The 72,089-nt window shown below is 33.2% G+C and overlaps 1 protein-coding gene across 1 annotated transcript; it reads right to left on the reverse strand.

The window, feature by feature from the left end:
- Positions 1 to 24,607: 24,607 nt before the first annotated feature.
- LOC105328755 (uncharacterized) lies at positions 24,608 to 42,459 on the reverse strand. The gene is made up of 4 exons (XM_011429763.4): positions 42,305 to 42,459; positions 29,607 to 29,686; positions 27,752 to 28,313; positions 24,608 to 25,383 (listed from the first exon to the last, which is right to left on the reverse strand). The coding sequence occupies exons 2-4, from the start codon at positions 29,674 to 29,676 to the stop codon at positions 25,380 to 25,382; spliced, it is 636 nt and encodes a 211-aa protein (XP_011428065.1). The 5' UTR covers positions 29,677 to 29,686; positions 42,305 to 42,459; the 3' UTR covers positions 24,608 to 25,379.
- Between the last annotated feature and the right edge of the window lie 29,630 nt (positions 42,460 to 72,089).

The raw sequence follows: 72,089 nt of genomic DNA on the forward strand, positions 1-72,089 counted from the left end.
TAAATTGAAGATTTTGCTAGAATTTTCAACTTAAGGTTTCGATATGCATTTGACTTCATTTTGCCCCCCCCCCCCCAGTCTGTAAAATACAATGTCATACAATTTGTAGAGTAGTGCTTGGGTTTTTTTTGTAGAAAGAGACATAGAATTCTTCCTAAAAGAAGTGCTTTTTTTAAAATAATGAAACAAAATATAAACACGTTAATTTTTTTTATTGAGCAACTATAGATATATTAGCAAGTATGCATATTCAATCGTCGATATAATCTTTGAACATCATAGAAGATTGGATAGAACGAAATGGTTGATATGTTTCAAATTTTCAATACAATATTGTTCCTATTAAAGTTCATTTTCCAACCCACTCCCTGTCTTTTCTTTGAACAGGTATTTCGTTTTCCCTTAAAGAAATCACTGTAACGTTTTCCCATTAGGAAATCACGATAGCGAGTTTTCTGGGATAAAATCTTTTCCCAAGAAATTCCGAATAATGTTTTTGGACATGATTTCTTTTTCCATGAAATTCTTCCGAAAAACTCTGAATTACTTTTAATTTGCCAAGACGCTTGCCAAGAAATTTCGAAAAAAAATCCGCGCTTCCCGAGGGAGTCCGAATACCTTTTCCGAGATAGAATGTTCTATCTTTAAAATGACAGATGTCCTTCGGACCCAGTTTAAAAATAGAATTCGTCCCATATACTCGCTTCATAGCAAATAAAATAATTATATCGCGCTGTATCTCGCCTAAATTTTCATATAATTGGTTTCAAATACCTACAATGTTGCTCTTTTATAATCCCATATTACCACATTAAATGTTTTTGTAATGAAATCGCTGCCACTTTTAACATCACATTTGATAATTTGCTGATAAAATCCGAGACATTCCGAGTGCGATTTCCGAAAAAATGGCAGGCAAATTCAAACGCGTATTTTAATAAAATGCCTTGGTTCGACTCATTAAATGAATATTTTGTGGATTAAACTACATATGCATGTTCAGAAAGGTTTGTAATGTATAAAAATGTGTTTTTCCTGCGCAGATTATTTTTAACCGACTTAAAATCGACGCGAAGCTGATCCGCTTCGCGGCTGCTACATTGCAAGAATATGGGACGAATTCTTACCGTGACCTGAGCGTAGCCTGGTCAAGGTAAGATTATTTTTCTACCTTTTCCCGTGAAATCTGAGTACTTTTTAGATCTCGGATGTTCCGTAGTATTTTTGGCATTTCTTTGGTATCATTATTAATTTATTGTTTGCTATAATCTTTAACAAGAGGCCCATGGGCCACATCGCTCACCTGAGGAACAATAGGTATGATAAAGTCAGCTTAATGGAGTAATAATACAAACAATCTGGACAATGTACAATAATATATGTAGATCCTGTATAAATAAAATCCATTTTTCCCCCTTGGAACTCGAATAGCCCTGATTGCTGCCATTATTTACAAGAGCAGACTTTAATCACCGCTCCTGCACATATATAGGGACTCAACGTTACGCAGGCAGGAATGACCGCACACCTACGCAACTGAACAGGTACCAACGTTAACGCAAGCAGGGATAAAGCAAGCAGGGATGACCACACACTTGCGCCAACAGCTCAACCTAACGCACACAGGGAGTACCGCACACTTGCGCTAGAAAGGCCAGAACACCAGCAGGGATGACCACACACTAGTGCTCCGCCGCAAACACCACCAATACAAGCAGGTATGACCGCACACTTGTATTAATGCGATACAGGGCAGGAATGACTGCACACTCTGTATCGTCGGTTAGAAAACACGAAGATTAGATAGAGCAGGGATGTCCACACACTCAATCTATCCATACCTGTTCAAGGTTAACCCCAGACAGTCGCTCCTCTTATGCAATAGACACTGTCTCTATATATGTGCCGGCCTAAAATAATTCATAGTATCTAAAAATTGGAAATCAAAATTAAACAAACTAATCCAGCCTAACGCAAAACTACTTATGCAGAACAACTTATATACATTGAATATTTATTATTGTATAAAAATAATCATCACAATAATTGGTTAACAGTGGATGCATTAATTAAAAAAATCAAGAATCAATAAATCAAGGGCAATAACTCAATACAGTAATACAAAAAGATTCTAATGAAAAAATAGATGCCTGCTTCAATTTTATAGTCATATCACATGTTGAGTATTGCAGTTCTCAAAAAGATCCTTTACAATTGTTAATATATATATGGGATATTTAGCTACATCAAACTCTGAACCTTCTTGTGAGGCCGAAGAATTGTCCTGGAGCCAAAGTCTTAACAATTATAAAGAATCATTTCGCTGATTAGTTTCTGAGAAGAAGATTTTTAAAGATTTACTCTATATATTCCTATGTAAAACTTTAACCCCCCCCCCAATGTGGCCTCACCCTACCCCCAGGGATCATGATTTTCACAACTTTGAATCTACACTGCCTGAGGATGCTTCCACAAAAGTTTCAGTTTTCCTGGCTGATTAGTTTCTGAGAAGAAGATATTTAAAGATTTACTCTATATATTTCTATGTAAAATTTTAACACCCCCCCCTAATGTGGCATCACCCTACCCCCAGGGATCATGATTTTCACAACTTTGAATTTACACTACCTGAGGATGCTTCCACACAAGTTTCAGCTTTCCTGGCTGATTAGTTTCTGAGAAGAAGATTTTTAAAGATGTACTCTATATTTTCCTATGTAAAACCTCGACCCCCTATTGTGGCCCCACCCTACCCCCAGGGGTCATGATTTTCACAACTTTGAATTTACACTACCTGAGGATGCTTCCACACAAGTTTCAGCTTTGCCAGCTGATTAGTTTCTGAGAAGAAGATTTTTAAAGATGTACTCTATATTCCTATGTAAAACCTCGACCCCCCATTGTGGCCCCACCCTACCCCCGGGGTACATGATTTTCACAACTTTGAATCTACACTACCTGAGGATGCTTCCACACAAGATTCAGCTTTGCCAGCTGATTAGTTTCTGAGAAGAAGATTTTTAAAGATTTACTCTATATATTCCTATGTAAAACTTCGACCCCTTATTGTGGCCCCACCCTACCCCTGGGGGTCATGAATTTCACAACCTTAAATCTACACTACCTGAGGATGCTTCCACACAAGTTTCAGCTTTCCTGGCTGATTAGTTTCTGAGAAGAAGATTTTTAAAGATTTACTCTATATATTCCTATGTTAACTTCGACCCCCCATTGTGGCCCCACCCTACCCCCGGGGGTCATGATTTTCACAACTTTGAATCTACACTACCTGAGGATGCTTCCACACAAGTTTCAGCTTTCCTGGCTTTCTGGTTCTTGAGTAGAAGATTTTTGAAAATTTCTCTTAATTTTTCATTAATTTCTAATTATCTCCCCTTGAAAACGGGTGTGGCCCTTAATTTTCACAACTTTGAATCCCCTTTGCCTAAGGATGATTTGTGCCAAGTTTGGTTGAAATTGGCCCAGTAGTTCTTGAAAAGATGTTAAAAATGTGAAAAGTTTACGGACAGACAGACGGACAGACGGACGACAGACAAAAGGTGATCAGAATAGCTCACTTGAGCTTTCAGCTCAGGAGAGCTAAAAACTGGTGAGTGAATGGAATCCGAACAATTTTTGCCCAAAGCATTTTGTAATTTAAGATGATAAGAATAACAATTTCCGGCGTTTTCCAAGACCTCTCCTCTGATGTTAAGTGGAAAGTGAGCTTCTAATGGATTGTCTTGTATACAAATTCTTGTTTCTGTCAATCTTCTAAATGCAGAGCTAAGAAGATTCTCCTGATCTGACTCTTCTGAAAAAAATAAAAGAAGAAAAGGATTTATTTATTTTTTCTCTGAAATTCAATTTCAAAAGACGATTTTAGTGGTAATCTTGCTTAGTTGGGTCATTTAACAGAAATGTTTCATTAAATACAGTTTATCTCCCCTTTTAATATCGATTGAAAGTACAGCTTGAAGATAAAAAAGTTAATTGTGAGAATAATATAATGTTTTATCATTGAAAAGTATGTAAAAGTTGTATTCCAAAAGGTTAAAATTATCAATCGAAAATACATCATGATAGATTCGGACTCACTCCCCTTGGAATATTCAAATTTCTTTAATTTACATAGTAAAATTACCAAAAATATGTCTGGGACTCACTTGACAAACTACAATGTCTCTCAGAAAATAAATATGATTCAAAGCATGACATGTTATGTGCATACATGTACATAAGTACTGCATACTCTGCATATAAAGTACGTGTGTAATTATTGGAAACAAAAATTAAAGAATTAAAAAAAATAGACACAAGTCTTCTATGATTAGGAGTTTGATGGAAGAAAAACTAAACAAATGAAATATCATGTTCTTTTTTAAGAAGGACATGTAGTATCATTTCATCACCTCTAAAAAAAAAGATTGTTTTTTTAAATCAAAACCAAGGTCAATTCACAAAATTGCATACAGCCTTTTTGTGTGTGACAAATTTGACTATACAGTCTATATTTACATTATGTGCTATATATTTTATACATGCTCACATGCGCAATACACTTTCTATGAACATGAATGAAGCGCCGTTTGCTCGCTTCTCAACTAACCTCTTAACAAAAAATTAAAGTCAGCTATTTAAATTGTGGTCACGTGACACTGAGCTGGCAGGACGCGTCTTACTTAGCTCCGTAGTCTTTTGATGATTTTACCGATTTTTCGGTTTTCTTGGACATTTCTTTTCTTTCTACATGGAATGGATGTGTTCATGACTGTGTATATATGTGTTTTCTTTATTCTGGTGTTTGGATTTATTATCTTTGGAATTACCTTTGTGTATTATAGTTTGAACTGTAAATACCTGGTGAGTAATTATCACTAACAGCAAGCGTCGATTTAAATCTCCGTCATGGCTGGTCAAACCGATTACACGGACGACCGAACAATCAAACCGTTATACTTGAAAGACTCAGACATTCAGTGTAAAGATAACGGTAGAGTTACAGATTTTGACTTAATGGAGAGTGTGACAAAAATCATAGGAAACTCGCTGCATTGTTTACAGCAAGATCGCAACCTTTGGCGCTTCTATCTCAAGGATAGAAGCAGCAGAGAAAAATTACTTTCCAATGCTCTGGAATTAAATAATGTTTCGATATCATTTTTTGATACAAATCCATACTCGTCTGGGAACCACAATCCAAACGAAACAACGCTCAAGATCCGCATATGTGGATTGCCGCTTTCGGTGGATGATTCCGCTGTATCTGAGCTGCTAGACAAGCTTGGGTGTGTTGCTAAGAGCAAAATACTTTATGAAAAAATACGGCATCCAGTCAGCAACAAGATGACAAGTGTTCTGAACGGGAACCGTTTTATTTACATAGAACCGCTACCTATCGGTAAATCTTTGCCTAGGGTCAACTATTGTGGAGGTCTCAGGTGCTTAATCTTTCACTACGGGCAACCTAAGGTTGTAAAGCACCTGCTTTGCACAAATTGCTGGGCTACCGACCATACAAGAAAAAACTGTAAAAGTGAATCAAAATGTAAAGTTTGCAAAAAATCAGGTCATACCCCGGGAGATCGCAAGTGCGATTCTTACGAGGTTCAACAAAATATCATCGCCTTTAACGGTGAAGATAACATCCTTTCAAATTTTTTTCAATGTGAGATGACCCTATATGGCGTTACTCATAAGTCAGCGGAACATGCGTTCCAATACGCTAAAGCGATGAGATGTGGTGACCAAAATGCGGCTGCTCAAATACAGAGCGCCACAGATGCGCTGTCAGCTAAGCGGATCGGCGACAAAGTGAAAACCAATGAGCAGTGGAACAACACGTGCGAAAAAGTGATGACGGAGGTTGTTGAAAATAAATGTGTGCAGGTCGAAAGATTTCGTGAGAAATTGCGCTCTTCTAACAAACATGCTATTTTCGTTGAATCAACATACAATGATACATGGGGTTCCGGGCTTGACAGGGTTGGTACTGAAAACACCAAACAAGCTGCGTGGCCGGGGAAAAATTTGCTAGGCAAAATCATTGCTAAAGTTGCAAAAAAATCCAGAAAGAGAAAAAAAAGTGAGCAGTGGAGCCGACCGAAACAAACTCAGCAACCGAAGGAGAGCTCTAAACAACGTGACATAGTGAAAATGCTGAAAGACATGCGTGCACAGTCAGACTCCGATTCCTTCTCCGGATGGGACTCTTCTGATTCCGAATCCGAATCTGACGCGCAAAGCCTACATGGATAAACCCGACCGAACATGGACATGATTGTGATAGGACATCGAACGACAAATGGACGGTATATTATTTCAATAATATTGTTTACCTTTTAAATGAAAAATCTGCAATTATTATCAGTAAATGTAAGGGGGTTGAATACTGATGAAAAAAGAAAAAAATGTTATGCATGGCTAAATGAGTTAAAAACAGATATCATTTTTTTGCAAGAAACACATTTTATTGAAAAAAATGAAAAAAAGTATAATTTTGGATGGAGGGGTAAATTATACCACGCTTTTAGTAATTCTACTTATAGTAGAGGAGTGTCTATTCTTTTTAAAGAAAATATTGATGTGCAAGTTTACAATGTAAATAGGTCCAATGACGGTAGAAAATTACTGCTGAATTTGGAGATAAATGATTATAAATTCACTGTGGTTAATATTTATGCGCCAAACGATAATCAAAACAGAATTGATTTTTTTAAAAAGCTTCTAAGTTTTATAAATAAACATAAGGATAGTGATAATGTATTATTATGTGGGGATTTTAATTGTCGTTTAGATAATGAACAAGACAAAAGCTCACGTTTTTTAAATAACTTAATTAAACAATTAAATATTTTTGATGTTTGGAAAAAAATGTATCCAGATATTAAAGGTTTTACTTGGTGTAATGCCAGGGATGTTCCTACAAGCAGAATAGATTATGTATTCATTAGTAATAATTTTGTTCCAAGAATTGAAAACATTATATTAAGAAAAATCCCAGGAACGCATTCGGGTAAAAGAATGAGTGACCATAGATTTTTGAAATTTACGCTCAAGATTTTAAACAATAACAGAGGTCCAGGGTATTGGAAATTAAATGTATCATATTGCGAAAATGAAGAATACAAAAGTAACATTAGAAATATTGTTCGAACCTTAGATAACTCGCTAGGTGCAATCGACAGATGGGAGCTCTTAAAACGAAAAGTTAAAGATTTTTCCATATATTTTGCAAAAAACAAATGTAAGTCTATTCGTGATAATATAAAATTGATTGAAAGAAAAATTGACGCACTAGAAACGGGTCCAACTGAAAAATTTAACTACGCGGAACTGAAATCACTCGAAGCTAGATTAAATTTACTTTATGATGAAAAAATAAAAGGAACACAGATAAGATCAAAAGCGAGATGGATTGAAAATGGTGAAAAAAATTCCAAGTATTTTCTAAATTTAGAAAAACATCATCAAACTTTGAATGTTATTAGAGAACTAAAGTCACACACCGGTGAAACGGTAAACAAAACAAACTCTATAATAGGAGAAATGGTAAATTTCTATACAAGTCTATATTCTTCTAAAAACATTCCTAATGAAAATATTATTGAATATTTATCAAATATAGATGTTCTAGAAATAAACGCTGATGATAGAAAGATGTTAAATAAATTCCCTTCATACGAAGAATGTAAAGACGCAGTATTTCAAATGAAAAAAGATAAATCTCCTGGCTTTGATGGTATATCTAGCGAATTTTATCAAATGTTTTGGTCGGATATTGGGCCATTATTCTATGCAGCTTTACAGGAAATATATGATCAGGAGGAATTAACAAGTACCCAAAAATTATCCATAGTATCTCTTTTGTTTAAGAAGGGTGAAAGAAACCTATTAAAAAATTACAGGCCGATCAGTCTCACCAACACTGACTATAAAATTATTGCATTTGTATTTGCTAAAAGATTGCAAAATGTTTTATCAAAAATAATTAATGAAAACCAAACGGCTTATGTGAAAGGGAGATATATTGGGGAAAACGCTAGGCTTATTCTAGATATTTTTGAGTATTGTAATGCAGAAAATGAAGATGGTATACTACTGTTCTTAGATTTTGAAAAAGCTTTTGATTCTGTCGAATGGAATTTTCTATTTAAAGTATTAGAAAAATACAACGTTGGTAATAATTTTATGAAATGGGTGGAAATCTTATATAGGAATCCAACATTTAAAATGAAAAATAATGGTTGGCTATCTAAAACATGTAATATGTCACGTGGCATTAGACAGGGTTGTCCTATATCGGCACTCTTATATCTCTTTGTAGCTGAAATTTTAGCAATGAAAATTAAAATTGATCCAAACATAAAAGGTATTAACATAAACTCAAATGAAATTAAAAGTGTTCAGCACGCAGACGATTTGACAATAACTGTAAGAGATGATATTTCTTTTATAAACACTATGAAAATAGTACACGAATTCTGTGATCACGCAGGATCCAAAATAAATGTTAATAAAACGGAATTTTTATTGCTAGGTGGACTAAAAAACACACTTACAGAAATTAATGGAATAAAAGTAGCTGATAATACTGTAAAGTGTCTTGGTATATATATAGGGCATGACAAAGAGGAATGTTACAACAAAAACTGGATGAAAATATATAATGATATGGAAAAACTGTTTGAATCATGGAAACGCAGAAAATTAACATTATTTGGAAAGTCTTGTATAATTAACACACTAGCTATATCAAAACTTATATACGTAGCGTCTATTTTATGCCTCCCAGGGAAGGAATTCTTAAAGAAAATTCAACGTCTCATATTTAATTTCGTATGGAATAAATCAGAAAGAATAAAACGCAATACTCTTATCGGCGATGTAAGAAATGGTGGTCTGGGTATCATTGATGTAGAAAGTAAACTCAAAGCTTTAAAAGCGGCCTGGTTACCAAGAATATTGAAATCAAAAGGAGTTCTGTACAATATACTGAACGGTTTTTGTAACAAATATAATATAGATGTGATGTATGTTTTGCAATTTTCGAGTAACGTAGACAATCTAAAATTTCCACTGTTCTATAAAGAAATACTTTGTTCTCTAAATGAATGTAAAATTTCCCGATTAGATGTAATGTCAAATGTCGATATAGTACGACAGCCGATATGGAATAATTGTAATATGCGATACAAAGGAAATGTATTATTTTTTGAAAATTGGGTTAAAAGTGGCATCCTATTTGTGAAAGATATACTGGATAATAATGGAAAAATTCGAACTTTAGAAAGTTTAACCAATGTTTTGAAAGATAGATCTAATTGGTTATGTGAATATAAGACTATTATTTCTGTGTTAAAATCAGTGGTGAGAAAATATGATTTTGCAAATACAAAATTTGTGGATAAGAAAATTGGCTATGATAACTTGTATGGAAAAAAATGTAATTTTTTTTACAAAAATTTTATAAAGAAGAAGTTTACAAAACCTTGCTACCAGACAAAACTATCGAAGGAGTTTGAAATTCACGATACTCAACAATGGGAAAAAATATATGTCTGTAAAATTGTAGAAGTTGAAGATAAACAATTATCTGACTTCAATTACCGACTGCTTAATAATATATTGTGTAATAATGCATATTTATGTAAATGGAAGGTAGATGTGAAACCAGAGTGCAGGATGTGTAACAAGATGGAAACAAGTTATCATTTGATTTATGAATGTAAAAATGTGCTATTGATATGGAGGTTATTAAGTGATTTTCTTTCTTTTGATGTTAAATGGAAACATATTATTATAGGTTTTTACTTAGAAAACAATAGAAAAACTGCAACATTAAATTTTTTAATATCCTTAATAGCATTGAGAATATATAAGTATAAAATGTATTGTAGATTAGAAAAAATAAATGAAAACGAAGAAGGTCTTAAGACGCATATCAAATTATCTCTGTTAAATTACGCATCTGTTTTACGTTTGAAGTACAAATCTAGAGCAAGTTATATCACTGATTTTGCTCGTATGTTGTAAAATACTACTATATGTAAACTTATGTTATATAAAATTATACATTTATAGATAAAATATCTACTGAGAGGAAACCAGTCCTCCAGTAGCGCTGTCTATAGGGTATGTGAATGAACTGTAACGAAGAAGTGGTGATCCCTATAGACAGCATATATCTACATTTACTGTTAGAATTCTTCAAATTTATTTAGTAGTACTCGGTGATAAACCCTATTATTATTTTTATTATTATTATTACCACTATTTTCTTTTTTTTTTAAAGCAATATACATGTACCGTAAAATGTAACTTAAAAAAGAAAATGTCTATCATTTCATAAAGATGTAAGCATACGACCTAATTTAGATATTTTATATTATTACCAGCACATGTTCTGTGGCTACTTTTGTCAATGCTAATACTATCATTATTATCGCATCTATTATATTTTGATTGATAAAATGTTGTTTATATGTTGTATTTAATGACAAGAAAAAATAAAATCTACAAAAAAAAAAAAAAAAAAAAAAAAAAAAAAAAAAAGTCAGCTATTATTTGTTACTTATTAACTATCACAGTACTGCACAGCAGAAAAGATTAAATCAATCAGTTTTAGGAACTTCAATTTATTCACGAGCAATACTGTGATGTTTCAATAAAGATCGTTGGAAATTTATGATCGAATTCGCTTCTGTTAGCTAACGAGAGAAAAACGAGAGCATCTTCGGCGTTCCGACTGTTATCGGAAACAATTATTATTATTATATCGTTTGGATTTCAGTCAGTTTATATACCTGACACGAGTAAATACATTTGATGACATATCTATATACAGGTTTAACAATTTAAAGAGATAATTTAGACTTTTAGCGTTTGTCTGTTTTAATATGTTCTAATCATAGGATGGTGTGCAAAATGCATTGTTTAATGGAATAGGAGAAGGGCTTAAATGTTGTATTAAAGTTTAACATGCTTTTTATTTCATATTGTGTTTCATAATCATCATTTTCTCACAATTCGTTGAAATTAAGCTAGTTTAGATGATAGTTTGTTAACCAACTTTATATAGTATAACGTGAGAGTCAACGTCTCCAATTAACATATTCATCATATAACTGATATATACATCAACAATGCTAAATATCAGCATCAAATGTAACCTTATATTGTACATAATCTTCTGCTCGTTAAACTCATAACCATATTTTTTTCCGTCGCAATTATGAGATAAATACAAGATTCATAATCTTATATATTACATTTATGAACGATGAGATAGGTCAGATCAATATATATTTCAACAGTTGGCTAATTTTAGTCGATTATTTGTGCGAATAATCCCTTTAAAAACCAAGCTACCCAAGGCATATCTTGATATGGATAAATAGCGATAAGATTATCCCAAAATACAGTCCCACCTTTTCAAGCAACGGTTTGTATATACCGTATACAAGTATTGGATTTCCATTTATATTAGAAACTGAAAACGTATAATCAACTTTTTTACAAATAAAATTGAAAAATACAATATAAAGCTGTTACTATCAGTTCAAACTCTTCATATATTTTTTATTTGGACATGGATAAAGATAGCACAGTACATCATAAATAATGCGAGGGTTTTTAATCTAACGATTTACATTTGAATGCCACAAAATTTTCTCCTCGCCATAAAAATAGATTTAAAATGGTAAATAGAGCTTTCTTAAGAGCAAGAAACTGGTTGTTAATGTGTGCTTTTCAGTACTTTAAGTACTTGTTTTATTTTAATTCATCAGCATATAAAAATATTTTGTTACAATATCTAATAATAGAAATGCATGATTATATTCAATCAATGTTCCTTGATTGACGAAGGAGTTCCAAAAGAAGATATTTATTAATATTAATGCTTTTTTCACCGAAAAAAAAACAGAGTACATGTATATGTTCACACGGAGAACAATTGACTTTAAGGTATTGAACGACATTTTAAAACCAATTAAACACAATTATTGCATCAAACTAATGAGCTAGAAAAGTCATTTTGGCTGAGGTTAAAGAGATTTGCTTTTATTTGAAAGGCAATTACCTCCATACCGCAAAATGTCAGCACTAAGAATTCTTTCCTTTATAAGTGAAAAAAAAATCGATTATAATCTTTATCACTTTTTTATATTTTCAGGTTTTACTACAAAGAAAATGCTATTCTAAAAAAAAATACCAACGCAATCTTTGGCGAAGTCAACAAGGTCTTTCAGCAAATTAACAACCAAAGAGCCTCTCAACATAGAGTAGGATAAATTTGTTTGTTAAAGTGTTAATTTTAACGGCAAAACAAACATGTTTAATTTTTTGTTACTGTATATTCCCTATTTTACGCGAGTTCTTAATTTTGCAATTCTATCGTTTTTCATCGATTCGCGAGAATATAAAAACGCAAAGACTTATTTCTCATGATCGTATTTCCGAACAGTTTATATCTGTCCGAAAAATTAAAGCGAGATTTAAAAATCCGCGAGATGTGCCTCTCTCGATTTTACGCAGATATTAATTCCTCGCGTTTAAATAGGAATTTACAGTATTTTTGCAATTAACGATAAATTGTTGATATTAATGAAAATTATAAGCATTGAATGGAATTTTAGACAGAGAAGAGTAGTAGTAGTGACATGCTAATCAGGTGCATGCTGAGTGCACTGCAAATTAACTATTATATATTGTAATTGATATATGACATGTTTATTTACCGGTATTTGTTAAATACATGTACATATTTATACATGTATATCTGTTGCGTTGTTGATTTTAAAATGAAATGAAATGATTTGTGAAAGAGTTGAAATTTTTAATACATTTATAAAAATAACTGATCTACTTTCTTGCAAAGAAATGATGCAATGATACATTTTGTTAAAGTATAAGATATTTATAGTGAATTGATTTATATTGGATGTTATTAGTTTGTTGTTGTATAGACAACAGTAATAAAAAAAATGCCTTATATTTAACATTTATTCGAAATAATGAATAATGTTTGTGCCATAAACAAACAACTTGGTTCAATGAATTAGTTCTTAGCTGATTGACCTACTAAACATGTAGTAAACGACACACATAATACCCGCCCCCGCATCTGCCCCCCCCCCTCCCAAATTCACAGTCCCCAGATATAACATATTGAGAGATGCATACACATTATTACATGTACTAGATTGAACATGTATTCTATTATAAATGGTATATGTCTTGATTCCTGCAATTTTTATGTCTAATATTGATTAAGTTTATGCAATAGAAGATAGAAATATGCAATAGAAGGAACAACTGCTATAACATGTAGTGTTAAGTTGTTAAAATAAATTTCACTGTCCTTGAATTCTTTTATTTTCCTAAACTTTGAACTGTACGCGTACAGGATTAAACGTGTGTACTAGGTTCAAAGTCAGTCAATGCCATTTTGTTCATAGATCAAAGGTGGATTTAACTTAATCATTAAATGTAACATTTCATATTTTGTGACCTTTGAATTTATATGTCAAGGTAGTTTTAAATTGTTCAATTAAAGGTTGATGTTATGCATGGCAATATGTATTGTGATTAAAAAATGATGTTTTTTTGTCTTGTTCATATTGAAAATTGCTTTAAATTTATGGTTTGCACACTGTGGGTTCCTTTTTTGTATTAGTTAATTTGATGCGGTATGATTATGACAATATTTATTACACAGCTTTTTTTATTTAAGCTTGTAGTCTAAGAATACTAGCATGTAAATGAAGAATCATTTTGAAGTTTGTATTTAATGTACACACAACTTTTAAGACTTTAGTCCCCATTAATCAAAAATACGTTTGATTAGCAGTCTTTATTGAGAAATGCATTTTTATAGAGTTTATTCTTTTAAGAGTTTTCCTTTTTCAAAATACAACCAAATAGTTTTTTTGTGACATGATTTTAATTAACCTACGTTTATATACGTGTATATATATCAGCTAAGATGACAATACTATATTCTTGTGAAGATGATATCCATTCAAAGAAATCTATCTGATTTGTTAAAGATGTACTTTAATTTCTGTAATATAACCAAAGGAGTTTAACATTTGGATGGTCATGTGTTAATTCATTGTCTCATGTACACTTAAATGTTACAGAAAGAGAGAGGGAGAGAGAAAGAGAGAGAGATTCCATGTATGACAATTAAAAGTGATTAGAAAGTTCATTCCTTATATAGTGATACATGTATTAAAAAAATTTTTGTAAAAGAATTTGTTTAAAGAATTGGAAATGATAGATAAATCTACGAAATTTCACGTTCCCGTAATCTGCAATATTTCCTCTGTTAACAGTTTCTAATTTTCTTGTTTTATATACATGTACTTATAAATGACATTTCTTCTATAAAATGAAATGTTTTTAAAACGTTATGATCCACTTGCTATTTTACTAGCTGCTCTTGAACATTAACTTCTTAGAAATTAAGCTTTGTAAACAGCAAATGTAGCCAAACTGCATTTATATATTTTATATCAGAACTATGTTATATTTGATATAGTACATACTATGTATGTAATTGTTACACAATCATTCCATGAACAAACTTTCTCTTAATTTCGCCATCCTTTTCAGTTTTGAGATGTTATGCAGTACATGCACATGCACAACTATATACAACATATTTATGAACAGTTAAGTGTACCATTGGCACTATCATAAACTCGTTAATGTCTTGTTAGTGTAATTATTTTTATGTGTAAAACTTATTTCCAATGTTGATAAATATAAAATTAAACAGATAAAAAGGGTGTTTTTCTTTTGTGCATGTAAACTGTTAATAATCAGATATATATATTTTTTTATCAAATTTTCATCAAATCACATTTTACATTCTTTCTGAGAAAATTTTTTCCGTATCGTGTATTCTAACAATCCTAGTGTAATGTTTCCCCTCCTCAACTCCTCCCAGTGGGGCCTTAAAATAGTATCTAAAAAAATCACTGAAGTGATAATATAAGAGAACTTAACTATTTCTCCTTTACTTTTTATTACGTTTTTTGTAACGACAAGAAGCGAGTAAGTTAAAATTAACAAAATGACGTCACCCTTGTGAACAAAAGTACCTCCGCCCCTGGATCATTACTCTATTCGAACTCCCAGACCTCAAAGAGTAATTGTTCATATTCATGATAATGATTTATTTATGTTTGCTTTTGCAGTTATTCTACAATTACCAGCTGAATGTCCCTAATATTTTTTCAACATATTTTGAGGGTTTCAAGGGGCATGGTCACGATTTTGGTCAAATTCTATTTTTCTGTTTTGATTATTTACAATGCTTTAAAAATGCATTTCTAATGATCAAATAAAATTTGAGAGTCGTTCGTAGAGTTACAAGCAAGATACAGGGCTAACAATTCTTTGCTCGTGCCCTGTATTTGTTTACATAGGTTCAATTTACCAGTAGAAAATCTTTTTTCAGCTTATTTGACTATCTTTTTTTTTTATCAATTTTAGGCATAGATAAACAATTCCTATCGTTTAACACATTCGTTTTAAATTTAAACCTGAAGTTCTTACTTCAACGTTCAAAATGTAGACAAACGCTTTGTTTACATAGCGAAGAATTTCAAGCTCTGAATTTCGTATGGGCAAATTTCAAATGGTAGTAGGAAAACAAAAGATGAATAGACCGTTTAAAAAAAAACGAGGTTAAAGGGAGGAGAAAAACTCTAGGGTAGGTTGCATTCTCCTTTCACTTTAATATTGAATTAATGAAACGGTATATCATTATAAAATAAAAATGGACAAGAGAGAAATGCATGTTATTCATACATATATGCATGTAGATGTATCTTAGTGAACAAGGAATATACAATCAGTTTACATTCTTGCACTTTCTGAAGGCCTTGTAACCACTAACTACTCAAATAAGTCACGAAATTCCCACACGAATTCATGTGCGATGTAGACGGTGGTCTTGGAACACTTCATAATTATCTCATCAGAAAAAAATGGATCCGCGCCGCGCATAGCATCCTTTAACCAAATCTACTGGTTCAAAATTATTCTACACTCTAACATTTAATTCTAGTTAAAAGTATCATGAGGTTTTTTTATTTGTACTTAAATATGTGCACGAATAAAAAATATATTCTTCTTAGATATAATTACATGTATCAATATTTACAATTTACCGGACCTTATTTAATGGATACTTACTTATCCCCCTCCCCCTTCGAAATTTCTGTTAAATTTCTGTATTTGGAACAAAACTTTAATTTATTTTGTAAGCATTACATTTATTATCATTTGTTACTTGCATGATCTACACACTGTTTACAGATAACATTTTGCTTTAGTTTTACGGATTTCTTTTATCTTACAATGTATACTAGATTAAGTATATAATGCCCATATATATATATATATATATATATATATATATATATATATATATATATATATATATATATATATATATATATATATATATATATATATATATATATATATATAAAACTCCTTATCTTCTATGCGACTAGATTGTTTTGTTTATTCAAGGTACGTGTGTGTAGCCAGGAGATTAAAACCCTTATCTCTACAACAAGGAAGTTAGATATACACAAGTCTCGTATTCTCTCAGGTGTCATTGACGCCATACCGAATGAAATACTTTTAAGGTCACATGGTGGTAAGTAAGAATAATTGTATCTATAACTGATGATGAAAATATTTCCTGAGCGTGATATTGATTTAGTTCAATATCATTGATTTGGATTAAGTCCAGATTATTTGGTCGCTCAATGTTGGGTAATTCTATATGGAAGTTTTTATTACTATTTATAAACCGAAAGTAATGGCCATTTTGACAAAATTACTTGCGTTTTAAAATTATCTATCATCGGCCCATAGATTCACTAATGTTTTTGTTTTTAATTTGTTCGTGTTCTTGTATAATTGTATATTGTAAACCAGTGGTGGATTCAGAGGGCGGTGGGGGGGGGGCGCACCTGGCGTGCGCCCTCTCTAAAATTGTTAAAAAACAAAGTTGAATTATATTCCTTCGATGAAAGAAATCAACAACTTGCAAGTCTTAATTATGAACTTTTTGAAGACTTGTGGAAATATTTTTCTACATTAGATTAATTTCAACGGTTTAGTTTAAAATAAAAACACCCGTCTGTACCTTAAAAAAAAGTCCATTTTAATTAGCATCCCCTTGGGTTCAAATGTGATCAGTCATTCGACTTTGAGTAATTTGTTATACCAGGTACATGTAGTGTCTAAAACGACTCTTCCATGTTTATTATACAATACAAGCTGGCATGGTTTTTTTTTCAGATTCATAAATATCGGTCTATTAAACTTAATTTTTTTAAACTGATTAATTTATAGCCATTCGTAGGAAAATAGAAATGTTTCTTATATTTCTGCATGACAAAGGGTTTAAATGGGATTTGTTATGTCTTATATTTACAAATGTTTAAAAATTTACAGTCTTCTGTGCCCCCACCAGGGCTGCCCAAAACCCTTGCCTAAAACTGGCGCCCCCTCTCACTTCAAATCCTGGATCTGCCCCATTTGTAAACCAAATGATCTGGTTAACAAACAAATGAGAATCGGTCTGTTTCATTTTGATCATAAGTCTAAAACAGATTAGTAAGGGAAGCTACCATGCTCGGATCTGGACGGAGGGGGAGGGGGAGGGGGAGGGGGGTCGGTCCCTAGATACTTAAAGCTTATTACATTCACATTGTAAAATTATTAACCCCCCTCCCCTTGGCAAAAAAATGTCTGGATCCGCGCATGATTATGTACCTTAATGTAATACTTATCACTAGAGATGCCTAGCTAGAAATTGGAAAGTTGGTATAATAGAATTCCAAAAAGTTGATAATGATAAGGAATGGACGAAATCAAAAACCTCTATCTCATAATCTATTTTAGATGTCAAAATGCTTAAACATTTGCTTGCATATACATGTATGTATGTATGTGTGTGTGTGTGGAGGAGAAACGATTGATTTCTTGCTGATTTTTATGGCAAAATAAATGTTACAGATTTCATTAAATTACTTGCACATTTCTCATATTAGATGGCATTATCTGAATCCCAAATACCACCCGACGCCCAGCATTATTTGGTGTGTGGCACTGAAGACTGTGAGAGGAACTGCCAGATTTACTGCAATGACTGTCACCAACCCATGTGTGAACAATGCAGAGATGAACATCAGAAGAATACGAAAACCAAGAGCCATGAAGCAGTTCCTTATAAACAACGCAAACGACAACTACCTGTCGAGAAATGCAAGATCCATCCCACAAAAGAAATAGTTCTTCTCTGCGAGGAATGCCAGATTCCCATTTGTTACAAATGCACGGCCACACAAGAACATCGCGGTCATGTGTTTACCGACCTGGAAATGGTCTTTGATGAAAAGATTTCCTTATGTCAAGAAGAAATTGCCAAAATTAGAGATTATTTTGAGCCAACTTCTCAAGATTTGAAAAAAGAAATTTCCAATGATGTCACAGAGATAAAGAAGATCATGACCGCCATAAAAACATCCATGAAGGCTGAAGCTGAGACTGTGAAAAAACTGGTAGACACAGTAACATCAGATAAAATAGAACAAGTCGACAAAATAGAACAGTCATTATTAGAAATATTAAGCGGTCAAAACCAAGAAATAGATGACTATATGAACTATCTAAATGATTTAATCAAGACGTTTTATGGTTACCTATCTCCTTCAAACATAGAACAATTAACTTCTGCCCTCAAATTAAAATGCTTTATTATTCGACCCATACCAGAGACATCCAAACCAGTCCCACCCGTATTTACTGCTGGTCAATACCGCAAGGATGATGTTGCCAAACTACTGGGTAGATTTACTGTTCCTAACATTAAACTAGAAAACAGAGATATAAAACCAATGGAGACAGCCTCCACACAGTTGAAACCTACAGGGAAACAAAGAAAACAAGACATAGATAAATCGGACGTGACACAGACCCTGTTTCTGTCATCCTATGTCACCAAGGTCAGAGAATACACAGTACCAGGTGTTGGCAATACATTTCATATATCACTGGGTAAATCAGGCAGACTCTGGTTCAGTGATAGTAGTGATAACCTTGTCCAAAGAGATCTACAAGGGAATCAGCTACAGAAGATACAAACCAGTGGTGGATCTGACGGCTACCACACAGTCACACAGGACGGGGGTCTGATCTATACAGACAGAAAGAACAAAGTCATCAATAGGATAACACCGGATAATACAATCACTGAATTCATTAAAACAGGAGACTGGGTGCCACAAAGTATACACTCCTCCCACATCAACGGGGACATACTGGTGGGGATGAGGAAGAATAGAGAGGCTAAAGTCACCAGGTACAACAAGACAGGGACAGAAATACAGAACATACAGAGAGACAACAAAGGACAGGCACTGTATAGTAGACCACACTACATCACAGAAAACATCAATGGTGATGTCTGTGTATCAGACTATAACAATGATGCTGTAGTGGTGGTGGATAAATCAGGACGACACAGGTTCTCCTACACAGGTCAGGGGTCAGGGTTTAATCCCCGTGGAATATGCACTGATGTACTCGGTCACATCCTGGTGTGTGATAATAACAGTAACACAGTTCATCTCCTGGGCAAGGACGGTCAGTTCTTGGCTCTACTACTCACATCACAACAAGGGATAACGTGTCCCCGTAGTGTGTTTGTGGATGATGAGAACAATCTCTGGGTGGGACAACTTTACACCAACACAGTGACATTGTACAAGTATCTACAGTGAACATTTTATGTCCATACAGCAATTTATAGGTATTGTGTGTGTATATAGTTAGACAAAGTGACACCAACACAGTGACAGTATCTACAGTGAACATTATATCCATACATCTTTTAGGTACTGTGTATATGTTGTGAGACAATGTAACCACAACGCTGTGAAAGTGTACAATACCTGGTATCTACATTATACATTGATGTACATATACATCATTCCTGTAAACCTGTGTATGTTTATTTGCTATACATTGTATCGGTTTTATCAATAAGTATTTTCCATTGCTGACAAATTGACAATAAATATGTATTATCAATATCAAATTGTTCTGAGTTATGTTATGTTAGGATCGAAACTAGTTTGAATCTTGTCAATTAAAGCTAACAAAAAGACTTTATTTATAAACGGCGCTTTCTATCTAGGTATGGTAGACGTGTACGGAATATGAGATATTAAAGAACATGCATGTATTAAAAAGTTGTTTCATAAATAAGAAAAGAGAGAGAGAGAGAGAGAGAGAGAGAGAGAGAGAGAGAGGCGTACATGTTCTGTAGGCAATAAAACTGCATGTAGCTACGTATACCTTGTATGATTACAAGATTAAGAAATTCTTTGTTTTCTGATTGGCTGATATAAAAGATAAATAAATAAATAAAACGTTACACTCATATTCGCGTGACCTAGGAGGTCACTTCGAAAAAATACTAATATCGTTATCGCAAAAGCAACACAACAGTTATTATGGACAAATAACAGTATATCCCAATGCGTTGCGCCAACTGCTATCAAAACATGACTTGCGAGTTGAAAACCCAGACGTACATCATTTTCGTAAAATACACAAAATAATGTAACATGTATATATCACTTTATACGATACACGATAACAAAAGCTCGTCAAAATACCTGCTCCTTAAGACATACAAAATTAAAGATATTTTCCGAGATGCGTTAATGATAGGACAGTGTAGACTAGAAAACAATTACATGTACTTTGTATTCAATGGAAAATACTACATATAATAACACATTATAGAGTGTAGCATGGTGGGATAGCATCACCTGAAATGTCAAATACATGTACAAGAATGTACCAAATCACAAATCATTTTATGTCATAAATACCAATTTGCAAAGTTCTCTATCATGGAAGATTTAGAGATGACGGCTTTATAGCCTTTAACGGCACAAAAAAAGGTTCTAGAACTTTTAAATACCTGCAATACCTGTAACGAACATTTAGAATCCTCGATCCAAGAGACGTTACTCTGATCAGGAAGTAGAACCAATTATTACTGTCATAGGCAAAACAAAAAGAAGCACGAAATGGTCTTAAAAAGCAAACGACGTCAGTCAAATACTACGATTACTAAAACATCCTGAATGTAAAGTGTTTAAAAGAACCACATTCTTAAACACTGGAACAGTTTGGAAACAAACACAATTTGCAGAGAGATATTCATCAACGAACCAATAATTGGCCACAGAAAATACAAAAACATGAGTAAATGAAAATTCAATCACACTTACATTTAATCTTAAAACTTATAAATAAGGTGAACCCCTGATGATGACGGCCCTTTAAAACCAAAAAAAAAAAATCATTTCTTTACACAAAAACAACAAAAAAACCACCGAAACACTCTGCTTTCATTGTAACATTTTCGTTTGCAATAAATAAGTTGTCTAGACTGTCGCATCCAAGTAAATTTACATAAGGTTGGTTGATAGATGTCCCCTTTTGACATTCTATTTTGTTAAGCGGATATATACACCTTTAGCATTTTCTAAAATTACAAAATAAACAGAAGCCCCTCCTCACCACACGCTTAAAAATACAACAAAAACAAAACAACAAAACAAATTATTGATAAACATTAATGATGAAAAAAAAATCCAATACAAACATGCAAAAGAATTGAATCTTAAAAAAGGGACGCTATTTTTGCTACAGTGTAATCCACTTCTGCAGGTTAGCACTGACCTCTCTCGGTCATATACGTAAACACGGTAACGAAGAAGACGTGGTGATCCGAATGACTGCATACTCACTGCACAGATTAAAGAATTATGGTGCTTTTCACACAGATCAACGTGAATGGAATTGTGAAAAAATTCTTAGAGGAAGTGGCATGTGCTTTGATGATGTATGATGACTGAAATTTCTCGTGTCTTGGTGATGGTTTCATTTCCATCACACTGACTCTCAGTAAGAACATTTCCTATAATTTTTATCTCTCGTGAATCGAGAATTGTCTCCATTTTTTTTTACGGATACTGAGGACATCCTTTTAAAAAAATTCCCAAATGAATCAAAGCCAATAAAAAATATTGGGAAAATATTTCTTTCTGTTAATTTGATTTTTTCTTATTCTTCTGCTTAGTTCATAATCGTTGTTTAAAGATGAATGTTTCGAATCAACATTAATGAAAATATTTGCAATTTGGTTTCGTGTTTTCCACAGGAAAACAAAAACAGTTGTTTAGCGGAATTGACAACAAGCTAAGTATAAACTTTCTTTATTCAAAATGCTATTATCTTTCAAAATTATGTTAATTTCATAACCGTTATTTGCTAGCAACAACAAATTTTTGTTTGTGTCAATTACCAATTCATATGAGTTACAGACAGAAGTCTATTTTAAAATGGTCAATGTTATGCGCAAGTTTTAAAACCAGTTTTGTTTAACGAAAACAAAAAATGTTTGATAATATCCAGACAGGGTTGAAAGATCATTACCCTAAAGATTTCAAAATTATAGATTTAATTCCCAATGTATATATTAGACCAAACATATCTGTCCTTTTTAGCGCAGGTGTGCGGCACTTCCTGCTTGCGTTAGGTTGCATTGTTGGCGCAAGTGTGCAGTCATCCCTGCTTGCGTTCACTTTGGTAACTGTTGAGTGTGCGTTCATCCCTGCTTGCCTAACGTGGAGTCCCTATATATGTGCAGGCGCGGTGATTGGAGTCTGCACTTGCAAATATTTGCAGCAATCAGGGCTATCCGATTCTATCTCGGGTACGGGCTTGCAGGGATCACAGGCAGTGACCTTCATCAAAGATAATAGATTTAGAATGAACCTTACCAAAAGGATGGAGGGGAGATAATAAGACGGACACATACAATCAATTACAAAGTACAATGTACTGTATTCTTTTTTGTTATACGCTGTCATCTCCTTAAAATTTAAAGTAATTCATAACTTTTCCCCTATATCAGGCAGGACAAACATTGTGTTACAAAGTTGGGCACTTCCGTCTCCTTCCCAGCCCCAGTTTCAACGCGCTAATTAATAACAATGCTGAAATTACATGTATACTTGTAAAATTACAGATCATACATGTACATCTGTAAACACCGAAGGTGTATGTAATACCAATATGCTCAAGTTTAAATAGTTACCCTTCTTTCGAGAATGCAACAAAAAAAAGAAAGAAATAAAATAAACATTATGTTAGGAAAACTTTTTTGGGTTAGACTAATTTTTGGAAGCCCTAAATCATGTTTTATTGTAACAGTACAAACTCAATGTCTGGCCATGGTCCCATGGAAAGTTTCGGTCATCGAATATCACACATAGTCTGTCTATAATCTGAGGACAGCCATTATCGAATTTCAGGTCAAAAGTTCAAAGATCACGTGCATCTATTCTACAGTCAAAGAACCAAAGGCATCTAGGGAAGTAGAAGGGAGAATGAATTTCACAGACATGTCGTGTTTGATTAAGGATCTTCTCAATACTTTGCTTTATAAATCGGTTCTGCTGGTATCAAATTAATGTTCACTATGTTTACATTAACTTTGGTTGTTTTGCATCGAGTTTGTTTTCCTCCCGTGAATTACTGGGTTAAAAAAAGTCACAAAACCCAGCATTAATAATTAACGGCATTAAATGTCAGGTAAAATAAAGTGAACATATATTACGATCAGATTAAACAAAATACAAATGGCCCATTCTTGGTGATGTTTTAGACGCACCAGGGACGTAACCTATCATCGATAAACTATGTGGCATGGGGGGGGGGTCCTGCCCCTGATTTTTTGTCAACCTTTCACTTAAATCAACATTTTGACCCCCCCCCCCCCCGCGCTTATCTGGAAAAGGGAAACAAAATGTTAAGATATTACCCCATCCACTCTATCCACAAATAAAGGATAAGGATTTAGAAGATATTTTGTAATCTGTTTGCCAAGGTTTTCAGGTAGTTTTGTCACAAACCCCAATTTGTTACTTAACGATGCTACGTGTCTGGTTATGGCATGTTCTCATGTTCCTACATTCCATTCATGTTCCATCCAAGTCTGTGGCATTCTAAGTGGATAGTGGAGAAAAGAAAACGCTTCTATGTCACGCAATAAAAGCTAAAAATATTGGTTTTTTCCCTCGATAAAAACTTAGCCTACAATAAAAGAGATATCTCTTATGGGGATAATTTAATTCCATCTTTTTAAAAACAATTCAAGAGTATTTCATTTTTACTACCTTGTTAAGGAATCTTTTACATTCCTGTGGGAGTGATCTTTCTTCTCCAGGGGATATTGAACCTAGTTTTAACCACAGGAGCTCAGCACAATCATTTACATTTACTTTTGCTTTAATAGATTTTGCTAGTATTTTCAACTTAAAGTTTCGATATTCATTTGACTTGATTTAGCCCCCCCCCCCCCCAACAGTCTGTAAAATACATACAATTTGTAGTGTAGTGTTTGGGGGGTGTTTTTTGGTAGAAAGAGACATAGAATTCTTCCTGTAAGAAGTGCTTTTTATTCTTATATAATGAAGCAAAATATAAACACATTAAACATTTTTTTATTGAGCAACTATAGATATATAAACAAGTATGCAGGTTTATCCGTCGATATAATCTTTGAACATCATAGAAGATTGGATAGAAAGAAATGGTTGATATGTTTCAAATTTTCAATACAATATTATTCCGATATAAAAGTTCATTTTCCAACCCACTCCCCCTGTCTTTTCTTTGACCAGATATTTCGTTTCCCCATTAGGAAATCGCTGTAACGTTTTCCCATAAGGAAATCGCTATAGCGTTTTCTGGGATAAAATCTTTTTCCAAGAAATTCCGAATAACGTTTTTGGACGTGATTTCTTTTTCCTAGAAATTCTGAATATCTTTTATCATTTAGTCGCTTTCCGAGAAACTCCGAAAAACGTTTAATTTGACCTAGACGCTTGCCGAGAAATTCCGAAAATCGTTTTGGTATTCCGCGCTTCCCGAGGAACTCCGAATACCTTTTCCCGAGAAATTCGGAGTACTTTTTAGATCTCTGATTTTCCGTAGGATTCTCAGCCATTTTTTGGTTATCACTATTATCTAATTCTTCGCTTAAATCTTTAATAACGGGGGAGTGAATAGAATCCGAACAATTTTCGTCCAAAGTATTCTGTAATTTAAGATGATCAGTATCAAAAGTTTCGGCGTTTTCCAAGTCTCCCCCTTTGATGTTGAGTGGAGAGTCAGCTAATAATGGATCGTCTGGTGTACCAATTCTGGTTTCTGTCAATCCTCTTATTGCAGAGCTAAGAAGATTCTCCTGATCGGAATCATCTAAAAAAAGGAGAACAAGAAGATGATTTATTTAATTTTCTCTCGAATCCAATATCAAAAGACAATATTAGTAGTCATGTTTCCTGGTTGTGTCCTTTAACAGAAATGTTTCATATAATACACTTATACCCCCCCCCCCCCTTCCTCCCCCTTTGTATTTGTCGATTAAAAGTACAGCTTGCAGATCAAAAAGTAGATTGTGAGAATAAAATGTCTTATTATTGATACGTGGTATCCCAAAATATTTAATTTATCGATCGAAAATAAATTGTAAGAGATGGCAGAATCCTTACAAAAATTCAGATTGTGTTATTTGAGTAGTCAGACATGAAACAAATGCATTGCTCACCCCCCCCCCCCCCCCCCCACCCCTCCGCACCCTAACCCCCAATTTCAAGCATGGACATCTACAACTATCGGTTAAAGTTTAGAAATATTGTGATATTGATCATGTAATGTGACGAATTCCGCAGAGGCAGAATCAATGTATGATGAAACATTGTTCAAAGAAACTTAAAGATACCATTCCAATAAATACATGTACATGTAATAATATACAAGTTTATATCATATATTTAAATTATAAGTTTGATATCGCTCAATATCACGTTACCACAACATAACCACAAGATAGCCGATCGCCACTGCATTCAGTTAGCATGCAACATTTAATGTCTAAAAAATACATATTCCATACTTAAGTTTTAAATATCGCCATGCACAAGATTTCATGTCCACTAAAAACCTGTGCATACATGCGTATTGCATACACTGTATATACAATATGTGTAATTATTTGAAAAAAAATGAAATAAAAAAAAAATTAGAAACAATTCTTATGTTTTATGATGAAATAAAGGAATTTGATGGAAGGAAAAATAAACTTATGAAACATCGTGTTCATTCAATTACGAACTACAAGAAGTATCATCCCATCTCTACTCAACGAAATGAACGCTGGTGTTTTATTGACCAAAACCAGGGTCACTTCATGAAGTTACTGCATACAACCTTTGTGTGTTACACATAATACACTACGTACTATACACATGTATTTCATGCATGCTTACATGCGCAATACTCTTCCTATGAACATGCAATAAGCGCCGCTCGCTCGCTTCTTAACAAACAGTTACTTCTTATTAACATGTAATTGAGCTATTTTTTTTATTTATAAACTATCCCAGTATTGCATAAGACAGCTGATTATATCTATCAACTTTGGAAATTAAATTAAATTCAATATAAAAAGTCACTATCATAGTATTGTACTTTGCCGAGGAATTTAATTAGTAAAATGTTGTAACATGATCTTTTTATAAACCTTATATATACTAAAGTCTGAAAGTTTTTACAGCTTGACATACTAGAAATAGATTTTGATTTCAAGCTTTGGGGAAACCCCCACAGTTTAATTCACGTGCAATACTGTGACGTAACGATAAAAACGTCTGTTTTCTCAAATATTATTACATGCATTTCAGTCTATGTTTATATTTTATATACCTAATACAAATAGATCGACCTCGGGCTTAGCCCCGGGTTGATTGATTCTCACTAGGTCTATAAAACGTGTTTATTTCATCAAATTTGATACATTTTATGAAATATTTTATGGCGGTTTTAACAAACTGTGCTTATTTTCCTTTTGTGTATTAAAAAAAACAGGACGTGGGAACTAGGTGTTAACGCATGCGCAGGGAACAATTAGTAGCTATTGGAATTTTTTCTAGTGGTGTCCTCACAAACGCTAAATCCATCTTGAAATATTTTTTTTCTTTATGAAAGGTAAAAAATGTTGATAACTTAAAAATAAAGCATCTCAGACAATTCATTCTCTTTAAAGAATTAATCTAGAGTTTTTGCGTTTGTCTGTTTTTAAGATGTCCTTTAAAGTCATGCGATGGAACTAGGTTTGCAAAGTACAAAGTCTTATGGAATAGGAGAAGGGTTACCAAAAGGTTTGCTTTGACGAAGGAATTCATTGCAATGAAAAACGAGGTTGACTCACAGACAGGTTTGGACTTACGATATGGACCCTTGCTGGTATTGTACTTGTGCTCTATGCGCCTGAGTGGGTTGCTCGCTCCGCCTACCTACATACATGGGTGGCTCGAAACGCTTTTGGAGTAATTGACTATGCGCTTGCTTGGCGCTCGCCAAGTCTGCTATTAAACTATTTCTTTTTCCTATAAACACTGGAGTTTCAAAACGCTTAAACTTTTGACTGGACGAATTTGATAAGCTGTCCTCATCATCTGGGATGTCTAAAACCCCACTCCCCGTGTCAGCTGCAGAATAAAAGTTATCGCCATTGAGCAAAGAATCTGCAATACTATCGCGCATGCGCAACTCGTCTGGCACTGACCTGCGTAGTGCTATATAGCTATAATAAATAGGTTTGTCGTCTGTATCCGCCCGCCGCCGCCCAACAAAGAGAGGCGTTCCTCGTTTCCCCACAAGTTTTGGGTTGTTCATATTGCCTCCTCTCCCCACCACAAGGTGCATGCGACGTTTTCCTACAAAAAAGGGAGCCCTGCGCTTGCCGACGAACATTGGTAGATTTCCTCTCTTGTTCATGTCGAACTCTGAAATGTCTTCGGGAACCAAAATGGTGGACCTCTTTAATTCTTCACGGGGTGAAAACCGTTTAAAGCCAAGGATCGGAGCTGTTCTTTTTCCAAGCGGGTTGCTATCGCGCTTGCCGACAAATAACTGTCTATTCATGCGAGCCTCACGCTCAAATGCGTCGTCTGCGTCACTAGGATAAATGTCAAAAGGCTCTTGGCTCAGGAGTTCGTCCCGAATGGCTGCCTCCAAGCTTAGCAATGCGTCGTCGTTTTCGTCATCGCGTTTGCCGATGAATTTCGGAACAAATGGCGACCGCTTGACCCTGTCGTCTGCTTTCCCCGCTGCTTTTGTCTGCTCCTCTAAGTTGCAAAAATAGAATAAGAATATTTAAATTCCAGCAAGAATTGAGATCGTTTACATACAGTAACCAAAATGACGCAAGATTCATTTGCATATTTCATCATAAAAGTTTATGAAGATCATAAAAATTAAACACTTTTTTTTTTTTTAAAAATGCGTTTAAAAAGGTTTTGTAGAATGCAAAAGGCTGACGGTAAAAATTGTTAATTAAAAATCGATCTCATGTTTTTGGTTTTTTTTTAAAATAATATACATGCAATTGTAAATTTATCAGAACGCTATAGCAACAACTTCGCCCCACAATTGCAAACGTAAAACTAGTGACCAATTGCAAACATAAAACTAGTGACCATACTACTGCTAAGTTCGGCTCCCTTGCCAGACAATTGCGAGCAAACCATCTCGATCGGATTTTCCCGATAGAACATTATCTCAAAATTAGCGCCCATTGTTAAAATTCTTAAATAACGCAATTATGTAAAATATTCCATGCTGTTTTTGTCACCCCAATATCTTACCTTGGTATGGAAGGTCATGCAGGTACGGCTAATGTAAATCAATCATCTATAGTATTATTGATATAAACACAGTCGTTCCTTTTTTATCGCATTTGATTTTTTTTAGCATTATTATTTTCAGACAATATCTTATTTTTCTTTTTAATCTCACATTTCTTTAAGAGCTTGGAGCTAACGTTATCCTCAGTCTTGGTTTTTTATTTATTCTTTGTGTGTAGTAAAATCCTATCAAAACCTTGGTTTTCACAACTTTACAAATTAAAGCCGCCTTTTCACCTTCTCTTATATCCTACGAACTGAACATATCTTCGCACATTTAGTCATTTCTCTCGTTACGAAACCCGGTGATTTAGTGCGACCATCCCTAATCGAGAATTCTGCTCTAAGACTTGCTAATGCAATCTCATCCTTTGTAATCAGACACAATTTCAACGATATCGTCTATATCTGAATCCACTTTATATGTATGCTTTAGTTTCTCTTTATATCATCTTAATTTCAATTGCCAACCGTTCATAATCTAGCCTCAAGAACGCACAAATTTCTTTTTGGCCTCAAAGACTCATTGACGAATAGATTTCCACTTACAAAGAGAACTAAATATAAACCCGCGTAAAAATACGAAGGGGTACCAACAGTATGTAATCTTTCTTTCGCATATATACAGAGATTGAACTAAATTTAGATAACATTATTATTAGTAAGACTTTTTTTTTGGTAGAAAATGTATCTTTATAAGATCTAATTTGAATTGCATATTATATTAATACCCACCTGCAGGTTTGGCTTTAATTGAAGAAAACGCCCATAGTAAAGTCAGTATTGTTCCAAAGGTCAGCTTCATTTCTTTTTATCTAAAATGAAAATAATTTTCAGTATAAACAATTCATTCTGAAAACTTAGATTTTAAGAGAATGTTTAAAATATTCTGTGTTTCATTCCTGATGCTCTGTAAGGATTTTTTTTTATAAAGAGTGCGAAAAGACCTCAGTGGTGACATAGCGAGTAAACGTATTCATATATATTTACATTCACTTTCTTTCCCTCTATTAAATTGCATTGGTTGATTTGAGTGATATTTACGCATAACGCAAATCTGGTGCGTACGAGTACATTCAGTATTCTTTCAGTATTTCTCAAAGAACATGAACTGACTCTTCTCGCGACTTCAAACCGGATAACGACCTGATATTATACTTACGCTGATAAATATTTCACTGATGTAAATATATTTTGACAGTTAAATGAATTCAATTGATTAATTTCTTAGTATACCAAGAATAAATTCATTAAATTACAAAAAGAAAAAGAAAATTGTGTTATTAGAATTTAAAACGCTGTGCACTATTTTTGTCAGCATATTTCGGCTCTATAATGGCCATTCCGTTAATTTCGCATTACTCGTTGAATAAGACAGAGCTTTTTAAAAATAAATCATATTTGCGGGAATGAAATCAATGTTTAAAAACGTAAATATAAGCATTGAGTTATTCAATTTGTATGCACACACCGTTGCAGTTATGAGACCACATCTTTAAAAAAAAAATAATTCAATGGCTTAAATGGCATCTGTAACTGTGACCCGTAAGTTAGTATTATTCCAGTTAGAACCATTTTAACAAGAGCTTGGATTTTGGGTAGTTGTGTCAAACAGCAATGTGACGTACACCAGTCTATTTCATTGCTGACCACTCAGCCATGGCTCTTTGAAATCAACAAGATTTGTCTGGCTTTTGAGTCAGGACTTCACAATCGGTGTATATTTCGCCTGAAACTAGCGTCATTTTTAACTTGTTTTGACGCAAGAAATAGATAGCTACCTCCTACTGAAAGTCCAAGGCCTTGTTAAAATGGTTCTATTTACAATATATGTACAATACATGCATTTTGTTGTTCTCCGTTTTGGAATAAAAATCTGAGAGATATTAGGTTTTCTTCAGAGAGATATGAATATCGTTGCTTTCTGATTTGGCCAACATTGCGGTTGTTTTTCAATAACGACAATGAAATGAAAAATGATACCTGCAAATTTGTCAATATGTTTTTAATATATATTACATCATAATTGATAAAAAAAAAACACCCGAAAACAACTTATTATAGGAGAGTTCATATGCACCAGTCGAAAAAGCTGCGCGTACGCCTGCATGGGTACACGTATGTATTTCAAAGGATACTGATGTCCCTTTATATTCATGTACGTAGATGAAGAGATTGAAAGATTAGGGGTTTTTTTATAGATGCATGTAGGATGAAAAGAGGTAATACTCGCAATGTCTTCTGTGTTTTTATTTTTATATGTATAAGAAGAGAAAGAGAAATCATTTTTTTTAATTTGAAAAATAAAGAAAGGAAAGGACATCATGTGCCAACGATGATGTTCACATATCGCATCATGATTATGAATTATTGATTTTATTATAGATGCTAGAATTGAATATTTTCCGGATAATTCAATTTGTCGACTCCGGTACGATTATTACAATTCCCTCAATTCACAAAGCCATGAGTCCATGGATTTTGAACAATGAACAAATCGTTTTTCTTTTCTCGAATGACACTTGTATGTGTTAAATCACATAATGTCAAGGGATGTCGCTAATTCATGAATCATATTTTGTTGACTTTAGTCATTTTCTTGATATCAATAGTGCGCAATCATAGGATACACGGGGAATTATAAACGTGCTGTCATTGCGATATATTTTAGATCCAAAAAAGTAATTTGGATGAGGAAATTAGGCAAGGGCCATGGAGACTATTTATTTAGAATAACAATCGTAGTGCAAGTTCGAAAATTTAATGCAATTTGTTTTAAAATATAGAAAGAAGCGAGTCGGAATAATTTTGATAAACTGTGACAGAGTCGTAGACAAATCGTGAAGGACCAATCGCAGACAGATCTTTAAAGACCAATTGAAGACATTTGATGATGTTAATGCCATAACGCAACAGAGAGAGAATAAATACATTATTAGCTGAACAAAACCTAAACAAGATACTCAGATTTCTGCTGTTTGTTTTCTGAGTTCCAAGTATGTTTAAAGAATACTAAATTATCCAAGAGAATGACAGCTACATTAGATTTCTACAATTTGAATGTTATCATAGCATAGTGCGAGTCATCGGTGGGTCACGCTTGCTTTCGTAAGACTTAAGTGTCTTTTTAACAATACGACAACAGCAGATCTAAGATCTGAAGGAAGATAGAGATTACCGATAAAAATTAACATTAATGAGAATTTTCTGTGTTCAATAAAATCATCGCATGAGTTTTAAAGGAGCTTTATTAAGTTTTTTCGAACATTTCAAACAACAGAAAAAATGTCTGGATTTTCGTTATACAGTCTGTCGCTCAATATATCGCATTTAAGTATACCTATACATTTTTTGTACAATATTCCGTGCCTGTTTCAGTAAACTTGTCATAAATTAATTTTCATGCTTGTTCTAGAGTCATTCATATATTAAATAGAATGTCTTGGACATTTTCATGAGGAACCAATGCGTACAAGTTCTCCATCGCTCAAATCCAAGTCATAAATAATCAAAGCTTATATCTCACGTATCTAGATACTACAGGTAATGATCGCAATAAACTCTAAGCAATTAACATTTCCACTTGCTGATTACAGGTTTTTATTAATTATCTATGTGTGTATTGGTAGCCGGAAGGGAAGCCTTATCATCATCGTTTCTGTAATTCCGGAATTGAAGTCTTCATAAAAATATTATTTGTTAACCACGGCAAAAACTATATAGAACGGCCAAAAAAACCGTACATAATTTTAATTATTGGTGGCAATGAGAAAATTTTTAGTCTTGACAGACGCATTTGAAAAATGGCGTAGGTTTTTTTCAACAAACAATTTTAATTAATGCGAAGACTAATGACGAAATAAAGCGACCTGGGTCCGCGCTGGGACCGTTCAGTGATATAAATGGTTGCGGGAGGCAAATTGCGGATCTCTGATTGGCGAGCATCGGCTCCCTGGGGACACGTGATCAATGCGCAGAGCCAGGACTATTAAAACGGCCATGTCCACAGGTTACCTTAAAAGATCATCGACCAATTCTCGCGAGATTTCAAGGATGAGACTTTGACGATTTGTTTCGGAAAGGTCTGCTTCGGCTTTTAAAAGGTAGTCTTAAAGGCGATTGCTCTATTGGGTATAATTTTATTTTAATGTCGATGTAAGCGTTTAGATCCATTGGGCCCTCATCTCGGCAGTTACTTAGAATAATGGTGCATTAGTTAATAAGTCTTTCTTCAATAAAGTTTGCAATGGGAATAGGCGAGGCATTTTTATTTAAAAACATTCGTCACATAATGGCTAATAACAAAACGTTCATTGTATTTGTAAGAAACCGGGAGATTTTTTTCCGTTTATCCGTTGGAATCATTCTCTTTTTAATGACCGTTTTGTAAATTCCTACGCTTGACAGTTATTCCATAGCGTTGTTTACCCGTCTACCGGAATAGGGATTTCATTCGTCTCCAGGCATTCCCTATGGACATTTCATATGTCAGACTGATTTCATAATCTAGATCCTCAAGTCGCATACATGTACCAGACGGCAGTATTCATTTAATCCTCATTTGCAACATTTTTTTTCTATCCGAAAGTACATTTCTGAACAGAGAAGGTGTGTGGGGAAAGTCACGACTGTCAGTCAGTGTGAAATTAATTTCATATATCGTTTTTTCTTCTTCCTTTTTTCTATTTTCAATATCAATATACGAAAACCCGTTTGACCATCCCAGCTTGGAAAATTATATACAAAGGAAATCGGTCTAATAAAATCTGAAAAGTTGTATAACTGAAGATTTCTTATTAAACGCGAGAAGTTAATATCCTTGTAAAATTGCGAGAAAAACATCTCGCGGATTTTAACACCTCGCTTTTATTTTTCGAAAACATGTAAACAAAACGGAACTATCTTTAAGGAAAAAAATTGGGGTTTGCGATATTATGTTTTTCGCGATTTCAATTGATGCAAAACGGTTGAATCGCGAAATTGAGTACTCGCGTAAAATAAGGAATTTTCAAAGATAAAAAATATGAAAGTTTAGGTGTGGTAGCAGTTGTAATAATTGTACCAGTCTACATATTTACATGTATACATTTAATATATAGTATATTTACCTACATGTATGTATTTGTACATACTTTTTGTCATTTGTGCCAGTTGAAATGAATTTCTCTGCTCAAACTTTTTTTTTTATCACAGAGACAAAACAAAGCCGGTTATATAAACAATGAGAAACCTGGACGAGAGCTTTAGTTTAACTGTTGTTTCTTAAAAGTCAGATTCGGTAGCAGATACCTTAAAACTTTAATTTTTTTTTAAATTTTGATTTTGGTTATAATCATTTTTTTTCTTTTGTTGCTTTTTATTGAGGCAAAAAAGAAAGAAGAAGAACGAATGGATAGATAAAGAACGAGAACCATTAATTCAAACGGTCATTAAACCTGCCAGAGTCCGTAGAGTAGCTTAAATCAGTTCTGGCGACGACGAAAATCTCCATGGTTTATTTTAAACAGAACCCTTCAAGTTCAGGTTTACAATAACGCAATACCAAATCCCTGACAATCTTTTTTGTACAAGCGTTCGCCATTATCGTTAAGTCAAAAGCAAAGAACCGGACACAGTGGCAGTCCGACAACGAAACTAATTATCCTAAAATTCTATGTCAAAACGGAAATACCGTTTCTTCTTAACCCCCTTAGACTCCCGCCGCAGAATACGAAAAACATGACAAGAACAAAAAAAACGCAGGTTTGTCTGTGAATAGACAAAGTCTGTTCTTAACGGACTTCAGCTCAAAGGTCTATAATGTTTTCTTTTATTTTTTTTCCCTTGTATTCTCTCCATTCTTGTTGTCATTAAGTGAAAATCTGCATTGAGTATGCCAGACTTCCGCTGTATCGTGACCGTCTTTGACTGTGGGTATTATCCTCTATCCAATGCCACGGAATAGAGTTAAATCCGTGGCGAGTTGTTTGTAATCCTCCATTTACAGAAGTGATATTTAGGCTAAGCAAACTATTTAATTCCCAGTGTGATATTGATTTCTTTTTCCACTATATTTGTTTGTGGCGCGAGATACCACTTTTGTGTTATTAAGAGACCACTATCCACAATTCCCCTCTTCTCATTGCCTCAAATAAGGGAATACTATGTTCATCCAAAAAATAAAATGATTTTGGTTAGTAGTAACAATTACGAAGCTAAGCCCCCCAAAATAGCAAATAGAGTGTTGTAGCTACAGTTACACACACATTTCTTGCTGACTTGACTTCAAATGCATTATCGTATCGATGTCGGAATGATAGACAGAACGAAGGGACAAACAAGATCAAAACACCATCTTGTCTTCCATTTGGAGGTATAAAAAATCGATTTCACATTTATTGGCAAATTCCAACATATCAGTAACCCGCACCTCGGGTTGTCATGGGCTTCTAAGTGTAACCAAAAATGAGAGAGAGAAAAAAACTACGTTGCGGAGGTTGAACAAGAGAGCAAATAACAAAGACATTTGTTACAGGATGGAGACGTAAAAATGGTGGCTTATAAACATTTGGTCCAAGTCTGAGAGTTTCAGCTTGTTTCACGCTAGCAACCAACAGATGGTGTGTTTGTTTTGCCCCTTTTCTGAGATTTTAACGAACATTCCAACAGAATAATGCCAAACAAGATCTTTACTTGGGGAAAAAAATTCGTGATTCTCGATCAAATTTTATAGCACTTCCAAGACGGCTTTAAAACGATGTTGTTAACTTAATTCAGTCTTTAATCCGATTTATTATAATCTTTTTTATATATAAGGGAGTGTAGTGTCTACCTGTAAATAAAAAAAACCAATTTGTTTTGCCGGTCTATTTCTTCATTTTAAAAAATCCACAAAAAGCGAAACCATGAAAGAAGCATCAAACAGTTAATATTAACCCTGATCACACCAGATCGTGCAGAACATGATATGGTGGGAATGTTTTTTTTTACTGTACATGTGAGACAAAAATATGTAGTTTGGTTGTGGCATTTTCTTTTGTAGTATAAATTTATTCCTTTTTTTCAAACAAAGAAGAGTTTAACTTCGCTGAAATCTAATTATATGTAGATATTCATATAACTGTAATTATATATTTTGTATAATTGTAATAATTTATTTGTGAAGTAGATATTATAGAAGAATACCATCTTTTTATGTAATATTTTAAGAATTGTTCTTGTAGTTAGAAAATTGAATGCCACTTTGATATGACGTATACTGAAGACCTCATTCAATACTGTACTACCAAAGTTATAAGATCTGATATGAAGAGTTTAATGAAGGACTATTTGAATATTCAAATTACTGGTGCTAAAGCATTAATTATGTATAACTATTGCATGTATACCTGAATTTGGACCATGTAATGCATTTTAGCATGCATAGAGATGTGTATTTACTTAAATAAATATCCGTGTTAACATTTTACAACTAACCAATGCACAGCTCTGTACAATAGCACATAAAATATCCTAAATCACTTCCCTCTCATTGGATCATATTTCTCTCTCAATTCAGCATTGTTTTTATGCCAAAGGATGGTAACATTTGACAAATGCTGTTTAGTTGTAAATTTGTCCCTTGCCATTTGACAATAAATACATTTCGTACCGAAAACCATCAGAAGAAATTGGAGTATTGGTCGCATTGAGTGGCCCCCAATCGGCGCAGAAATTGAAATAAAGAGACTGCCTATTGCTAGTACAGCTTCCTTCATTACGCGTTTATCCCTCCCTTGCCGCGCTTGTTGATATGAATTTCCCCGCAGATTTCACAAATTATACTAGCGTGTTTGGTCAATTGTAAAAGATGCTTCATTTGCAAAGAGACGTCTTGTTGTCACTTTGATCTCTTAATCTCTTACTTTAATGTGAATGTAGAGATGAGGGAGTGGAGGGGAGGGGGGGGGGGGGGTTATCACGCTTGTTTTGGCGTTTGAGGCATTTAAACAGGTTCAAGTACATATGCAATCGCGTTTGCTGTTTCTTAAATATTTCAAAGCGCGTTAAGCAATTGTATTATTTCTATTGACTGGTTTAGAAATAAGAAATTTGTCCTTGGTGTTATTCAGAGAGAGAGAGAGAGAGAGAGAGAGAGAGAGAGAGAGAGAGAGAGAGAGAGAGAGAGAGAAGAGAGAGTAAATATGTCTTTTTGTTGTCTGATTAAGCATTATCTTGTTGCTACAGATATAAAACGTGCGATGAACCAGTTCTATTCATTTATATAAAACTTATTACAGACTACGATTTCAAGCCTTCTTTTCTTGATTTGAACCAAAGCAGTTTCGAAAACAGTTACTCAGTAGCTATCCATTGCTATAAAATTATCGAATGACAAAAAGTTTACGCATAGATGTGAGGAAATGGCGAAAATTGGCACCATACGCCATTGTAGAAATAAGATATAAAATCGGTAATTCCATATCATTTGAAAAGAAAAGAATTAGTTTTGGTCACATTTGATTATTTGTGTGGATTTTATTCGTCTGGATATTTTTGCAACAATGTTCGGTTTACGACATTTATATCATGTTACGGTATAAGAATGTATGTTTCGACGATTATTTAAACGGTGCCTTGCATGTTGTAATAATTTTAATTAATTATCCGTCAAACTGTACGATATGCCTTCATCAAGATTACTCATAAATATATAATAATTGCAAATACGCTGATAAATATTGGAAAGGAGAGATACGTTCAGTGATTAAAATGGCGACGCCTGTAGAAATAGTCCAAGACCTGATTGGACATAGATTTTCCGATTGACACGCTTCACCTTACATACGACAAAAATTAAAACAGCCACTGAAGTCACAGAATTATGTATATACAGGTGACATGAATGATTTCAGGTGTCCACGTCTTAATGCTACATAATGCTACACGTTAATCGGATCCCATACTTTTCAACATGATACCAATAAACAAGAACAAAACTGATATTATGCACAACTAATACGATATCGCACTTAAGATATGATTCCGGCATCATTTTCTAAGTTTTAAATAAATTCCATTTTTATGAAACAGAATACCGTATATCCGGTAATTTTCGCGATGATCTAATTTTCGCTTTTTTCGCGAACTCTTTTAAATCGCAAAATATTGAATACACAGAAATTATATCGTGTACCATTTTCTGTAGGACACTTTTCAAATCGCAAAAAATATTGTGACACGCGAAACAAAACGGATGTACGGTAATCGTTTAGGTTTTGCCAATACATTGATAGGAATCATCATTTGAATCCCACACAGCGATGTTCAAAACCAATTGCTGCATTATTGGAAGGGATATATTTTTTGAAAATTGAATTTCATCTTGCAAATACCAACATGTATGTCATTGAATCAGTGTCATTTATCCTCTTTTTATTCTCATAGTATGTTTTGTTAGCCTTCGCACATGTACATGTACATTCTTAAGTCACTCAGACAAGTTAATACATGAAATATTTGCTCGCCATGCAGCACTTCATTTGGTTCTTGAAAAAATGATAACTATATTTGGAAAGTTGTGAAACGAAATACAAAATTCATTACAATATTTATTTCATTTTCGCAAAAGTTTTGCATTGTGTAAATGATTTTTTGGTGTTGTTTTTTGGGGCTTTTATTTTTGCTTGTTTTTTTTTTTTTTTTTTTTTGAAATGGGTGGGGATGGGGGTAAGGGGGTAAATAAACATGTACAACATTATTATGCCAAAGTTGGACGAAGAAAAACCGCTCGTAGTTTTTTAACTGACTCTGACCATCAAAAAATTAGAAATGCAACTGATACCTTTCATTTAGATTTTTTGGGTAATCCCGCACTTTAAAAGAAAAACTACAAAGTATCCACAATAATCAATTAAAGTTTTGAATGATATGCATAAATATTCGAAAAGAAAAAAAACATAGCAGTGCGCATGTGCAAAGCGTTTTATAAATGAATTTCCGTTTCTCAGGGGAGAAAATGCATGACTTATCAGTCCAGTTGTATCACAAGATAAAGAATGCTGATGTCAAACCGACGGTCTCAGTAACTATCAGCACCTAAGACAGATTCGTGCGTTAATCTTTCTTTGTCTAAAACGAGGCCCTCGGGATTCCTCGGAAGGAATCGATCTATAACGCAGCGACAACATCAAGTGCCGATTTTTTTTTTTTTTCAAAACGATCGACGAAAATAAATGATTTCCTAATGCATTATTAAGTTGAAGACCAGAAAAAAACATGCGTCCTAATCCTGAATTTTGATGAATTTTGGGGTTTTTTTTTAAAAATCATTCTTTGAATATTTGATTGAACATCTTTTGTTTTTCATGAATGAAATATTAATTCAAAATTGCTTTGCAGTTTTATAGAGCATTCTCCGTCATTTAATTAAAAGTAATGTTGTGCTGATTTGTATTTGAAGAAACGCTTATGTAACTCCAACCATCTTTCTTCATGTAATGCTGTAACGCCCATGGTTTCAATATAAAAACGGACATTTTAAGTTTGCAATGTATATATAAACTGGTATTGCACGCAACACTTTATTTAGTTTAATGAATGATTAACAAAACTTGACCATTTATTATCACAGATTTACCGATACCTGATCAAGCGTATTGGATATCAGTATATCGGTTGTGAATTAATATCATCGAGTCTTCACCAGTGTTTAATCAATTATTAATTTTCATAATAGAAGATAGCTTGCGTGACCGAGCGTACAGATCAGTTCGTTGATAACGTTTGCCCGTAAAGCAAGAATTTTCCGATAGTCAACACGTGTGCCTAAACATATAAATGTACCATGACTATTACGAAAATCAACACTCTGACAATTTTGCGAGTTCGTCGGATTAAGTCATAACTTTACTTTCGATTCTAGTATCTATGAAAAAAGAATATGCTTAGAGTTACACTAGCATAGTCATTTATACTATCATGAATGTTCATTGCCTGAAAGCTGACAAATTACAGATAGAGTAACTGTTACTAAGTTACCGTCGAGCTACATCTTAAGACGAGTCTTAAGTTGATCGTAGGACGTTCCTAACTTTTTTCTGAAGTCAAAAATCTTAGGAACACACTTAGGTTATATCTTAGGAAAGTTTCGTGAACATGCCTGCTCTGGTCATTCTCTGGGCACCTACCCGTGAAGCAGACGACAGCGATGCATGTATTAAATGTTTCTGAATTATTCATAGAGACCATATTGCAGTACAACGTATATCAAGATTTGATTTCATTCTCAGATTGGCTTTTAAATAAATCTTACTTCTACTGTTTATATTCGTTGTTTAACCCCCCCCCCCCCCAACCAACCGTACTGCAAAAACCAAAACAAACAAACAAATAGAAAACAAAAGAAGGACCATGAAAAAATCGTGCACCTTAATTACTCCGTCTCGTTTTTTAAGCCTCTCATATAAATATGATATGGTCATTTAACATCCAATATTTTTAGTACAATTAATTTTTTCGCTAAAATCAAAAATGAGATATTTAGAAAATATTGCATTTAAATACATTTACACGGATTTTTTTTAACGAACTATACGGCTTATCTCAAATCGTGTCGCGAAAACTGATACGTGTACTGGTATTCTGTACATATTCATATCTATAAAAAGATTTGCGGGCATGTTGAAAAATATTAATGCGTGCTGCATGATATGTCACTTTGTGTCTTTTTAATTTAACGGATGACAGTCAATACTAAAAAATCATGACAATTTTTCATGTTCCAACTTTAAATAACAAAACAATACAACGTGACACGCTTGTGTCATTACGTTATCACAAATCTGGTAATAAAGCATGCAAGTCTTTCAGTTAAAAATGGGAAGCATTATGTCTTAACTTTACGCATAGTAAAGTCAATAAAATATTAGTTTTTTGTACTAACAAAATAATGATATGTTAAGCGGAAATCCCTTTAATATTGTCTTCCGTTGCCACAATCTGCTTAACAAGATTAAACACTTATTGTAGAAAAACAAAACTCCTTATTTTATTTTTTCATTTCGATATTACAATCCCGGAAAACCATCGTGAAGATCTGATTCTTAGATTTCCTGATGGTCACCTAATTTCTTTACAGATATTTTAATGCTAACATAATTGAAAAAAAAAAACAAAACAAAAACAAAAACAAAAACAAAAAAACCCCAGAAATTAAAGGAAACAAGCCACAAATATCGCAAGGACAAACTTCGTCATGAACCACAAAATTGTAAGAACGATATTATTAAATGAAAAACAGGAAGAATAAAGTGAGAATTTTTGCATTCTAATAACTTTTCTTCTCGGGTTCTTATGCTTCGAAACTAATACAACAATTTGATATTGTATATCCTCAATCCCAACAACGCCGCAAAGTAACCAGAAGTCACCTTTGAATGAATGGAGATATTATTAACAAAAAATAATAATAATAAAATCGTTTTCAGTTGAAATTTGAGAAATCCGATTTAATTCTTGGAAAACAATAAAAAAAAAATGAAAGTAAGTGTTTCGTATATTAGATAACTTTTTGGGTGCTCAACAAGATTGAATTTGTCGTGACGCGGATTTTTTTTCTTGGGTTTAAATTTTTGAGGGGGATTGCCGCGATACACTCAGAACGTCTCATCAAACGAAATATGGAAGCTAGCTTAGGTTCATTCATTAGTATCCCTTTGTTTAATCAGTCTGTAGAAAGCTCATGAACCGAGTAACATCGGAAGCCACAAATGACTCCAATAAAATCCAATAAGAGAAAGTGAGTGTCGCATTGTAGGAAAACAGGGGCCTTTGGCGCAAGGATACATTTCCCGTGCATAAAGAAATCAAAATGTCACAGAGATTGAGAGATGGGTTTTTAGCTCATTCATTTTCTTCTTCAAAGGGAAAAAAAGAGAATTTGTTTCCATCTGTGAATTACTGATAAATGTGAAAATGTTTATACAAATTAAGTAGGTCGTTAATGAAATGTTTCGATTTTTATTATCGTCGATCAAAATTAAACACGTCAAGCCGATGAGCGCAACAGAGGAGCGTAATTAAAGAAATTGGCACTCGTTTGCCTCAGGTGCAAGCTATTTAGATGATTTAACCAGACCATACCGCTCTTGTACGACGTCCCTTCTTCACAGAGTCGGTGGTTTCAATCGGAAATTATAAAATCACTTATTGTTCCATAATTGGCAAAATGAATCGCTGTTTCAATTAGGGAACGGTTTTGTGCGTGCAACAATATCTAATTACCGAAAGGATACTGATCACCACCAGATTATCAGATTATCGAAAGAAAATACATATAAAAAGAATCCTTTTTTAAAATCAAATTCTTTACTTTTTTGACTTTTGCTGCTCAAAATTAATTTTAAATTGATAGAATTGTTTTCAACTTTGCAAAAAAAAATGTTACTTGCTTGTCGTGTATTTTTTCTACCAACCTTAAGATGCTACAAATTCCTTCGCCGATGTTTCACAAATGCCTCTGATCTTGTGTCAACAAGCCGTTTCGTCTCCTTTTTCAATTTATTTCTCTCGTATCTCTGCAATTAGAGAATTATGTATCTCTATTTATGCCCAGCGCGTAAAGACAAGAAATGTCAATAATAAAGTAGGCGGGGTTTTGGTGACGTCATCAATTTGCCGCCTTAGAAATTCTACTTGAGGGAAAAACAACCTATGACGACATGTGGTTGTTTCGCAAGGTTGTATTGGAAAGTGTGATAATTATGATCGCGGGGACTGGTATCTCCCCTCAGCTTTTAAGTAGGAGCAGAATCAGACTGAAGGCTATGTCAATATCACTTATTCTCCGGAGACAATAGATGAATTATTAATCAAATCCAATGCTATGCGCAAGGCGTGATTTTCGGCAGAAGTATCTTATTTCATCTTTAAAATATTAGAACATTAAATCTTGCCATTTTTACGAGTCCCATTCTGCAGATCTAGAACATATCTATATAGAGTTCTAGCCAAGGCCCGGTGTTAATGTGTAGAATTGTATAGACTTTAATAATCTTAAAGCGGTCTGCTGCAGACACAGTGGACAAAGGTTAATGACAATCTGCTGGTTAGTGCAGAAGTTGAAGCAATTTCATTCCAAATAGCGCAAAACATGATCTAGATCATACCTTGTATCATTATCATCATCATTAAAAGACAGTCTAGATAATTGCAAATTTGTTCCGACCGAGATTTATTCACATTAAATTGATATGGATACTTAAAATTTTCATTATTTAAAGTGACGCAGAAATCACCGAAAAAAAAGTCCATGTTTGAAATTAATTGACCAATTTTTTTTTTGCATTTCCCACTTTTTTTAAAACATGTTTTGAGGGGTTTTTCTTAATGAATTCAGAAACCTTATTTTCAGAATCAAAGGAGCATAAAGCTGATGAATAGTAAAACCAGATACATGTAATTGTTGACGGGTCAAATGCCCGAAAGCAACATACCGCTACTGTCAATCCTTCATCCGTTCATTGTCAATAGTTTAAGAAGAAATTTTATTCAGAAATATACACAGAAGTATTATATAAATGAATATGGATTGAACAGCAGACAAACAATAGCCCATAATATTTAGTTCTATCCATTAAAGATCAAGGTATATATTCAATTATATTTATAATAGCAGTAGTGTAAACATTTAAAGTTTTGCATATACATTTTACTTACTTGTACATGACTGTAGAGAATACACACTGTCTTTAAATTCAGTCTGCCTTTTTAAAACCCTAAGTATTACTGCAAATTGTTTTCATTCTTTTTTTCCCATCTACCTTCAGATACATTGCTTCGTATCTTAAATAATAGCTAAAGCTAATAGTATATGGAGTCACATGCATATCTATCCAAATTTTATGTCCAGTACAGCAGCTACAATGTATGAAAAAGGCTGGATGGTAATGGTCATTTTTAAAACTATATTAATATCCTTTGGGTTATTGAAATTCTGTGTAAAGCTATAATAAAATATTTAATTTTTTTTTTTTTGGAGAATTCTGATTTTTCCTCTTTGCAAAATGATAGTTTATGGCCAAAAATATCATTTTGTAGATTAACGCGAACAATTAATATTCGCGTAAAATAGCGAGAAGCAACTCTCGCGGATTTTAAAATATCGCTTTAATTTTTAAGACAGCTTTTAACTACACGTATATGAAATTATAAAAATTGATGTTTTTTTAATTTAATGTTTGTACTCTCGCGATTTGACACAACCAGCGGAATCGCGGAATTAAGTATTCGCGTAAATTAAAGAATTTACAGTATTTAAAATTTTAAAGCAAATCTAAATATGATGGATAATTTGTTAACCATCCACTTTTTTTACTAAAATACATCTACCTTTAATCATGAAGCTTGCAAAAGGTTTGTATAAATGTGAATATAACTATAAATTTATTCAATGCGAAAGTCAGATTGGTCTAGAATGTTCATGAACTCGTTTCGTCTATATTTCAAAATTAAATTCAGGTCTTTAAAAAAAAAACCAAACAAACTCAAATTTTATTAGTGATCCATAAATTCTTGATAACAGCGAATTAAAATCAAATAAATCACATATCATAAAAATGTTCAAGAAATACAATATCATATTATACAGATAATATGGTATTTGCCTGCCATAAAAATCAGAGCTTGGAAACGAAGCATTAATATCAAAATATCAAAACCCTCTAAAGGGTTTTGACACCTTTCCTTTGCACTGTAAAGTGAAGACGTTATGAACGAATTATGAATGCATTTTCTTTTGGGTTTAATTCCTTTCTACATTTCTTTCAATTAACTGCCTTCTTTGCCATTTTACAATAAAAATAAAAAAAATAAAAAAACCCATCCCTCCCAGCGTTAATATAAGGACTATATGTAAGATCAGGACGACGCAGTAGGTATAAGTCTTCTATGCACGGAGGTAATGAGACTTACACCTTGTTATTAAAATAAACCAACATACTGATGTATTTTTAGGAGTGTTGCACTCTTTTCATTCCGTGATCACCTTTTATTAAGAAAATGCGTTTTGAAGTCACTGAATACATTTCTTGCTCATTTATCTTTTATTTAATACAGCTTGCAGAAAGTTCTTTTTGTCAATGAGGTTCCTGGTTCTACATGGTTCTTCTTCCACTAAAACTGAATGGTGAAATATTTTTTTAATTCTTAATTAAATACCCCCCCCCCTTTTTTTTTTTTAGAAAGTCTACCATTTGATACAACCTCGATCTTCAGCATTTTAAAGATAACAATTTCGGTGAACAGTTTTCAAAATACAGTTTCTCAATTTAAGTACAGTTAGTCTTTTGATGAGAGTATGGCATTTCGACAGAAAAATCTAACAACAAATTATATGACGACATTACTTCTTTTTCATCTTGATTTCTACTTTATTTTACTTCATTCTGAATTTTTTATGCATAGGAGAATGAAACAATACTTTTTTTTAGTATAGCGTATCTCTTAACGCAACACTTTATGAGGTCTTATGATTATTTAGTATCAGAATTTGTTGACCCTGTATTTGCAGGTTATACCAGCTTGACTGACACGACTTCTCAAATACTTCACTTGACTGACACGACTTCTCATAGATTTCCACTTGACTGACACGACTTCTCAAAGACTTCCACTTGACTGACACGACTTCTCAAATACTTCACTTGACTGACACGACTTCTCAAAAACTTCCACTTGACTGACACGACTTCTCATAGATTTCCACTTGACTGACACGACTTCTCAAAGACTTCCACTTGACTGACACGACTTCTCATAGATTTCCACTTGACTGACACGATTTCTCAAAGACTTCCACTTGACTCACACGACTTCTCAAAGACTTCCACTTGACTGACACGACTTCTCAAAGACTTCCACTTGACTGACACGACTTCTCAAAGACTTCCACTTGACTGACACGACTTCTCAAAGACTTCCACTTGACTGACACGACTTCTCAAAGAGAAGTTACAGGTATAGCCAGCCTATCTACGTCAATGGAGAATTTTTCTTGTCAAGGCTATGGCATTTATATTAATTTTTCTCTAATTAAAAAAAGCCTTACGTTATTCATTTCACGACTTACAAAGCCATATCACGATCACCGCGTTAAAACAACCAAAACATGTGGATATGTTATTTACTTTCATATACTAGTAAACAAATGACATAATCATTATCAAAACATCTATGCATTTTGTTGGCTGAGATGAAATAAAATGTCTGCATACATAATCGACCTTATAAAACACATTGTCTAGACTATTTACTAATTACAATAAACACATTATTATCAGCAAAATAGTGTGACACAAAATTATTCGCGTATAAATATTCTATTTCCTTTTAAAATTGTTTTCATGCGTATTATTTAGCAATGGAGTTGAACATTGACAACAGTTTTTAGTTTGAGATAACTATGCATGGATTCTTTTGTACTTGTTTGAGCGAAACTCTTATTCCATTGACAACGCAGAATGTGCGGGCTGGCCTCATACTTTTAAATAGTTGAAGTAATTTTAAAAATACATGTAATTCAGAATCTGGACAATTCTTCCTATTGTATATTAATTTAATACTAACTTTTATATCAATGATTTGGAAGAGAATGGTATAGAGCGACTAAATATGAACATTAAAATGTTTTCTTTTGCTGTTCATATATTGAATTAGACTATGAAATTAGCGATCATTGCAGAAAAAAAATTAGATACTGTTACTTAATAACCCGTTGATGTGTGATATTTAAATTTTTCTACTGCGAGTTCTTTCTTTCGGTCACCTAAGATAGCATATCATTGTTAAAAGATTAACGAAATGGATATATTTTAAAGATACCGTTAGACTTTGGCTTTATAAAATATTGGCTCAAAAAACATTCTTGATACCAAAAAACCCATAATATTAGTCGACCTTTGTGCATGTACAACTACGTTATTTATTATTTTATTCGGGATTTTCCATTTTTTCCACATTTGCAGAATTTCCTACAACTCATGACATCATTTCCTTTAGTTTATGCACTTCGCTGAAAGCTGTTTATCTTAAAGCAGTTTTTCATCCCTGAAACTATGTGCGCCATCAAAGATGTATGTATCCAAAAATACAGGTTACTTTTACTCAATGTCTTCCAAATAAAACCCTAAAAATACATGCAATTTTGTAGGTATAGTTCTGTAGCTCTACGAGAAATAAGGGTTGACGGATCGTGGAGATACAGTTCTCTCCATAATTACAGTCAGCTATAATACAGTAAGCTATATTTATTGCGCGCAGTTTTCATCTTATCAACCTAAAAACCTTACATTATGGGAAAATTTCAATACCACAAAAAATTCTGAGACATTTTACTTTAGATGACATTACTTTACTTGTCTCTGAATTCTGAATATCTTTTAAGGTGTCTCACTACACCTTGAAATAGTTTCTCAAATCAGCAGAAAATTATTAACAAGCCTGATACTTTAACCACTGAGCTATGACGATATAGATCTGAAGTGATTGATACAAACAATTTAACAAAACATTTAAATAGCCATCTTGTGACGTAGTGTCTTAAAAAGTATAAGTCTCGGTGTAGTGAAGTACCTTAAACAGTCCTTAAAAGTGAAATGGTGTAGTTTTCTTACAGTTAAAGATGGCGGCTCTTGATCCCGACGTGTATAAATTTAACACACTTTACTTTCCGGGGTCGGTAAGTGTGCTTAGGAAAACGTTTGAGGCAAGTGTAATTGTGAATCAGTAGTGAATTGTCTCCGAAATTTTTTTGTTTAAAAATATTTACAAAATATATTCCAAAAAAAGTTTAAAAAGTTTATCTAGTCCAAAACAGCGAGATACTTTTTGTGCGCCATATTTTTTTGATATGGATGGACCGTCCGTCCATCTGAATTTCCCTTGCAGCTGACATTTTTGACATGATAACATATTTTTTTTATTAATTTTCAAAAAGAGTTTTTTCTTACGTATTATTTGGATAATATATATATATATATATATATATATATATATATATATATATATATATATATATATATAAGATAAAATAATTTTAATTCATTTATAGCCAAATTAATTTATTACATGTACGGCTATAATCATAATTTTTTAAGTAATTCTTTTTTTATTTAAAGGCACGATGTATGAGACATTATGTTCATGAAAAAGGACAAAGTTGTGTTTCAAAAAAGAAACAAAAACTAACAGGTACTCAACTATCGCTCGACTAAAGCCTTCAATTAATTGGCTGGTCATTCCGAGTATATTTGACATCTCTAAAATATATATCTTTAAAACTTTTTTTTTTTATATATATATCTTGGTATCAAAATCAACTCTTTTAGAGAGAGAGAGAGAGAGAGAGAGAGAGAGAGAGAGAGAGAGAGAGAGAGAGAGAGAGAGAGAGAGAGAGAGAGAGAGAGAGAGTATATGGCAGTCTTAACCATATTCATATGTACAAAAAAATAATAATTTCTAATTACTTACAGAATCACTTTTCTATGATACCGGTATTTATGAAATAACAACTTTTTCATAATTGTGTTAATCATATAGTCTACTTCACAAAAAATCATTGGCACCAACGAATACATGCAAAAAAAAAATCAAAAATCAAACATAATCCGAATGTTTGGCAAATCTGATTAGGACTTAACATAATCTAACTCACGTGCAGAACTTCGTGACGGTTTAAAAAAAAATGTTATCGGACTCCACTAAAGAATGTTATCTTAGAGAAAAAAATCTATTCTGTTAGTTTACAAAATACAAAATCTCCTAAAGCAGGATTGTAACAAATATAAATAAGTTCACGGTGTATACATGTATATAACAATCAGATGGAATGAATGTCCCCATAGATTTCACATATGTGTGTGTGTGTGTGTGTGTGTGTGTGTGTGTGTGTGTGTGTGTGTGTGTGTCTCTCTCTCTCTCTCTCTCTCTCTCTCTCTCTCTCTCTCTCAAAACTCAGGAAAAATAAGTTTTTGGAAGGAAGAACCAAAATTTAATGTAGATATGTGTAATGTGGTTTTTTTTTTTTTTAACAATTTGCAAAACATTTCTGCGAATTGCAACAAATAAACGGAATGGTAATATTTCAAGCAAAAAATCTTATTGTATAGTTTATAAACATCACGAACTAAGGATCTGCTTAAGAAAGGTTACAATTGGCAAAAAGCGTGACTGTAAGATGATTTTAATGATTAAAGAGAAGTGCAAAGTTCTCACTTAATTGATAACACAGTTTAATTCTTTTGCGCGAAATAAAAAAAAAAACGGTAAGCAGCAAAGGCGGTTTATCCCAGCTAGTAACTGAGGTACGACTATGCGTATATAGAGATATATGGTATATAATATGATATGTACTAAATGGTTATTGTAGTATTAGATGTACATGTATTGAGTACTGTTAATTTTTGGGAAATTAAGGAAGTTTTACAATATCCATGGTTCCATGTTCGCTATCTGAGAATTTTCCTTGAACATTATGACTTGGCCAACTCGCAATATTTTCTCGCTCTCGTGAATTATTCATGCTCTGTTTCGATTGGTTGCATTTTCGTACAGGATCGGGACTCTCACCAACTGTATGAAAGCTTTCGCACGCATTTAGTTACATAAGATAAGATCTTTTTAAAACTTAATTATAGCTTGCTCTCGTATAGGGGAGTTTAGAACAATAGAAAAATATGAACAATAAAAGTGTTTGACAACAAGTTGGGCCACAGTCAGAAAGCGAATACGATAGTTGTCGTTTTCTTAGTTAATATCTTAAAACATCATGTATAATTTTATCATTTGCAATTACAATATATTTTCTTAGAATTCAGTTCTAATTTATCATAAGATGTTGCGGCTATAGAGAACGTGAAATTAAAATACACAGTAGGATGTTCCATCAAAGATAACCGTAAAACGTTAAACTTGTAAAATCAAAAAGTTGGAGATAGCCGCTAATACATGGAATGAAATTTATTTCAAGTCTAGCATTTACTTACCTAGCTTTTGCTTGGCTTACTCATCCATGTATATGAAACACACGTTGTTTCGACCTAATGGCGTCATTTCACTCACACAATAATCCGTAATCCGTATAAGAAATATCGATATAGAGGATATATGTACATGTAACAACCACAAAAAAAAATTATTAAGATAACCAGCGAACACTGGTCATTTATTTTACTGTCATACCAATACATTTGTATTCCTACAATGTGAACAACAAAAAAGTTAAGTAATTTTTTTTGTTTAAATGAACTACTGTTTCTTTCCTGACGTTGCGAAGGAATAAAAAGTTTTCAAATAGCAATAGCAACTTTTTCGAACAAGACTGGCGCTTGATTAACAAGTTTAACATTTAAGATAGTTTAATTTTCTGTACGTCATACCCGAAGAGCGCCACTTCAGAAAAACATGATAGAGTTATAAAAAGCCAAGAATAAATATATTTATTTATTTTAATATGTATATATTGTTCAATAACGAAAGGTAGTCCTCCTAATCTAGTCATTCAATGACATAACATTCTTTCAATATTATAGAATTTTTTGTGTTGGGTATACTTTTAATCTCGGAATGGTATATAAATGATTCATATAAAAGCCAATATTTTTTTCTTTATTAAAATATTTATAGTTTAGTTCAACCATCTCAATTGTAAGATGAAAAGTACAAATAGTAACTGCGTTTTACATGTACAATAGAAAGATCCTCATGCACATTTTTTAAGCCATGTTGAGTAGAATTTATCCTATTTTACAATGCAATCACATTTTCATGCACTGTACCCCGCATTATAAACCTTTTCATTAAAAACAAAATGATCTAGAGAAATGCTAATATAGCCCATCTTACCTGTTTTATCTATAAAAGGAATATTCAAATCATATATATATATAATTATACAATATACAATTAATTCAAGTTTGAATACAACATTCAATATATTTTTTTAAAAATATTGAGTTTTTGATTCCTAATCTAAATCTAATCAAAGTACTGAAGTACTGAGGGGAGTTGATTTTGTCGATTATCATTAATTTTTAAAATCAACTTATAATTATCTTGCATGGCAATTAGTTTTAAGTCTGTATTTGAATTACGCACTTTTTTATTATATGAATTTTTAGACTTTCCCGATAAGAATTTTGAGAAACCCCACATGAATCATGTTGTGTAATATTTAAAGATAGATTTCAAACTATGTATTAGTAATCGAAACAATTCTAAAAATCGTATGGATCTTAGCACTATTGATATCGAACTCTAGTCTCGTTCGACCAGACGCTCGGCTGTCTCCGTCAATCTCGGACAAGCATGAGAGCCTCTCTGCTTGTCGGAGATTTACGGAGACAGCCGAGCGTCTGGCTGAATGAGACTTTATTACGCTCTGGCGTAGGAACACATGAGACTACAAAAATATCTAAATTGTTCGTATTATATAAAATCTATTTTCAAAGTGTTTATAGATAAGTTTCTTTGAAAAACAATGCTTCAGCACACATTACATCGAATTTTTCTATTATTTTCAAGAACTATGTCTTGTCAGCGGTGATGATTTGTGCTTAGGTCCAAACACTGTTTCACTTTCGGTTTGCCAGAGTAATTGCATAGGAGAGTTGATTAAAATCAACTCCCAAAAATCTAAAGAATCTTCCTGGTTTTTAAATTCGATATCTACTTATCTCACGCTGAATAAATGCTAGAGTGTAAAGGGCAAAACAATAATAAGTATCGCGCACGGATTAGCGCGTCATCTGGAGGAAGTACGTTATTCAAGCTGATAAATCGTCGATTTATCCTGCGACTAGATCAAATACTCTTAACTAATTGTAACGTGAAAATAAAGCTTTGAAAACTACAATTAAAACAGGCGAAGACGACAAAACACGATGCCACGCACTACATTATTAGGCGGATTTTGAGTATATAACGACGCTTGCCTGCACGTCATGTGAATTTGAGGAACAGACTCCCTCGCTAGAACTATTCTATCTCCAGAAATACGTCCTCGTCCCGGAATTAGCAGAATAAACGATAAAATTAGCCGTCTGAATGCGACGACATTGCGTTCATCATAGAATTTTGACAAACGATCAGTTCGTCAATGTTTTTTTTTCTTGGATTTTTCTCTATAGTAAAAACAAGTTTAATGTGTGTAATGTTCAGCGTGATCATAGGAGCATCTCTTTGTAATATTGGTAAATACCAGAAAAATAAAGAAAAAAAGTCACACAGGGTGAAGAGCATTTGGAAGTTAATCAATGCTTGTCGATATTAATGTTTACTCATAATGTCCCATATCAAAAAGGCTTGAAAGGGGTTGACAGACGAGCAAGTGCGCGATAGTACGTGAAATATTCCATTAACATTTAGAAGTGGAAGGGAATGCGTTTCATTTGTGAAGTACAAATCTTTTTATTGAGCTAATTCAGTAAATCATGATACATTTAGACGTCCTAATTCGCTCAAATTGCCAAGCTTTCAATGCAATGTAAACACGTCATATTGCATTATGCTATTTTTTGGTATCGGTGAGTGGCAGACGACAAGCCTCGTGTTCATCATCCGGGTCTTTCAAGATTACGTCCAACGCAGACGTCAGATTTGTAAATTACTTTGAACATTGACCGAGTTGGATGAAAAAGTGTTCTTAGCAAATAAGGCTATATATTTTTTTTACAATAGAAATAAAAATAACTAGATGCTGTCATTAGACAGTAATACCCGCACCAAGTGTTTGCCCCTAAATAACACTGTTTTGTACCAGTTTAATTAAAAAATGAGGGCCACATGCAAGCTCCGGTAATAAATCTAAAAATTATAATTTTCATAACTGAAGGATGAGATCCTTTCCCATATGATAATACACATGAGCAGCACTGAATTTTCAGTTAATCAATAATCTTAACATTTCATGTCATAGAAAGTATAATGGTCTATATAATAATTAAACAAAATTAAAAATTAGATTATGCCCCCTCCCCGTGGCGGCTGCCGGTTTTAGATTTGCTTCTGTGTGCCTACATGTACATCATTGTGTGCACAGATTTAGAGAAGGGGTGGGATGAGGGGTCCAGACCCCCTCCCCCCCCTCCATGAAAATTAATTTATATCAATAGTAAATTATTACCAAAAATACACCTTGGACCCCAATGCTCTTACAGACATGTAAACGCTCTAACCCATTGCGCTTCAATGTTAGGTAGCATTATTTGGGGGGTAAATATTTAATTAATATTTATACTTTATTGTTTATCTCAATAGGAAGTATACATCACAATATGGAGGTGTCCTGCACCACCTTAAAGCTTTTATTTGCCTAATAAAATAGTGCAATTGGATTTGAAGGATAGGTCATAAAAATACATGCATGTTACAAATCACTGATCTTTGTCTGAAGTTACGTACACAACACAGGTCTGCAGGTCTCATTGGCGGGTACTAGAACAATAGAATGAGATGCCAGCATACATAAGTTCTACTTTCAATTTCTAAATGTGATCTCAATTTGACAGCACACTGTATCATCATCTTTTAATATTTAAATAAGCTTATCATCGTTACCTATCCTATCGCATTTGTAAAGTTTCTGTCATTTTAATTGCAAAAGTTGCACTATTGAGTTGACCTCATATTGACCCTGTATAAACAATTTCGTATTAAATTTGTGTATTACATGTATGTAAGTGTACTAGAAACTTATCATTTTTATTATAATAGGAAGGAAGGAGTATTTCTTTCTGAATGTTTTATAATGCATCAAATACAATGTAGGTCATGACATTATGGGACTGTTCTGACCCCACGAAACAGGGAAATACAAAATATCTTCTAATGTCATTATGTTGCATCAAATGGTGTAAAGTACATTAAGTGACCCCCAGGTGTTGTCTTTACCCCCCCCCCCCCCCCCCGCCTTTATGAAATAGGAAATGATGATACACTGTATATTTTGTTAACTTCTGAGATCTGAGATCCTCATCCCTAAACCATATAATTTATTCTTGCTCTTTGTGTCATTGCGCGTCAAATTGTTTATAGGTTATGTCCCCTTGGAGACACTCTGACATTTTAGAACTAGAAATAATAAAGTATTTTATCTTATCCATTTGTAGTGTTTGATCCATGTGGGTAATTCCTAGCCTAATGATGACACTGCTTAATTTGTTTTGGAGAAAATGTCATCATGTCAAACATGATACCCCAAATCAAACTCCAAGAGTTCAGTTTGCTGGTTTATAAGATGTAAGAGCAGTTTGAGAAAGTAAAACGTGACAGACGGACGGACGGACGGACAGACGGAACAGGGTAACAACAATATACCCAAACTTTCTTTAGAAAGTGCGGGTATAAAAATAGAATTATTATTAGAAATTATTCGAAATAAAAATATCATTTGATTCCAATTTTGTTTTCGAATGACACAATTAATGGAATAAAAATTGGACTTTAAAAATAGATGCGAGGAATTACAGGCATAAAAAGAATATAAAGATGGAGGGGGGGGGGTTCTTTCATCACGTGCACATATTTTTATTGGTAAGTTTACTTCGAAATAGAACGAAATTTGCAAATCTGAAATATCGTGACATACACTGTCGAATACTTAGTCTTTAAGTGCATGTGTACATGTAATAACTCTTCTGTAAAATTACCTTAAGTCCTATTTAAAAAAAAAAAAGGGGGGGGGGTCAAAAAGTGGATGTCATTTCTTTTTAATTTAAAAATGTTTCAAAGTTTTATTCAAGTTAAAGACCATCTGAAAATGGATACTAGTACTCACAATTAATGACATTTTTTTTTAAAATTTAAAACCCGTATTGTTTGACATCATAATCGTAAATTATGTAAAAAAAAAAACCAAACAACTTGTCCTTAGAATAAATGATATTCCCCAGCTATATTTACTTAATTTATTTAATTAAGTAAATCGTTTATATAACTTCGGAGCTGCGCGTTGTCAACTTAATAATGACAAATATTTATGGTTAATAAGTACTATAATAATAAAATAATTGCAGTGAATTCGGTTATTTCATGTGGTTCATGTATTATTGCATCGCCAAATTCCGTTCTTGTATTTCCATTGAATTGATTTACATCGCATGTCTCAAAACTATTTTGAACTACCCTTACTTTTTGAACCTCCATACGAGGCTCCAAGTTGACTATATATCATGTTTCCGTAAAAGTACTTCATTAAGGCGAAAGAGTTGTGAAATTAAGATCCCCCGCTAAACAACATCAAAGTTCAACAAAGCTGTATTTTCTACATGATCAATCATCATTTTCAGATACTACATGTAGTTTAAAATGAATATATATAAAGTTGTATCAGAAAAAAGCAGCTATAAATAGCGGCAAAACTCCGATAATTCCTCCCACTATATAAAAACATTCTCTTTTGTTATTATAATCGTTAACACTCCTCCCCCTTCAAAACGAAAATATCCGAATCTCCGGGCTACGGTGTCAAAGATATTAAACTTGATGATAATCCCTAGAGTCCAATGGGAATATATGATTTCGATTTGTCGAGTCTTTTTATGCCTTCAATCCTATTCGAGTTCATACTGGCCTCGTCAAGTCTCTAATGAAGAAAGAGATACATACAAATCACAACACTCTTCGTATCAATTTTATCAAGAGATATCTAAAAAAATTTCGGAAACTAAAACACATATGTTACATGTAAGTAAATGTTCTATCTAATCAACATCATACGCGGATCCAATTTTTTTTGGGAAAGGGGGGGGGGGCGGTCCGAGAAATATTTAAGTTTACCGGGATGGAAGGTCTGGGGCTTTTTCAGTAACTTTAATTTACTATAAATATTTAAGAAATTTGATTTTTCAAGGGGGGGGGCGGATCCAGCGAGTCCTCTCTAGGCTCGCCTCAACATTATGGGAAATTGGGGGGGGGGGGGTCAATTTTATCAACAGACTGTCTATTTGTGTGAATAGATGAATGTAGAGGTCAACAATAATCTTTAATTGAGTGCTGAAAAGTTTTTGGGAGGGGCAAGGGGCAATACATATACTCACCCTCGCACTCCGCACCGACACCCACTTCAATCCTCTTTTATGCATTGGTTTTGGTTGCGGTAATGAAGTCTGCATCGTCAAAAAGTTGCGGTAAAATTATTAACACCTTTCAATTTCAATTTTCTACGAAAGCCTATTAAGCTCATTTTCCTAGGTAAAAAAAAAAAAAAAAAATTTCGCGAATAAACGCGAAAATTTCGCTAATAAGTATACTTTACTATATTTTTTATGACCTATTTTCGATGAACTTATAGTATTTTCCATGTAACTATATCAACTACCACAAATTGATTTAAATTACAAATATAAGGAAAACACATAACTATGTAGTTTATAAAACTGCAAATCCGGTAGCTCTCAAGGAGTTCATCCTGACAAAGACGTAAATAACAGAGATAGGCAACTCCGCCATGAGTGTGACAGTGTTTTGTTGCTGAAAAATGTTACGGGACCAACCTTACTTTCAGAACTACATAGAACCATTTTAACAAGACCTTGGACTTTCAGTAGGATGTAACGATCTAGTTCTTGCGTCAAAACAAGTTAAAATGACGCTGGTTTCAAGTGAAATATTCACCGATTGCGTAGTCTTAGCTCAAAAGCCATACAAACTGTGTTGATTTTAAAGAGCCATGCCTGAGAGGTCTACAGTGAAATAGACAGGCCTACGTCACATTGATGTTTGACTCAACTACCCAAAGTCCAAGCTCTTGTTAAAATGGTTCTATTAGTAAACTAAGATAATGATCTTAAACCAAAAAGTATATTGTTTTTATGAAAAACGTGCATAGATTTTAGACATTTTTGAAACACAAAAATTGAAAAATAAGATTAATGTATAGAAAATATCATCTTCCCAAGTCAAGGGTTTCTGATCCGCTTCGCTTTATGAAGAGCAGAGCAGAACAGAAACCCTTGACTTGGGAAGATGAGAAAATATAGTGGTTAGCTATAAAACATCGGCGAAATCTCTGACGACGGGTAGCCAACTGCCTCCTAAATCTCTTCTCTTTTTTATTGTTTATAAGTCATAAACTCATGGAAATATAATATTTTGAATGTTTTGGTAATAGGTTTTAGCTCTTTATATTTCGATATAATTGTTTATTAGAGAGATACACTGATTTAAACTGGGAATAATTTACAATAGGGACCCCGAGATTTCGATTAGTTGCCAATCTTTGTTATGTATGCCTCTGTTCCTGACGACGCGATGAAAACAGAACACTTTTGTTGTATTCCTATACAAGAATTTGTCTCCCAAGACTTTTATTTCACCACCAGTGATCACTCTTCTTCAATAGTTTCAACTACGAGTCATTAGGCTAGTGATTGTTTCAAAAAACATTAACAACTGTTCCTCATTCGAGTAAGTTCGAGCTAACGAGCATTCGCAACTTTTGTGTACATCAACAAACTTGATTATTCAAGTCCTCTGATCAGTATTTCCATTTGTTTAAGTAATTAAGCTCTTATAATGAGAAAAACTATTTAGAGATGAAAAATTATTTCAAGGTTTATTTCAATTTTACATTGAAACAGTTAGATTTATCTCACTGACGTATTAAGTTGTATTGCGCAAGGTTACAATAACCGCGTAACACAACGTTGCATCATCTAATTCAGGTCATATAAGCGGCTGTCTCAAAAGCTTCATCATATAAATCAAATTGTATGAGATAAATAGAACACCTTTAGTTATGTGATTTTATGTTTTGTTTTATCCAACGATCGAGTTCAAAGGGCAAGCCTCGCGAATATATACACAATTTCATACACTCGTGGGATATAGCAAAATTAATATAAAATCACAAAACATAGATGACCTCTCTTTATCACCAATTCAAGTTTTAAACCCTTAGTATTCCCACACAAAACAAAAAGAGATCGAATACTTTTTTCCATCTGTTCGGATATTTCCCTTACAGTTGCAACTTAAGTGTAAGACCTTCCACTTGAGGAACAAATATAGGTTCCCAATAAAACAGTGATCTTTGTCGCTTAGAAGTATGAACATAGAATATCTGTTTTATGTTTCTCGGCAAAAAAAAATGCACATTTAATGTGCATGAAAAAGTTAGATAGTTTTTAACTATTATTGAAATTTTTTATATCTTTCAAATATTTGGAGAATGATGTTTTAAAGACGCAACTATTGCATAGAAACCAAAGTTAAGACAATCTTTATGTTATCTTTTATCCAAAACTGAGCAACTTTGCCAGTTTAAGTTATAAGATCGTTCTGTTTTCATGCAGCAACCAAAATGTTGATGAGACACAAGAAACAATTGAAAATTTTACGTATAATTGTTGAAGCCTTCATCTTTTTAACTACTGGTGGCGTCCATTTCTAACTTGGTTTTTTGTTTATATATTCCTAACTTTTTTTCGAAATAAAATTTCTCGAGAAGCTCTTAACCTTCAGTCTAAGCTATTAATTTCTGGAATTCTGGAACTTGACATTCCAAGCGTTGTTGGCAGAACTATCATTTGAAGATTTTCCCAAAAGCTGAACGTTTTATATTAACCATTTTAACAAGACCTTAGACTTTCGGTTGGACTTAGCTATCTATTTCTGGCGTCAAAACAAGTTAAAAATGACGCAGTTTCAAGCGAAATATGCAACGATTGCGTAGTCTAAGCTCAAAAGCCAGACAAATCTTGTTGAATTCAAAGAGCAATGGCTGAGTGGCCTACAATAAAATAGACAGGCCTACGTCACATTGCTGTTTGACATACATTGTAACTACCCAAAGTCCAAGCTCTTGTTAAAATGGTTCTAACTGCGACATTACTACATCTAACTAGAATGTAGTTGAACCCAAGTTCGTGAAGTGAAAGGCATACTGTGGTTTCATTAATATTCAAGAGTATCAATTTTCGTGGATAAAGTGAAAATCACAGTTTCAAGGATACGTAAATTCGTGGTCAATAACCCTATCAATACAAAATATTAGTGGAAATTGCAGTTCAATGAATATTTAATTTCAAGGATAAACCTAACAACGAAATCAACGAAAAAAACAGTGGGGGAGTTAGGTTTTTTTTTATTTCATTATCCAAGTTTATCGTTTTCATTTATAGATATATATTTACATCTACAAAGTATTATTTCCTCTATTTCTTACGGAAACATATAGTTAATTCATAGCTCTATAGAAACAGCCAGACTGAAATATACACGCCCCGTTTATCGATTGGTCGAAATCTACAACGGCTGAAACTGACAAGATACTGACAGGAATGAAATGGGCACGCCCTGTTTATCGATTGGTCGAAACCACCAGCAACCTAAGAAAATTCACGGACTGCACAAAATAATCATGATGATATCAGACTCAAAGTCTCACAGGAGACGATTTGGCTGTTTCTTTTATACTCTGTCCCGAGTTTTTGCTGCCACCACTTTTTGCTTGATATTTAAATAATAGTAAATACCTTTGTGCTCAAACTACGTTCATCCACTAATATAAAAAAATGTCCAGATTATCTGTTTTGAAACGCCCCCTTTACCGCTTCAGGTTTCAATACACATCCCAAAATTGAAAGTCTACGGAGATTTTTGCATTGCATCAGCCATTAATAAGCCCGGATGATAACGTTAAAAAATTGCGCGATGTATTCCGAGTGTATTCCGAATGGAGAAAAGATGTAAACATTCCCCATTATAAATCTCCGTAAGGAATCTGTTTTCGTTCCTGTGAATTTTTCTGAGTGGAAAGGGATAATTGTTCAATGAAGATATCTTGGATATATTCCCTTTTAATGATTTCAACTGTATTTCTTTCAGAAGTATGTGTAATTTTATTAAAAATCATCAAAAAGCGATGGAAGCAATAACTTGGAACAGACTATAGCTAACGTACTTATGTATATTAACAGTAATTTAGTGAATTTTACTAACTTTTCATAATCAATTTATTAATTAGTTAAAAGAAAGATGTTAATATAATTGATAAAATGCTTTCTTTGATGATTCATGCGGGTTATGAAGGTAGCGATCATTGCAGAAAAAATTACATATGTATTTTTTCTGCAATGTGGCTACCTTCATATCCCGAATGAATCCCCAAAGAAAGCATTTTATTGTTTAAATGAACTTTTTCGTATTTTTGATTATACGGTTGACATATTTCTAATTGTCATAGCAACGATTGTATAAAAAATGAACGAAAGGAATGAAAAAAATGTCATGTATATCAATAAACAATTGAATAAAACAAAAAAAATTGTATAGAAACCCCCGGCATGCATATTCGGCATGTTATTGTTCATGTATGTGGTCATGCGCGGAGGTAGAGGGGGTGGATGTGTGGGTGTGTTAGGGTCCCCCTGAAAAATTCAAAATATTTACTGAAAATAGGCCTCGAATCCCGCTGCAAACACTATTATCCCTCTGACCCCTAAACCCCTATCCCACCTAACCCCTTAGATCCGCGCATGATAGTACACATTTAGTTTTACTGAAAAAGTCACAGTAAAATGTATGTAAAAAAAGGGCAAGAAAAAACATGGCTACTGTAGAAAATGGTGATTCTTACTTAGAACAATGGAGTTACGGTAAACCCAGATACAGTGATGCATTGTAGTAAATTGTTTTTATCATACATACATTTTTTCCAGGGACGTTGTCAATAATGACACCACAAATCGATTTTGTAATCGTATGTGTAGTTCAATACAGTTCACCAATGACTATTTTGATATTAAATCGTACAATTGCTGAAAATTATATAAAATGTATAACGTAAGTATTTTTACTTGCAAGAAATCATTCTTTGGATGTTATGATGTTATCAAATACGGTCGGGGGTTATCATAAATTATTTTTATGATTGAATAAAAATCATTCAAAAATTGCCATTATTCTTATCTTTTTTGAATTTTTTTTTCGAATGGGAAATATAAAGCGACGCGTTGAACAAGGAAAATATTTTTGTCACTTATAAGTCTTGGATATGTCCACCTGTGATGAAAATATATTGTTTGTTTAAGCATGCTTTTTTTTAAAACTGTTTAGATATACGCAGTTTTATGCTGAAAATGATAAAACGACGTAAAACTTAGGTTTACGTTGTAATGTGATATTTCTAAATTGTGTGCATTTGGGTCAAAACGGAAATTATAAAATAACTTTACACGTACCGGTATATTTGACAAATAAAACAAAGAATTAAACAGAAAAATGATGATATTCCTTTTAAGGGGCCATTGAATGAGTTTACGGTCATGAACATAGATACATTTATTCCTGTAACATTTTTTTATATTGAGGTTATCCCTCGCTCTGCATTTGACCGCATTGTTTCATTACGAAAGTTAATATTGCTTTTTATTTTCAAAGTCATTAGAAAAAATCAATTTAGATCTTTATACAACCATATAAATTTCAATTAAGACATTTTTACACCTTACACACACATGACTTCTTTTGTTTTTAAATGTGAAGGTCAAATAGCTATAGACTCAAGGTTAAGGCTTAAGACTTACTCTATATTTTGGGGGCCCGTAGGGATTGGTTGGGTGGGTGCCATTACCAGACGAAAACAGATAATGAGCCTGATACTTTGCAGATCGTTGCGGTATTTTAGCTGTATGATTCCATTTTCCATTGAACTTTAATTTCCAAGTGCGTTGTATTCACTGAGTCGTAATTTAATATATTGCTTCAAATTAAAATCAGATGTTATTGATTTTGGAACAAGAAAAAAAATAAACGACACATATTCATTGTGATAGTCAAAATAAAGTCTTTATTACAACCATGTTTTGCATATCATAAAATGTATATTACAAAGCTCTAACCACTAGCACTTAGTTAGTTCGCACCTATATAAGATCTAATACATCTAATTAAATAAAATTGGTAACAACTGGTTTATCTATATAAAAAAAAACTCGTCAATGTCAGGGCCATGCAGGGAACTATGTGCAATTTTCCCGTTTGAACCTACTGTGGTTTCATCAATATTCGTTGAATACCAATTTTCGTGGATTTCGTTGTTAAGTTAACCCATGAAATCAAATGTTTATTGAAATGGAATTTCTATTAACATATTGTATTGATAGGGTCATTGGCCACGAATTTACGTATCCTTGAAACTGTGAATTTAACTTTATAAACGAAAATTGATACCCTTGAATATTAATGAAACCACAGTATTTACCATGCAAACCAATGGTTTATTATAATACAGAAAACATCGGAGTGCATCTGTGGAGCTATCTGCTATTTACATTGTATACTTTAGTCTTGTTCATTCTATACACACCATAACTTGTGTAAACCTTAGAGCCGTTTTATGTGCTTTGGACTGATCTACTAAGATAAGAACAGTTTGGGTTCAGCAATGTTATTGGAATACATAATTATAATAAACACTCCCTAAATTTAGTTTCTCATTGTTCTTTTTACAAAAAATAAATGTAACGGTACAATGACCTCAATTTTATGAAACGTTCAGTCTAACACACACTTAGTTTCATTGATTTTACAATATAATGACATCATTTGCACACAGTTTCATGCTGTGTTTGAAGGATTTTTGGCGGGAACTGGAGGTTAAATTGTAAATTGCCATCGTCAATTTTCAACCACCATCACGTTAGTTTCATGTCAATCCGACACTTTAATCTGAACTCGCGTGCAAATATATCTCCAGTCAGACGAGTAACGAAAGACGTAAAATTAAAAAAAATTGTTTATCCGCTAAATACTACTAATATTAATAATTAAATGTCACTTCGCCATTAATTTAAAAAATGACAAAAGATTAAGAAGTCATCACTAGGATTAGGCTTCGTCGGGAACAAGACAGTTCCTTCCGGTGGGAAATGAGTTCATGGTGATTTGTTTATGAATTGTAAGTTAAGGTATGATGGAGATGAGATTCAGTATGTTTTTACTTTTTATGTAAAAACTAAGATTCGTTGTGTGCTACCTACACATGACGTCACACAATGGCATTATCACTAAAAAAGGCTTACATCACCAATCATTGTTTTGCAAAATATTAAACAACAACAAATTGAAAACTTAAAAATGTAAGTTATAAGTTTTGTACTTATTTCATAAAAAAATGGAGCCTTGGTTTTTGTGTTACGCTGTGGTACTTATAGCATAACATGGACGTTTGTGTGTGGTAATCATAGAATTAAACTTTTTTACATAATGATGTTGAGATTTGTCAGGATAAGATGTACACATGTAGCTTATTCGTATTATCATGGATATTGCATGATAAAATGGAGCTTTTTTTATATTACATGTGATGAGGTTATATCATGATAAAATGAAGCTTTTTTTATATTACATGTGATGAGGTTATATCATGATGAAATGGAGCGATCATATTATGCTATGGATATGGAACTTTTTCATATTATTGTGGGGTAATTTCTTGATAAAATTTTTATAACGTGATGTGCTTCACGGTATTTAATGATAAAGATGATAAAAGCCGTCAGCGGTCATATCATGATAAAATAATGCTTAATTATATTATGCTGTGGTTGTATAATGATAACATCATGGTGATTTTTATATTGTTTATGCTGACAGTGGTTTTTCCTTACTTTCAAATGTCAGTAGGATATAATTTGCATTTAAATTGCGAAAAAAGAATAACAAGATCCGCCATTACCTTAAAGTGACGTAGAGTGTAACCGTCTTGTTCTTAATACGTGTACGTCTCATGAAATTGCGGATTCAACTGCATTGAAGAATGGGGCACATCATGTTTCAACAAAAAGATATCTTTATTCAAATAGATAAGGAAGCCATTGCACTTATGTCCAAAATACAGAATTAAGTTTATAACTATTTCAATATATATATAAAAACAATTTATCTATTGATTTATCATTAAGCCTTGCTCTCGTGTTTATTAAATATTTAGGTTTTTTTTATTCTCATATCATATCATGAATTAGGCCGAAAGAAAATTAATATTATGTACTACAAGAAATCAAATCAAAGTAACTAGTATGTTTATTGTTTTGCATATTATCAAAAGTCTGCTCAAAAATGTAAAAAAAAAAAAAAAAAAAAAACAATAGAAATAAGGCTGTTTATTTGTTGACAATACTATTTGATAGTTCTAGGTCACTAAATGTTTCAAGGAGAGAGGCTCTAGACTAAACACCAATTTAGTGTTTTGAACTGCGGTGTGATACGAGGTTAAGATTTCAGAGCTCGTTTCACAAAGATTTTCTAAGATGTTTCCTAACGGAACATAGAGTTTAAGATAACAACAAGTTAATTATTTTTAATATAACAGTAAACGTTTTTTGTGAATGTGAAAATTCATACCTTTGTCTACCTGTATACGCCTTAGGAAAAATAAAATGAGTAAATAGATATGAAGTGTCTATCTTGTATAATATTTAACATTCACATGCATACAAGAATAGAAATAAAATACATCATACATCTGTGTATTCTTTGAATATGAGAGAGAATGCATTGATACTATTTTTTATATCTTTCTTTGTTCAATCATCATTTGGATTAATATGATCGCTTTAAACAATGGCCATTGCTTGAATTTGAGTTAACTTTTATAAATGATCGGGTGCATTTTTGTCTAGTACGTCAATTTTAATAGTAAATGTGTTAACATCTACAAATGTGGGGTTGTTCCTAAATCAAGAGTGTTCTGTTGGTTGTGAAATCCTTTGACGATTCATGTTCATTCCAAATAGAATACAACACTTACATGCAGTGACACTGCAAAGAAATGCAGCTCAGTTGATAGAAGAATCAAGAATGGGGAATGGAAGCCAATAAACTTTGAACGATCCAGCATTCCCTTGGCGTAGCTAGCATCGGCATTCTTAAATCAAATAAATTAAATAGAAGAAATGTAAAGTAAATATATTTTGAGATAATTTTTAAATGACGTGAAAAAGTTTAAATGAAATAAGTATATGCATGTAGACATTTTTGTTTAACTTAATGTGAACACAATTCATTCCAATAGCTAGAATAAAACAGTCACCATGTTAAGTGTGTTTCTCAGACATCGATTTGCCTGCCTTAAAGTTGAAACATAACATAGGAAATTATAAGATGCGGCTTGAATAGCAAAATGGATAAGTAATGGACTTAGAGAAAAGTTCTGAACTATAATATAACTTGGTCCTAATTATGCTGAATTTGTAAAACGGGTACTTGGTTTTTAGGGTTTTTTGGTTATTGTTTTTTTTTTTTTTTTACAGTTTATTTTTAATCTGCAAATCCGCCATCACAAGGATCCTATTTACAGATTTGTTTTTTTCTAAATTAGCGGGAAGCGTGCATAAGCACATGACCAAAATTCTTAATGTGTTTATATTTCATTTATATATTGAATCTATTTTCGTATTTTAACTTGATATACCTAATTTGACCTTGTAACATTGTTATTTATTTTTTTTCTAGCTTGAATGATTTTTTTCCGGTATTCAACTGTATATCCCTTCTAATTGGATGCTAGTGGTAACCAGTTTAATGATATGACGAGACTTTGTAAGTCACGAGACGAGAATTAATACTTACGCGCTCGATTCCCCAGACGCCATTGTACAAATCCTACGGATTTAAAGGGGGAACGGTCGTCATTGGTTCATGTCACTCTGAATTGGTCTCTGGATGACATTACAAAGCAATGTGAGAACCGGAAGGTCACGTGGCCCTCTGAACGGTTTGATTAAAGTAATCTGCTACATGACAACTGGGGGTTTGTCACAGTTAATCGTACCTAAAAAGAATTTTGTCAAAAAAAAATATTTTTTTTGAAATCCCAGTTGTATCATAACTCGGTTGTTGACTTGAACTCGCAGGAGTGTATCAACATCACATCAAAATGTGATTAAAAAACGGTATGTGAAACAACACGTATATTGTGTTTATAAACCATCATATGTTTCGAAAGCTAGTGGGGAAAATGTCCGTTTTTAATACATTGTATCCACAATAAACATTAAAAAAAACATTGAACATGTACTGTCTAAGTGAACAAGAAACTTAGGAGACCTTTCGTTACCCTGTCATCATGCATGATTTCTAAGTTCGAATTTGGTTTTTGTGTTTAAAAAAACATTTTTTGTATTAAGACGTGACCGAGACTGTCTCTGACATATATATGAATTAAATTACAAAAAAATTATAAATATAAGTCAGGTACTACGTTGTTTTTGATTTCTTTCATTCACGATTGTTTTCACCATGCAACTTCTCTCTCTCTCTCTCTCTCTCTCTCTCTCTCTCTCTCTCTCTCTCTCTCTCTCTCTCTCTCTCTCTCTCTCTCTCTCTCTCTCTCTCTCTCTCTCTCTCCGTAGATAATTAAAAGTATTGATACACAGTAAACGAATTTCAACAAAAACACCTTATATCCTTACGACTGGATGTCGCAAAAAACAAAGTCACTCACGATTTCATGATCTCGTGATTTTGTGCAAAAGCAATAGTGGCTGAATTTTTTCATTATGATATGATTTCGAAAAAAAATCATTAGGTTTTAAAAGAAGGAATATTATTTTTTGTATTAAGACGTGACCGAGACTGCCTCTGACATATATATATATATATATATATATATATATATATATATATATATATATATATATATATATATATATATATATAAACATGTATATATATATATATATGAATTAAATTACAAAAAATTAGAAATCAAAGTCAGGAACTACGTTGTTTTTGATTTCTATAAATACAGTCTTTCATTCACGATTGTTTTCACCATGCAATCTCTCTCTCTCTCTCTCTCTCTCTCTCTCTCTCTCTCTCTCTCTCTTTTTTAAGGCTATATTTACCTCTTTTATACGAAGAGCTCTGTAAAAAGATATCGGAAAATGTTCCAATTTTAAAGGCGAACTATTTGTATTTTTTTCTTTGCTAAATGATAGTTTACGGCCAAAACTATCATGTTGTAAAATTTAAACTTGCCTGCGAAGAACAAATTACTGCAATAATGATCACAACGACAGGAAAAGGCAGGTCCGGTTTTTGACTTGTTGACCATTCAGCCTCCTTAATATCATAGATACGAAGCAGGCTCGTAACATCACATTTTTTTTATCGCAACAGCCAATTTCCTGAAATTTACATATTAGAAACTGAATAACACGTGTATATGTATAATGCTGGAGTTTGCCCTCCCACGTTTTTTGGGAGAATGTAATGAATGGAATTAAAAAATAAGAACATCATCAGTGAAAATGAAGCTAAAGAAATACTAAGCACCCCCCCCCCCGACCCCACAATTTATGATTTTTATTAAGAGTTTCAAAATTTCCATTTTTACTTTCATTATATATTTTTTTTCTTAACATGATTTTTGGAAGAGCCCCCCCCCCCCTTTTAAAACACGATTCTACTTGAACCTGCCTGCGAAGAACAAATTACTGCATTAATGGTCACAACGACAGGAAACGTGTTTCTTGTTTATAGTTTTGATATGTGTAAAATTAAATTTTCTCTGAATAGACATGCTTTCTATAGCTACATAGCAATTAAACCAGGAGACGGTGATACTTGCATTAGAGAAGTCAGACTGTTTTTTAGTCTTGTTGAACGTTTAAATCCATGGGCACTACTACGTGCAGAGTTATGTAATCTAAGATTGAAGACGCCGAAAAAAGTGTTTCTAGGGGACCATGTTAAGTCTGGAAATAGAATATTAAAAGATAATTAAAAGAAGATTTGTAAGCTTGAAACTTAAGCTGTAGAGTAAACATGTGATTATTGAAATATTTTGTTAGGGATTTCAACTGCACGATTATAGAAGTACTTTTGAGCGGGCAGACGCTTGGAAAGATAGTATATACATTGAACAGACCCGAGTGATCTGGTCTAGATTTGTTATTATTATGAATCAGATGTAGGTTAACTATGTTATACTCCCAAGCTATCTCAATTGCACTTTCTTTTCCCTTTCCTAAGCATGTGAAAGTTTAAATGTGTGTGCATTATCTTTAATGATTTTTTTTTGTAATATCTTACATATGAACTTAAACTGCAATTCTGTTTGAGAGTTAAAAAGTAACTATTTTAAGTATGATATTATCACTCCACTTGGGATGGTAAATAGTTAAACCTAAATAGTTAAACCTAATATGCTAGCATTAATTCTAAAACTTCCTTGAATTTTTTTCCCACAATGTAAGTTTAAGTAACCTTTGGGTAAAGAGTTGAGTATTTAAGTCTCCGTTTTGGTGTGAAATCCGTATAGTGAAGCCCTTCTCGCTTTTATTGTCTCCTAAGAAACTTTGGAAATGGACGTACTGTGTGAAAGGTATTGATTTTTAGCGTCTTTGTGATCTGCTACATGTAATTTAAGAATTTTTTGACATCATGTCATTTTGCCGGTTTTTAGCTTCCAGATACATGAAACAACAACAATGCTTTAAAAATTGATAGAAAAAGGTGTCGTTAAATTAATTATATGCCCTAATACTAAAAAAAAATTAATTTCATATAAATACACATTATTCCGTTTACAAGATGAATTTTAAAAACAGAACACAGCGGGCATGTTCCTTAACACATGACCTGAGTGCGTTCCTAAAATATGACCTAAGTATGTTCCTAGGATATGACATAAGTGTGTTCCTAAGATAAAACCTAAGTGTGTTCTTGAGATATGACCTAAGTATGTTCCTAAGAAGATTCGACCTAAGTGCGTTCCTTAGATATAATTTAGGAAAAAAAGTTTGGAACATCCTAAGATCAACTTATGACACGTTTTAATTATGAAGCTCGGTGGTAACTTAGGAAAATCTTAAGTTAAGATAGTCAATCCCACTGAAATCATTTTTATTTTTTACATAATTCATACAGATAGAATTTAAGAGACGTGTGCAGGATTAAATATTGAAAATTTCGACAGGGAACATTTTAATTTGTAAACATTTACAAAAACATACATTTACTTTAACAATTTAGTTTAAACAAAAAACCCAGAAATCCAAAAACTATTTTGTGTAAAGAAAATATATATTGGGGCAGCTTTTGGCTAATAAACCAATAATTATAATTAAAACAACAAACACTTTTGTGTAATGAAACAGCTGCCTCATCGCTAGCGAAGGGTTTACGGTCCACTCTGCTTCTCTTTAACTAGCGAAGGGTTTACGATCCACTCAGCTTCGAATTCTCTACAACTAGCGGAGGGTTTACATGTACGGTCAACCTTGCTCCTACACAACCTACAACTAGCAGAGGGTTCACGAGCGAAGGGTTTACGATCCAACTTGCTCCTATACAACCTACAACTAGCGGAGGGTTTACGATCAACCTTGCTCCTATATAACCTACGACTTGCGAAGGGTTTACGATCCACGTTGCTCCTATACAATTAGCGAAGGTTTTACGATCCACGTTGCTCCTATACAACTAGCAATGGGTTTACGACCAACCTTGCTCCTATACAACTAGCAAAGGGTTTACTGCTCTAATACAACTAGCTAAGGGTTTACGATCAACCTTGCTCCTATACAACTAGCTAAAGGTTTAGGATCCACATTGCTCCTATACAACTAGCTAAGGGTTTACGATCAACCTTGCTCCTATACAACTAGCTAAAGGTTTATGATCCACATTGCTCCTATACAACTAGCTAAAGGTTTACGATCCACCTTGCTCCTATACAACTAGCTAAAGGTTTACGATCCACCTTGCTCCTATATAACTAGCTAAGGGTTTACAATCCACCTTGCTCCTATACAACCTACAACTAGCGAAGAGTTTACGATCCACCTTGCTCCTATAAAACTAGCAAAGGGTTTCCGATCCATCTTGCTTCTATACAACTAGGAAGGGTTTACGATCCACATTGCTGCTATACAACCTACAACTAGCGAAGGGTTTACGATCCAACTTGCTCCTACAATACCCTGTTTTAGAGAAGCAGAGTGGATCGTAAACCCTTCGCTTGTTGAAGAGGAGCAAAGTGGATCGTAAACCCCTGGCTAGCAAAGATGTAGAGAAGCAGAGTGGATCATAAACTCTTGGCTAGCAAAGATGAAAAATTGCTATACTCTTGTCATTCAAGTAATACATAAGCCTGCGCTTTTTCATAAAATTTGATGTTACCAACACCCCGATTTCCCTGTAATCTGTAATATAGATAATTCATTAACCGGTTAAATAAAAATTAGTTGTAAACTTTTAATCAATCTCGAAAATACATTTATACAGTTTATTCAACATTATGTGAATATTCTTTAGATTAATATATTTTTTTAGATTGAAGTGATAAAAATTAAGAATGATCATGCATGGCTTATATAAACCTGTATTCTCAAGCCGAGGACATTTGTATCATTTTTTTTTTGGGGGGGGGGGGGTTAAATGATCAAAACAGTGAATGTAACTTACTTAGTATTTATTGTAGTTATTAAAAATAATTGGATATTTTTCATCTTTCGCCAAACACACATTAAATTGTGAAGGAAAAATAAATTCGTATAATTTTTCAGGAATGCAGCATTGGATATCCCTTTCCATATATGTTAAAATAAACATTAAGTTTTATTATACTTTTATGTTAAATACTGATATCTAATTGGTTTAGACGCAGTTGGTAATCCGTTCTATTACCCTCTGCGTTAGCAAAACACTTGGCAACGGGTAACACAACGAACTGTTACATGCGCGTAAATTATGCGCGTCCGGTTCGCCGTACAATTCACTTTATTTCTATAAAAAAAGCAGTAAAATCTTCTTTAAAAATAAGACATTCAGTATAATCAAATAAATAGTGCCTGTTTGGGACGATAACGGTTGAAATTGACACCCCTCGAAAACCATTGTCAACCTCCGTTTCGCGTCGGTTGATAATGGTTTTCTCAGGGTGCCAATTTCAACAGTTACCCTCCCAAACAGGCACTATTTATATATTGTGATATATTACAGTTGATATTGTTTTCGAATAAATGAGTACCCCCCCCCCCCCTCCCCTCCCAGACACATACACCCTGCTCCCGGATTAGGAGTTTAAGTTTGTCGAAAATGCTGGAATTATAGACATGATTGCCGTATTCTACCGGCCTTAAGAAAATGCGTCACAACAGTCCTAAGTTCCTATAAAATGTGATTTTGTAGCATTAGGATGGTCTTAGGACAAGGTGTGTGCTCTCCTAAAGCTACGAGAAAGATATCGCGGTATATACATAGATTTAGGAGTGCTTCGAGAAACTGACTTAGTTTAGACTAAGACGTACTTAAAACGTAGTCCTAAGAGACCTTTAGGAACATGTCAACTGGGGCTTACTTAAAATAAAACGAATCATCATTTTTATGTATGATATGAAATTAATAAACATGTACATCGAAATATAAGTTATCTTCATATACCAATCTTGAGTTTATAAAAATGCGGATTTTGGAGTAATAAAGGCATCTACTTTTTTATTGCTACAAACCTACGTATCAGCACGAATGAGTAACGAATGAGAACTAAATGTGAAATACACTATAGAGTAAGTATTTAAGTGCTGTTTAAAGGGGCATGGTCTCGATTTTGGTCGAAAATTATTTTTTCAATTTTAATGTTTACAATGCTTCAGTGAAGCATTAATAATAGGAAACCAAATTTTGGGTGTCATTTGTTGATTTATAAGCGAGTTACAGAGTTTACAATTCTTCGCTATGTAAACAAAGCTTTTGTTTACATTTTAAATGTTGAAGTGAAAATTCCAGTTTAAGACCTCAAATGAATGTGTTAATTATTTAATTTATTAGGAACTGTTTATTTATGCTTAAAATGAATAAGAAGATAAACAAATCAGCTTGAAAAAGAATTTTTACTGGTATATTGAACCTATGTAAACAAAAACAGGGCACGAGCTTTGTTTACAATACGAAGAATTGTAAGCCCTGTATCTTGCTTAAAACTAAATGACTGGCACCCAAATTTCATTTCATCATTAGAAATGCATTCCTAAAGCATTGTAAATAATAAAAACAGAAAAATAAAATTTGACCAAAATCGTGACCATGCCCCTTTAAATCATCTTATGCGTAATTGTTTTCTTTCGTCCTACAGCTATAATATTTTACATAACTTATACCGATCTAGTATTGATATCTGTCACAATTATGTTCCAACCATACTCCCATACTTTTGGTTGAGTTCTAGTATCTAAATTTTGTTTGAAATGTATT

Source organism: Magallana gigas, chromosome 4, assembly GCF_963853765.1.
Source record: "Magallana gigas chromosome 4, xbMagGiga1.1, whole genome shotgun sequence".
In the NCBI taxonomy this organism is placed as follows: domain Eukaryota; kingdom Metazoa; phylum Mollusca; class Bivalvia; order Ostreida; family Ostreidae; genus Magallana; species Magallana gigas.

Coding starts and splice junctions, on each gene's coding strand:
- LOC105328755 (XM_011429763.4), bottom strand. CDS start 29,676: ATGAAGCTGACCTTTGGAACAATACTGACTTTACTATGGGCGTTTTCT. Junction 28,314..29,606: donor AATTAAAGCCAAACCTGCAG/GTGGGTATTAAT, acceptor TTTGCAACTTAG/AGGAGCAGACAAAAGCAGCG.